A 60,948-nucleotide genomic window follows, 5' to 3' on the forward strand; every position below is an offset into this window, starting at 1 on the left:
GCCTTCATGACCCCATCCCCACCCAGCCTAACAGCATCCCTACAATCCTCCCACCTGTCCCTGCTTCCAGTACCTCTGCATTTTCTTCTTACTCTCCAGTTTTACCAGTATGTTTCAGTTCAGCCATTCTAGTTTCTTGCCTTCCTTTCCTGACTTCCTGCCTATGGGGGTGGAAAGATGATGTGCTGCAAAGAAAGCTTCCCTAAAGATCTGCCAGCTCTAGTCTGCTCCTTTGTCCTTGAGGGCAGTTTCCCAAGGGGTTTTGCTGACTAACTCCCTGAAGAGCTGGAATTTGGCTCTCCTAAAATTTAGCATCCTGATTTTACTCTTTGTCCCATAATCCTCAGGAGTGTGAACTTCATCATTGCACAATGACCATAGCCCAGGCAGCTTCCAATTGGGATGTCAGCAATCAGTTCACTTGCTTTGGTGAGCAACGGTTCTAGTATTGCACTTATTGCACCCATGTTGTTTCAGCAGACAGAGTACCACAGAGGCAGCAGGCACCCACCTGGAAGTAAAGCCGTCACCAAATATCTGTAATGTAGTAAATGGGCTCTGTCGGTCTTACGAAGATGCAAGTTGCATCTTAACCCTGGATTAAGATATGGAGATGGCTAGCTGTATGGGAACTGCTGAGTCATGGCCTGAATGTCTGATTGATCACCTGAGGCGAGCCATGAGTCCGCCACGAGAGCAGAGGTGAAGGCAATTCACCTGTGCTGCCAGAAGGGGTGGAGCCTGGCTCCAGCTCTCCTAGACCCATTTAAGAGCTGGCTACCAGTGGGGAAGGATCTCTTCTAGAGGTTGCCTCTGCTGGAGTTTTGTGAGTGAGCCCAGGATAGGGGTAAGCCTTCTATTTATTCTCTTTTGTTATCATAGTCTGCTTTGCCTAACTCTCTTTTTTATTTTGTGATAATAATATCCTAATATTCTTTGATTACTAGCAAATATAGGAAAGTTTAAGAGTTTTCTTCTTTCCATCATCCTGGCTGGTTAAGGATGCAATTTTCTATGTTACGGTAATACAAAGCCTAGAGTAAAACAACAGTAGTTACAATAGAAAAACTGGCATTGAATATGAACCACAGGACCTGTCTACGGAAAGATTACGTTAAGAATACTCCAACTGCTGCAGCATAAACAAGATCACCTTGCAACTGCAATTACATTGATCTTTGTGAAATTCTTTCTCCCCAGATCTTACTGCTGTAGAAATTAGGACTCAGTGATCGTTAGTTGAAATGGATCCTGTGACATGGCTTTAAAATCTTCAAATCCTAAACTTCAAAATTATTCTTTTATTAGCATACTTAGCTCTTCATGGTCCAAGTTGGCTTCATAATTGAAAATTATAAGTCACCTAATGAGCATTTCTGGAACAGTATTCTCTCTCTCTCAGGAATCCGCAGCACGTAGACATTCATATGAGCGTGCAAACTTTGAAAACTGTGATTTGTACAAAAGTCCTAAATTGAGTGAGAACTTAAGGTAACTCCTGGCATTCTGCAGATAACAAACAACCTCAGCATAAATCCTCTTTTACAAAGATCACAATACTGTTCCAAAAAAAAAAAAAAAAATTCCTACATAAAAAGAAAAAAAATAAAGAAAAAAAAGCCAAGACACAAAAACACAGAACTTTCCCCCCCATCATGCTAAGAAGAATTGTAACCAATGAGAAAAGAGAACATGAAAGCTTTCTGTGGAGGTTTGCTCATTTGTATATATCTGGTAGAAAATGTCCATGTCTCTGCTTCTGCTCCCATGTTTTCTGTTTCCTGAGCAAACATAGACATCATCAGAGAGGAGGGAGAAGGACTCATCAGCACGTGGAGCTGGCTCACATGAGCTGACCTAATGCTATACTCCAAGCCAGGATCACTTCAGATTCCTGCATCCAGTTTCTTCCATCCTGTTTAACTCTATGCTTTGGTTGTAAATTAGAGTAAATATCTCTGTAGCCAATTTTTTTTTTTCTTCTGAGGAAAGTCAGGAAACAAACTTTACCATTCTAAAGCACTATCCTTAGGATTTTAACTTCAGGTAGCGTTGCTCCCTATAAAGCAAAGGAGAAGGGTTGAAATACTTTGGGAATAGAGTCCTGCTCAGAAACCCCTTTTGGACAACAGGGAACAGCTTTGCTAATGCTGCCTCAGATACTCTAACTTTCCTTTTCTCCGAAGGAAAGAGCAAACTGGGCCCAGACTCCCAGGAATTACAACAGCTGAAATTGAGAATTCCAGTTTTACAGACAACAGCATATCACTGAACCCTTTTAGTCCTCATTCTCTAAAGCAACTTCATTCATGATCTTCACTGCTCAATATTTTCCCAATTTGCCCTCACACTGTGTTATAATTTTGCTACATACTGGAGCTAGCTTTCATACTAAACAATTTTAGGAGTCTCAGACCCCAAAATAGTGGCAGGATGACCAGCCCAAAAAGCCAGTGCCCTATGTGCCCTGTTCTAAAGTCCTAATCACAAGCACAATAGAATCCAAAATCCTTATAAAGTCAACTCAGCACAGAAAAAAAGTTATCAAGAATCCAAGACTCATTAGATCTACATGTAAGAATAATTTCATAATCAGAGGAGATCCACCTGAGAATCCTGCCTCTCCCAACAGCTGGGAACAGAAGCACAGGTGCAAGAACAATTGATCTATAGTGGTATTTCCATAAGACTTTATCTCAGCTTCCTAAATTCTGTATATACAGAGGCAAAGTTTGTGTATTCAATCTATTTCCATTAATTTGCCTAAGACTTTCTTGATCCATTTTGGCTTAGCAGCAACTCACTCTGATTCAATGCGCCATCAAGTTTTCTGGTTGCTTCCCTGTTGCTATCCAATCACAGGAGACAAGACAGAGCCAGATTTCCATGGTTTCACCCACACCAAGCACAGAAAAAATATAGGAGACACAGCCAACTTGTATGGCTATGAAACAAACCAATACAGGTATATTGGCTCCCCAGTTTCGTGTTCTTTGAACTTTTAGGATTTACTTTGGCATCTCACTGCTATTCTTTCATGTGGGAAAGCATCCTGGCAGGAGAATAGAGAGACAACCACTCTCACTTTGCTGTGAGACTTGGTTGGGTTCTGTGGCTCCAGGTGAAACCTGAACAGGAGGAATAGCTCCAATTCACACACTCTGTGCACTTCAGACATCATTGCTAACTCTCATCATAACTACCCTCAGAATAAGACTATTCAGATCTGGCAAATGAGGATGAAAACTGCATTTACTTTGCACTGGGAGTAAAGGGTTGGAGAAGGGGAGCAACACCCACTCCCACAGCTATGACCCTGGATTCCTGCATTGCTACAAACTGCTGTTGTCATCTAGTTTAACATCACTGCAGTTCACATGAGCACATGTTGGTAAACAAAGCTGCAATGGAAGAGTAGCATCCTGTTTACATTTCACTGCAGGATGACTCATTTATGGCTCTTCAGCAGGGCAGAGGCTGTAATCACGCAAAAGGTCAGCAGTTTCTTCTAGGGCTTTTGCATTTAGCCAAATAGTGTTTAAGTTAAAAAATCCAATGTTGACATAATCATGCAGAGCGCGGTCTTCATCTTTCCTGGAAATTAAGAGTTTGACGTAGATGGAACTTAAATTTAAGGTATGGAAAACACTCAGCTTTCTTTTGAAACCTGATGATTGTCTTTAATAACAACAGATGTAATCCTTCTGCAAAACTTGTGATGAATGTTGGGACTGCATCATCTCCCACAAGTCTCCAGAAGACACAGCACTGCCAGGCTTGCAAGGTGAAGGAAAAAGAAACAACAATGAACTTTAGTGACATCTGCCAAAAGAGGCTGGGGGAGGCTATGTCGCTGTTTGGGTAAATAACTGCAGATGAGAAAAGTAATCCAAATCATTTTCCCTTCTACCACAAAATAGCAGTCCTGCAGGATCTGGCAGTTAGCTTCAGCATTAAGACAGCAAACACTACATCAAGCGTGGTAGGAACTAATCTCTTTCTGATGAGCTACGAGTTATTCATATTTAATCTTTACTAGAAATCTCATCTCAACACTGAACTTTACCTTTCACATGCACAATTTACAGCCTCTTGTGTTGTGGTTTTGCCATGAGTGAAACCCCAGGTAACAATGCATGAAGCACTTGTCCCCTGTTCCCACTGGAGCACATCACATGAAATTCATGCACGTGCTTCCAGATGAGCTATCAGTTTAGAAGCTGACACCAACTCTTAAATATAGCAAAACTTCCCAAGTAGTATCCTCTTCAAAACCTAAGCATAGCTTGTGTATACTAGAATACACACAAGGAACAACCTTTCCCAGCTGTTGGAACTGCTGATTTTACAGTGCTGCAGTGATTTATGTTGCAATCAAATAAACATGTCCTCTGAAAAGGTTAGAGTTGCTTACTGCTTTCCAAATACTCCCTCATATACATACTTCCAACACAAAGATGTCCTTAAATCAGCAACTACCTCACAAGCCCTTGAGGAACTGGATGTAATTACTACAGCAACAGGCCCTAATTAAGGACTTACTTTTTAAAAAGGCCTAATTAATTTGTGTGCACTTCTGGTTGGCTGCGATGAAAAGAAGCTGTCAGAATTACACAGGGCAGAGTTTCCCCTATGCAGCGCTCATGGCACCAGACACACATCCATAAGAATAATTGCCCATGCAAAGAACTTCAGCCTGTTCATTTTCCATCTTTTCTAGACCATGATGTTAACTGCGAAAAGCTCAGATCTCTCTTTTTCTGAGAGGCCAAATAAGTGCTAACTATTATATGTAATTCTATTCAAGTTTTATAGATATTTCACAGAAGTATATTCATATATATATCATATTTTATAGATATTCACAGAAAGCCAAAGTGATTAGGAAACTCTGATCTGTTTTCAGATAATGCATGAAAGGAGAGAAAGGCCAGCCCGGATAGGAAAATACCTTGCTGTCTGTTCTCCACTCCATTCAACTATGACATGAAACAGAGACATTACATTGCAATATTAAAAGTAGCGTTGCCCAACCACGAATACTACATGCAGGAAAAAATGTGAAAATATTTCACTTTTATGAGTCTACATTTAGTAAGTAGGAAGACTTAATCACAATTGTACTCGTGCACTACTAAAAAGGAAGTTCATAAGCTTTCTGAGCCAGAAACGTACAACTGAATCATCACATAGCAGCTGGCCAGAATGAAGATAAAAATCAGAAGGAAGCCACCTAAAACTATAGTTCTGCTCAAGACATCAGAACAGGGACAACAGGAATAACAAATACATCGCCATTCAGAGGTCAGTTTACCTGGTGACATTCCCCCAGTGTCACAACAAGACACCCACAGATGAGATGGAATTTAGCTGGCAGAAAAACCCATTCACCGGCAGAAGAGCCTTTGCCTCCAGCTCTGCCATCAGCTCCCCCTGTGATCATCTGGGTTGCACTTTCCAATATTTGCCTACAGCGTCTTTGCAAAGCAATAGGGCTGACTTCATTTTGACGGTGCGATCTATGAGAAATGGTGGAAAAAGCATTCAAGAAGGGATGCCAGGAAGGCTTGGTTTCTTCAAGCTCTGGCACAGCAGAAAACAGCATTAATGGGCTTGTCAACTATGTTGTTCTTTTACTCTTCCTTTGGTCTTCTGTAACATCCAATATTTTAGGTCAGGCATTGGTGCTTTCAACAAGTAGCATATCTTGCACACAAAATCCTTTATGTACTTAAATCCCAGGAGAAAAGACCTGAAGAAATGTGTGCAAGCTCTTTGAAGACAACAACTCTACCTAATCCACTGTTTTAAGAGTATTAAATATACTATTACAGATTTTAAGGTGCTGCCACCACTCAAATGCCAAGATTAAACACACAACTCAAATGTTGTACCTGCTGCCAATTACAGTCATCCAAACCTTTTCCCAAACTTTGGTAATTTTATTTGTTTTATTTTGGATTTGAGTTTTTGTTTGTTTGTTTGTTTGTTTGTTGTTTTTGTTTTTGTTTTGGAAATCCTTGTTTGTCTTAGCAAAACCATCTCTGAGTTCACTGTTAAACTCTGAAGAATCTCCAGGAATTTAAATACTCATCTTTCATCCATCATCACAAAGGTACCACCTCCATAGCTGGTACCACCCTTCTGGATAGGGGTATGCAGTTACTTCAGAAAATCATTTCTCCCTCACCCTCCTTTACTAAGCATTGATTCTTCCACTGCCAATAGCAGAATACTGTAGGACATCTAAACACTAGAAAGCAGTTTCTTTTGCAAAATAGCCACCTCTGAGATAGACAAGCATCAGGCATCCAGCCTCTAAAATCTTTTCCTACAAACCTTCCATTCTGACAAAGAAAGACTTGTTCCTCTGCTTTCCTCTCCTTTTCATTTAGTGTGCTTTCTTTTTTCCATAGCCTGGAAGAATACATGGAGAAGGATAGACAGCAGTGAAGACACACAACTTGCTCACAGCTGTCAGTGGTTATTTAGCACCTAGCACGTATCAAAGGCTCCACAGAAGCAATCCAGTATTAAGGCCAAGCCCTTCCGTGGCTTCTGTTCTGGCAGAGAAGGAAATGAAGTGGACAGCCCAGAGCTGTCAGGAGGGCTATTTAGACTTCTGTGTGCAATAATAAATGGGACACTACAACTAATCTGCTGCAGCAAAGTCAACAGAAGTTTAAGACTCCATTCCTCAGATACATGTGCTTTTACACTTCCCTTATTGCAGCAACAAGAGGGAAAATTTTTGATCAGAACAAGTTAGCAGATTTGACCATCACCTACCTCCAGCAGGGATTAGGCTCTGAAAGCAGAGTCCAGCGCAGGATGGAATGCGCTTTGGTGTCATACTCGCCATACAGCAGTGCAACATGATGATGATGTAGAGCTCATAGGGCCATGCACAGCCCCATCACAGCCACACAAACTGGATGCCCTCACACCGTGATGGCACACAGACAGAGTCTGTGTGCTGGGCCTCACCACAGAAATTGTCTCTGGAGCATGGACCTGGATGTGACCTCTGTTCCAGGAACCAGGAGCCCACTGCCTCAGCAGGCAATAGTCATAGCGGCAGGTTTGCACCCACTGCCCATTCCTTTAAGATCTCCCTCTTTAGAGACATTCAAAAGCAGCCTGAACACAGTTGTTGGCAACCTCCTCTGGGTGTCTCTGAGACGAGCTTAAATCAAGTGACAGCCACAGGTCCCTACCAATCTCAGCCGTTATGTGGCTGTGAAATCTTGGCCATTTCCAATCATGTTGATGACAACTGTATAACCTCAGTTCAGTTACACTATAAAACTCAGGAATATTAAAATGTGACTGATTCTACCTAGTGTTCAAGTTGAGGGAAGTAGAATCAGAATACAGCTGAAAACAGAATAAAGAGATTTAAAGCTCATAAAATGCAAATCAGCATGCTTAGATGAATACTGCCAGCTGGTGTCAGGTCCAAGAAAATCTCCACTTTGTATATATATATATGGTTCTGGTAAGAAAATCTCTCTTCCTACTGAGCTCCTTTGGAGTGGGAAAGAAAAATGTTTTAATTAAGCTGTCTCTGCATGGATGAAAATCAAATCTGGTGCACAGGAGCTGTGCAGCTTATATAACCTGAGAGATGCAGGAAGAAAAGTGAAAATTGCTCAAATCAATATGGACACAAATATGCTCAAAGTCAATAAGGGGTGAAGTATCTTATTTTCATAGCTCAATAAAAAGGGAACAAAATGGAGATTTAATATCTGCAGGTAATGAGTTACCGCAACACAGGTTAGGTAATTTGTCTTTCCTTCACTTTTCTTTCTTCTGTGACCAGCAGTAATGCTAAATAATAGGGAAGTGTATTGCATTCCGTTTAGAAAAGATACCACATACAAAAGCTAAGACTTGATTGCTGTTTTTGTTTCACAAAGGTAACCCCATGCCCACTGTAACATCTATAAAATGAACAAATAAACATGATAGGTTCATTGCACTCTGTTTGTTTTAACCCCAGAATATATTAATCTGTATGTACAAATGCTGCAAGAAGAGCCCTCTGTTTCTAAATTACACACTGTGCGTTTCAGACATACAGTAAAGAACCTTTGGAAAGACTGTTTCTGATTTCATAGAATCACAGAATTTCCCTGCTTCGTAAGCCAATTCACTGCTCAAACACAGATGTAAGTTACGTGCTTAAGGAAAAAAACAATATTTTCCTGGGAAAATAAATAAAAGGCAGAACCATTTGTTACACATGCAGTGCATGCACTTGGAAGCAGCAGCTCCCTACAGCAGCCTTCTGCCCTGCCATGCTTCCCTAGCTGGAGGAGTACGCAGCAGAGGAATAGACCATCCTCCTTGCTTTGTGGGGAATTACTTGACATTTTCAGGAGATAATAGGTGACCTGATATCTTGAGAAAGGTGACCATCACTAGATGCATCTACTGAAGAAATATTTGTAGACAGACCTGAAGGTGTCATCTTTGGGCTATTGAACAGGAGGCACAGGGAGGAGGCAGCCCAAGTACCCCTTATCAGCTCTTCCAGGTCCTCACTCATATTTTCAGTCCATGCACAACAGACTCAGAAAACAACCTGTAAGCTCTGAGCCTCCACTAGAGCAATTACATTTTGCTTCAGCAAGAGACAGTTTTAATCAGCAGCAAGCATTTGTGGCTCTGACTCTTCTGAGGCACTCTGTGTCTGGAGGGAGATATCCAGCATACACACAGTAGCACGTACTGCAGGTGGGTGCCTTCCATACAGGCTGAGGCTCCACCAGCTGCAGCAACCTACATAACTTTGGATATCTGGGCCTGAGTTTTATAGCAATGGTTGTAAAAATCTGACAAATGTTCTCTTTATCAATGAAACATCTACAGGACAATGAGATGGTTCAAACAAAGAATTGAAGCAGGACTGGCCTTGTAGTCTTTGTATTGCACAGATATGATTGAATGCACACAGAGATGCACAGAGGTACACACTGGCTCTAAAGAGCTTTCTGTGGGGTTAAAAATCAGCGGCATTATAGTATACTTGGAAGGTTGTTTAAACAGATTTCCATCTCCAACAGAGGATTACAAAAAGTTGAACAAGCAAAAAGCTCAAGTCTTCAGCAGAAGGTACATTTCCTACTTCAAAACTCTCACCTGAGGAACACGCTGCATCCTACACACCCCACAGCTGTAACATGGTTGTTCAATGCTCCAGTGCCTCTCCTTGCTCTGCTGTCCAGTTCCTCCAGAAAGCAGAGAATGGCATGCACATCCCGCAGAAGCACCTTCACACCCAATACTGCCCTGGAAGCCTGACCCTTCTTATTCTGTATTCTGCTTTTACCTGTAATGTGAGAAATACTACAAGATGCTTTTTCCTAGACAAAACAAATAATTAAGGCCTTACTTACGGACTGTGAAATAATATTCAGGGAGTGGTGTTCTTTGACTTCCTCCAAGGCCTACTGCACGATGATTCCGCCTGGTTGCAGCAGCACAACTGATACATCATCCTCCAAGCACAGTTCTCCTCAAGTATCATCACTGTGATCACTAATGTGCAAAAGTTGTTGCAAAAGTTGCAATCCATTCTACTTCTGTCATAATCTGGAGAGATCCTTAGATTTGAAGTACTGCATGATATCGCTGCTGATACGAAGGGATGACAGAAATGCTCAAGCTCTTCTCACAGGCAGAAAGGAGCAATTGAAGAAGCACTTATAGATGAAGGTAGAGCACTTCTTTTAAAATACATTTGCTGGTGAGTTGACTTCTTGTTCGGTAGGTTTTTAGAAGAGTGAAAGTTTATTTTCTAATTCAAGAGATGTATTTTAGATGAGAAAAATGAAGGTTTTGCTTCAGAGGTGTAGCAAATATTCACCTTTAACTCAAATGAGAGGTGGGCAGATGGAGAAATAGCCCTTTCCCTACAGTGGTAACAAGAATTGTGGGAGATAAAGATCTTCTAACAATCCACTGAAAGAGAGAACTCTTAAGTCAGCTGCAAGTTGCAAACATTTACCATCTCAGCTCAGCTCCATGATAATTTCCATCTGCAAATGCAGAGATTAGAGCACATCTCAACTATTTCTTTGCTGTCCTCTAGTATCAGCTTTCCATGCCGAACTGTCAGAATAAACCTTTCGGTTCTGCATTTCATTTTTCTAATGAAGGAGTGACTGTCCTATTGTGAAATGAGACACACAGGCCTCACTGAAAGTAGGAAGTGTTTGGATCAGAAAACATCAGCCTTTCCCAAACTCAAGCGCAAAGTTTGGAAACAACATCATCGCAGCACTTGAGTGCAACCAGCAGTTATTAAACAGATGCACTGAAGAAAAAAAAAATCACATCCGGATGGAGAACACAGCTGATTTTGCCCCCAGCTTGTCTTTAAACAAACGTTCAGGTATGCACAGAGTTTGTGTAGTTAAAACAACAGAAATGTAACGCCCCCTTGATTTACAGCACACCAGTGCACGCAGGCTGCTCTGCTTAACAACTCTAGCCATAATTTTAGCAAAATAGACCACTTCCTTAAACAGTACAATCACCTCCGCACAGTGAGTACAAAAAATAAAAGTAAAATAGAAGAAAAGAAACCACCACAGAATGTCAATTTTCACGGGTTCATAAAAACAACAGCAGGAGGCGAAATGCCGGCAGCGCGATGAGGGCCATCCGCGGGCCTCCAGCACCCTCTGCTGGTTGCCGAGCTCACGGGCACGGCTGCGCCGCCGCGGCAGCCTTGGAGGCTGCGTGCTCCGGGCCAGAAGCTTCACAGACTTCAGCCTCAGGCAAGAACTGCTTTTATAGAGGCAGAGCGCTGGAAGCAGAGGGTGTTAACATGCAGTATGGTCTGAGAGCCAGGCGGAGGACAGAGCAGCTCGACTCCTCAAGGCTTCTTGTTTTGCTTCATTTCATTTTTTTCTGGGATGTTTGCGGAAGGTTGTCAGATAACACCTCGAGGACAGAAGACGGTGATGTAAATTTGCTGACCTCCGGAGATAGTATGGAGGAAAGCATAAGGATGCCCTTTTCAGATTGACTGTGAGAGTGATGCAGACTGGCATGACTGGCCAAAGGCAAGTGCCATCCTCTTGAATCCGAGTGAAAAGTGACACAACGGACGGGAACGTGACATTACAGAGGGCTTTAAAGCTCGTGTGAAATGAGGAAGAAACCAGAGACAGTAAAACACAGGGGAAGAATCTGTGCAGTTTCTGAGATCCAGGAAAAGTTAATAGTTAGGAATAGAGTGTGAGAATTGTGAAAGGACTAGAAGATATTATATAAAAGTAAGAAAATTGGAACCTGAGCATTGATGGGTAAGTGATCTCTTGGCTAAGCAAAACCACTTCTGCACTACTTGAAGCCACGCACTTTTCTTTCCATCACTCTAGTATTTCACACCCTTGGTGCCAACTGTAGTGGGGGTTTGGGTGACAAAGCACTGAGCAGCATCTTTCTCTTGGGGATCAGATATCCCAAAACCAATTAGCAGCATCCTTCCTCTTCTCTCTGACTACATCAGGCTCTTTTCCCTCCAGAACTCCCCCAAAGCAGAATTCCATCCATTTGCAAAGGTAGGGTTGTTTGCCCACAGAAAACTACCATGCAGAGGTACACAGAAAAACACTTGGAAGGGGAAGGTCACCAGCTCAGTACTGGCCTGGCCAAGGTCAGATAATCCTAGGACTCTTCCAAGTAAATTCTCTGCTACAAAATACTCTTTTCAACACAAGATACCACCATTAGCTATGAAGATTTGCCAGCCATGAACCAGAGCCTGCGCACCACGCTCACAAAAATCCACTCCAACAGAAGTGACTCACTGTCACCACTGCTGAAATGCACCACCCACTGCCTCACCATGCTCACATCCACTGCTTGGTCTCCATTAACAGTCAGGAAGTGCCAGTGAATGTCAGAGGGCACCATTTTTTCCACATGGAGAAATTCAGTGACAAAACCATGCTTCCATGTCAGACACCATTCTGTCAGACTGCCCTCTGCTGACGTCTGTCACATAGCAACAACACAGAATATTGGTAGAAGGTTCAACCTTACCTACCATACCTCAAACATCCCCCTCTGACACTGTGGCCCAACATTATAAAATATGAGGTACTATTTTTGGAGCAGCCTCTGCACAGTAGGAAACTGGTTTAACGTGAGGATCAAGGACAAACCCTGTTAAGTAGTAACAGAAAGTTACTCAAGGAAAACTAAGGTCAAGCCCCTGCAGAGTAAGAAATACACAGAAAGCCAGGAAACACAAGCCTGTGCAACTTCCAAGCCCCTGCAGGCATAAGTTAGTGGTTAGACATAATGGCACAAGCACATACCATCCACCTGAAAAGACCTGCCTTACTCACTACTTTTTAACTCAGATGCATCACCCTATCTGAGCACAAAATACAAAACAACTCCCCTCCTTGCAAACATGCTTATGGCACTTATCACCAACCAATCAGTTTACCTCCATACTCTTCAGGGTAGCTCACAGTATTATGCATTGTTCTAACCAAGTCATTAAAGGTAATAATAAAGGATTCAGATCAATGACATTGCCTTCTTTTTTCTTTTTTCTTCTTTCTTTAAATGTAGTTTCTAGAACCACTTGTTCAAGGAAGTTTTCATAGCTCTGGATTACAGCTGTCAACAGAGTCATTCCAGAATTGTCACATAGTCAACTGAGCTGGTCTGAGCAGATTTCTGAGCCAATCTACCTCTTCCAGAGGCAAGGACAGATATGCATCCTAGGGAGAATTTAAGCATACAGTACCTTTAATCCAAGAACTACCATCTTAAGTCTCCTACAGATTCATTTGGAGTAGCTGTTTCAAATGTAAGTAGGTAAATTTAAGAATGGTATATGCTGATCAGAAAACAGGTGTGCTCTTCATATAAAGCACAAAATATACTTATTTAATAAAAGAAAAAATTATAACCCCTCCGAGCCTCTACTTAAACCACCCAAGATTTTGACTTTCTTACAACACAATTGCATAATTTGAGATTAATACGAGGAGAAAAAATTGGCTGTGATTATCTAACACAGGATTAGCAATGCAGGGAAAAACACTTTACTGGCACCAGAAAACAAGACTTTCCTACAGCAACAAAATCAGGATGAAACCTATTTCAGATCTTTTTCTCCCCCAGAAGACTAGCTTGTGCCTGCTCCCATTTATCGTTACCACAGGCATTTATTTTCCCTCCTTTGTTGCAGAACTCCCTCCAGCTGCCTTCAGTCTGCATGCTGGGCTCTGCCACACAACAGCTGTATCCCCAGCAGCCCAGTCAGACAGGAAAACTGGTCCCACAGAACTGAGAATCATGCAGAAAAGTGGATGGAAGCAGATCTATCTTGTACTGTGGAAGCATCAGGTCACCACAACCACCACCAAATACCACCCATTCTGCCTGCAACGCTGGCTGCATTTTCTCAGGAGTTTCACCAAACAAAAAAACGTATCAGGAAATCATACTAATTAACTGGAGCATGTCTATTTCCAAGTCACATTTTCAGAATAATTAATCTATCATCTTCACCTAAGCAAATGTCTCTCTTCTGTACAAATATTATTGTGGACACCCAATTTGGAAGGGAAAAATTAGAGAAAAAAAAAAAAAAAAAAAAGCAGAGAGACTCAGGCAGACTCACTGAAGTATCCGTGTGTTTTACCTTCATTCTCAAGCTTCTTTTTGAAATAGTTTTCCAATGTAGACAGAAGTATTTTCCAACTTTTGGTAACTTTTTTCACTTAAATAGCAGCTAGATTCTGTAAACTGATTACAGTACGAATTAGCTCTTACAGATAGCTCATACCCATTTAAATGGAATCTCTTTTTACCTAAAACAATATAACAGGAAAATAAGCAAATCTGGTGAGTGAGGCAGCGGCCCTTCAGTCTGGACAGTAAAGAACATGATAAACATCACAAGGGACATCAATAACACCAACAGGTAAAAATGGTATAAAATAATCACTAGCCTTCCTACAGCATCCTCCTCTATTACATTCAAATTGTATGTGCATGTGTGCACGTATTGATCCTGTCACTCAAAGCTAGATCATTTTTCATACATAAGGAAATGCTATAATCCACACATCTCCTTTTTTTTTCCCCAAATACAGAATCCTAAATGCACACTCTGAAGAATAAGAGAAATCAGATGGAAGGTGGATATCGCTGCAAACATTTTTCAAGGAAAAAAAAAAAACAAAACAAACAAAAAAAAACACCATCTTGCTGAAGCTGAGTGAATTTATACAGACATCACATTTCCTCTGGGAAATTTCAAGGATCTATACTATACAACTCTACAGTGAGAGAAGCAACACAGATCCCTTCTCACAAAAATGTCTCACAGCTTTTTCTCATATGGGAAATGCTCCAGGCCCCTCACTGCAGCCTTCTAGTCGTTCCCTGTTTCAAACCGAGAAGCCCAGAACTGAACACTAAATGAACTCCAAATGAGGCCTCACTGGAACAGAGTAGAGGAGGAAGATCACTTTCTCTGACCTGCTGGCCACACTCTTTATAATGCACTCCTGGATGCCATTGGCCTTCTTGGCCACAAGAACACACTGCTGGCTCACAGCCAACCTGTGGCCCACCATGACACCCAGGTCCTCTGCAGATATCAGCTTCAGTAGGTCTGCCCCTAACCTGTACTGATGTGTGCAGTTATTCCTCCACAGGTGCAGGACTCTACACGTTGTCCATCTTGAACCTCATGAAGTTACTTTCCACCCAATTCTTCAGCAAGTCTCCAGTCCTTGTGAGGCCCCTCTTGGAGGCATCCAGGCCTGGGGCCCAGAATACAACAAAGATGGGGAGCTGCTAGAGAGAGTCCAGAGGAGGGCCACAAAGATGAGCAAAGAGCTGCAGCACCTTCCCTATGAAGACAGGCTGAGGGAGCTGGGCTTGTTCAACCTGGAGAAGGCTGTGGGGTCTCATTGTCACCTTCCAATTTCTAAAAGAAGTCTACGAACAGGAGGGGAGTCAGCTCTTCAGAGTTGAAGGGTAGATAACAGCAAGGCAAGGGGAAATGGTTTTAAGTTGAAGGAAGGGAGATTTAGGCTGGATATCAGGCGGAAGTTCTCTACTATGAGAGTGGTCAGGCACTGGAACAGGCTGCCCAGAGAGGTTGTGGATGCCTCGTCCCTGAAGGTGTTCAAGGCCAGGTTGGATGGGGCCCTGGGCAGCCTGGTCTACTATTAGATATGGAGATTGGTGGCCTGCAGCAGGGGGGTTGGAGCTTGATGATGCTTCAGGTCCCTTCCAACCCAAGCCATTCTGTGATTCTACATATCTTATGTCTTATGTCTTACATGTCTACACAATTGAGAACAGTGCACAGCCAGTCTGGTAAGAGAGAAAAATGCAATACTTCATGCAATTGGGTCGCTCCAAATTCATCTTTCAAGCATTCGGAAATTTTGCATCAGTTTGTCAGTTTCACCATTTCCTGGCAAAGTGGACAGTTTGTACTTCTTTGCCTCCCAAGCTGAAATCAGAATTGCCTTGCCTAGCACCAGCCAAACTATGTACCTCCTCACAATTCCTAAGGGAAACTCCAACTCTCCTACTGACCCAGGTTCCAACAGTCTAACATGGAAATGCTTCTCTGGACGCTGGTAAACACACTAGCTGCTGAAAAACACTCACATCACCTCAAAGCTGTATCAGAGTCCTCAGTGATCTGTATAGGAAAAAGACAACAAAAGAAAATTTGCCCTTCCTAGTACAGAAGGGAACCTTACCTCTCTGTAAGAATCAGCTATTGCCAGGTGACTAAGTAGTTGTGTACAAAGTGAACGTCCAAAGAACATGCATACAGAAACAAGCCTAAGTAAGCAAGATGGCTCTCAGGTGTCCCTGATTTTAGAAACACGTTATTGCAGACTCAAGGAGATCTCACATCTCCATTATGCAATGGCAACAGACTTTGGTAAGCACTGAATCTGTAATGGAGCAGTACAGTACACTGACAAACTGGCTTAATTTTTTTTTTCCATCCTTGCCTGAAGGTCTTTCCTAGATGGTAACACAAGCTCCAAAAGACAAGCCCCAGAAGTTGCTTTAAAATCTTTAAGTACAAACTTTCCCGGGGTAGAAGAAAGCTGTCAATACCTACCAATGCTTCACATAGTGCCAGACCACCTTACAAATTAGTGCAAGCATCCGTCTAGCAAAAGTTTAGCCAGATAATCTGGGGAAGGCTGAACAGTGAAATCCAGAGAACAAAACAACCTTGCTCAAGCTGCAGTACAGCTCATTTGATTATTGTAATAGCATGAGGAAACCTGACTAACCCTCAGCCTATTTATCACCCTAAAGAGTCAATAATTCTTGATGTTCAACAGCTATAATCCTTAATCAGACCAGAACTTTCATGCAGCTGAGGAAATTGATTCAACCACTGCCTAGCAGCAAGAACAGGGAAAAACAAAGACAGCCTTGACTAACACACTTTTCAGTTTCTAGCAGCCATCAGTTGAAATGTAACCACTAAAGTTAAGGACCTCATCACAAATAAGTGACTTCTTTCTTTTTTCCCCTCCGGAGGTAATTGCACAAAAGCATAACATTTTATTTCCATCATGCTTGATTACATTTTTCAAAGACTAGGAATAAAGAACAGCAAAATTCTACCTTAGATTCCTGATTGGGTCCAATACGTATCAGTGGATTACTTCATTGCAAACAACACTCTCTTCAGATGACAGCTTCTTTCACTAGCTGAGAGAATGCTGTGTACAAGTCAGTAAGGAAGGTCTGCAGGTTCCAGATGATGTAAAGGAGTTTCAGCACCCTGCTATAAAATGTACCCTTTGTAACAGCAGACAGTGCAAGCCTTCATCAACAGATAAGAAAAACAGTGAGTGATTTAACTGTCTTCCTTTTTAAAACAGCGGAGTGTCAAGATAAGGTTTTCTGCCAATAAAGAAAGGACTGGGCAGAGAAATGGCAGGCAATTACAGCAAGCCATTCAGCAGTACTATGCAGCACTGATTTATTTTAGGCCCAGTGCTGACAAACCCTCAAGTGGAAAGTCTTTAATACCCAAATCTTGAGAGAACCTGATGAAGAAATGGACAAACTCAGTCACAACTAAGCTACTAGAGGAGACACTATTGCTGGCATTGAGCTAATTAAGCAAAAGAAACAAGCAGTGGCTGTATCCTGGGAATGGATAGTTCAGCTGCCCTGGAGAGGAACAATGCCATACTAGAGACATACTAGTTATGTACTAGAGAATCCAATATCATTTTGCTTTATATCCTCATACACAAAAGGGAGGCAGGCAGTGCAAACAAACGCTTTCATGCATTTTATGAAAGTAAAATACAAAAAAATCTTGTTTCAAATGACACTTCTCAGAACAATGTAAAATCAATAGAAAATGGAGTTCTTCAGAAGACTACCAAAAGAACTTCTTAAAGGGACAAAAAAAGAAAGCCAATGTGTTACTCACTCACTGCAAGTGAACATAACACAACCCAAATCCTCAGTGAAAACATCAAAGCTTCCCCACTTCCACCTCTTAGTGCAGAGAGGTGTAAACTGAATTAACAGAGCAGGCTGCTAACTATTTACAGTAAGGGCTATGCGGATCTTTGATAACAGCTCCTGCACTAGCATGAAAGGCCAAAATAATTCCTTCCTGAAAGCATTAACTATAGAAGTGATGTTTGTCATTAAACTGTAGAGAAAACATTTAAAATTGGTCTATGTACCAATTTGCATAAAATTAGTAAAAAAAAATAGTAGCGAAGTAAGTATATTCAAATGCAACTTAGTAGCTAAGATAGACAGTAGATCCTGCTGTTCAGATGCAACAACCAAAAAGTGAGTAAGTTTTACAAAGGTATCAAAGTTGGTTTAAAAAAACGCTGGAGAAGGGAAAGAAAAAGAAGATGCTTAAGGCATAAAAGTAGCAAATATATCATTATTGATACAGTAATTTTTTCTTCAAAAAAAAAAAATTATCCTCTTAAATTTAGACATGAAAACAACTTATTTAAAAACACTGAGCCAAAGCTGACTACTCCAACACTTGCATGACTGTTCCAAAAAAAGAAGAAAGTAGAAAACAACTTCCTAAATAAATACCTTATTCTAACTAAATAGGCACATATTAAAAGCACATGACCCAGAATTGTTAGATGTCATCCTATAAAACGTCTTTCCCTAAAAAGGGGTAACCAAGGAAAAAAAAATCCCATTTTCATAAATATATATTTTTTAGAGTTTAAAACTGTGAAGTATTTACATAAAAAGTAGTACAATTCAAAAATATCTTAAGGAAGAAATGTCTATACATAAATTGAGTTATAAATATGCATGACATCACCAAGAGCAGTTGTGCTTGTGGATTAATGCTACAAAGTCTGTACCACCTTGCATAAAAAACTTTTAGGAAATGTAATGAACTACATGAACTAGAAATAACACTAGTTTTAAAATGTGTTAAAGATACACTTCTGTAGCCACAAAAGCAAGATCTAGTGATAAGAATAATTCATCATTCTGAAATGCAGTGATTACTACTAGTGTACATTTAATATAAATGCAAACAAAGTTTACTAGTCTTGAAAACAACACTCTTGATGCTATGCACTGAGACAATACTCTATATATATCAGTTTATTTTGCATGTAGAGAACAAAATCTAGTCAGTGTAATAATTTTTCTGCATTTAAATAGTAAAGTGCTTATTTTCCCACAAGAGTTTGCTCAATGTGAGAATACTGGGTCTTGCAATATCCTATAAAGCTTTCAATTAAAAGGTTACTTATAAAAATAAAATTAAAAAAAATAAGGAAAAGAGTTTTAGTGCCCCTTGCTCATTTTACCAGACATGCAATTTGGCCTTTTCGCATATAAAGTGAATTCAAAAATTTCCACTATAAGAAAAAAATGATTTGGCAAGCCAAACACTGTGTCAAGCTGCCTGTTTTATCTCTGTAGATGTGGATATTTTAAGACAGAAGATTTGCAAGACATTACACAATTATTCTTGCTTTTATTATTAAATGAGAAAGTCTGAATTGTTACATTGTCCCACTGGTAGACAGAAATGCTGCAGCGATGAAGACAGTCAATGCTGGGTCAACCCAAGTCCTCATTCTACAACATCTGTTTACAAAGAGATTATAGTAATGTTCAACACACCCAACACAACATTCCTTGCTTTCTTCAGAGTGCAGTTCCATCATTCTTCCTCTAGCAGGGCATGTTACTACATATATATTTTTTTTGGACAACACATCCCCATATTTTCCTGATATCAAAAAAAGCTTCTAGAGATGTTACAGAAATCTTCATACATCATCATCATCTGATGTATCACTGCTGCTTGTCTCAGAATCTTCATTTTCCAGAGCAGATTTGAAAGTGCTGTTTTTCCAGGGGCTAAATTTAAAATTACAGATGAGGCCATTTTTCAAAATGCCATTTTTCCGTAGTCCATTTTTTCGTAACTAAAATGGGAAAATAAAATGTTTTTAGGGAAAGGAAGAACTAAACACAACAATCCACTGAATTTCAGCATTCTCTGTATCCAATCTATAGGCTACATTGGATCCAGAGCATTATCGGTTATACACGCATATAAAGAAAAATTCACAGAATCACAGAATCGTAGGGGTTGGAAGGGACCTCCAGAGATCATTGAGTCCAACCCCCTGCCAAAGCAGGTTCCCTACAGCAGGTCGCACAGGTCGGCATGCAGGCAGGTCTTGAACATCTCCAGAGAAGGAGACTCCACCACCTCCCTGGGCAGCCTGTTCCAGTGCTCCGTCACCTCACTGTAAAGAAGTTCTTGCGCACATTGGTGCAGAACTTCCTATGCTGCAGTTTCCGGCCGTTTCCCCTTGTCCTGTCTCCACTCACCACTGAAAAGAGTCCGGCCTCGCCATTCTGCCCCCAACACCTTGGATACTTATAGACCTGGATCAGGTCCCCTCTCAGTCTTCTTTTCTCAAGGCTGAACAGACCCAGTTCACTCAGCCTTTCTTCATAGGAGAGATGCTCCAGGCCCCTCACCATCTTCGTGGCCCTCTGCTGGACTCTTCCCAAGAGATCCCTGTCCTTTTTGTACTGGGGAGCCCAGAACTGGACGCAGTACTCCAGATGAGGCCTTACCAGGGCAGAGTAGAGGGGGAGGATCACCTCCCTCCACCTGCTGGCCACGCTCTTTTTAATGCACCCCAGTAAGCCATTGGCCCTCTTGGCCACAAGGGCACACTGCTGGCTCATGGCCAACCTGTCGTCCACCAGGACACCCAGGTCCCTCTCTGCAGAGCTCCCCTCCAGCAGCTCATACCCCAACCTGTACCGGTGCATGCAATTATTCCTCCCCAGATGCAAGATTCTACGCTTGCTTCTGTTAAACCTCATCCGGTTTTGTTCTGCCCAGCTCTCCAGCCTGTCCAGGTCTTGCTGAATGGCAGCACAGCCTTCAGGCATGTCAGCCAATCCTCCCAACTTCGTATCATCAGCAAACTTGCTGAGGGTGGCCATTATCCCCTCATCAAGGTCATTGATGAAGATGTTGAACAAGACCGGACCCAGCACCGACCCCTGAGGAACACCACTGGTTACAGGCCTCCAACCGGACTCTGCACCGCCAACAACGACCCTCTGCGCTCTGCCAGTCAGCCAGTTCTCAACCCACCTCACTGTCCACTCATCTATCCCTCACTTCCTCAGCTTTGTTGTAAGGATGTCGTGGGAGACAGTATCAAATGCCTTTCTAAAATCAAGGTAGACTACATCTACTGCTCTTCCCTCATCCACCCAGCATGTGACAACATCATAGAAGGCCACCAGGTTGGTCGAGCACTACCTCCCCTTGGTGAACCCATGCTGACTACTCCTGATAACCTCCTTTTCTCCCAGTTGTCTGGAGATGGCATCCAGCACCAGCTGTTCCATCATCTTTCCAGGCACAGAGGTGAGGCTGACTGGCCTATAATTACCCAGGTCTTCTTTCTTGCCCTTTTTGAAGACTGGAGTGACGCTGGCTATCCTCCAGTCTTCAGGGACCTCCCCTGTTATCTAAGACTGTCTATTATCTAAAAATGATGGAGAATGGTTCAACAATGACCTCCGCCAGCTCCCTCAGCACATGTGGATGCACCCCATCAGGTCCTATGGACTTGTGGAATCTTAGAACTGCCTACGCACTCATGCACCTCCTCTTTCCTGACTAAAGGGAAGTCCGCCATTCCCCAAACCAGGGTGTGGGAAACCTGAAGGAGAGCCTTTTCACTCAAGACGGAAGTACCAGCTAACCAAGAACTTCTTCAATTGCACTAAGCCAAGCTCCTGCAGTGATCAAGTATACTCTCTTCCCATCCACTTCCTCAGATGTTTTCCCCAGTAGCCCCTCCTGTAGGGACCCTCCTGTGACCACAGTCCTTTTTTCAGAAAAAAAAAGTAGAATGTCTAGATTGAGGAAAATGCAATTCACTGGGCAATTTCCAGTGAAGCAAGACAAGGAAGCTGCACAAAAACCATGACCGAAAATTTCTTTTCCTCAGATTGAGCTGAAGAGGTAGAAGTCCTGTGCAAGCCTGCAACTTGCAATGTTGAAAATAAGTACTGCTTTCCCTATCTTTTTAAATCAACGTCTGAAAGGGCAAAGGAAGCAAGAAAAGAAAGAAAAAGGGTGCTGAAGTGGCATCATCTCTAACCATCAGAACTACTGGAGATTCTCCTCAAGATTAGGTACTTAGAGTGGGCAACTGTAAGTTCATAACGGGACATTAGTGTAGCATTACCTGTTCACTAATGACTTGGAATTCCCTCATCTCGTCTTCTGTTAGTGGAGCATAAATTTCATCATTTTCACTATCTTCCTGCCAGCCCATTTCCTTTAACAACCTTAGAAATAAAATAAGAAACATGAGGAAATTTCTACACACACAAAGACAGTTCAAGCTCTTCCTATACCAGTGTAAAAATGTGTAATGAATGTATTAGTTCACCATTTTTTAAAACAGATTTCTAACCCAATTTTATGTAAAAATTTAAGGTAAGTTCTATAAGCATGAAGTTACCAGATTCTTCACAATTGATTCTGTTATGCCACTGTATGTTCAGGTATAAAAGCTGCAAAAACTAAGCATTAAGAATGTGTTTTATAGATAAAATATTAATTTCAAGTGAATATCTTCTCCATCACTTGCATGTGTCAAGCACTACACTTCCTGCCATTAGGTTTCACATGTCAAATAGATGCAGCTCCCTCAATAAACCTAGTGAACATGCTGGCACAGAAGTCAAATGTCCTCACTCCGGGATCACTTCTAATCAATGACAACGCTCCCAGACATAGCTGCACTTAGCATAAGATGACAAAATTTCCAAGTAAACTCTAATGGAAATCAGGCAGTAAAATATAAACATATATATATACCTATAGATTATATTTATATATATTTATACATATATATATATATATATACACACACACATAAAAACAGATATTTATGTATTTTCCTATTCTGTTTCAATTGGATGGGTGTTCACCAGAACTGCAGCAATAAATACAGCAAAAGAGAAAACAATTTGGAACATGCACAAATTCAGCTGTTGATGCATGGGGTTTCTCTTGAATGCTTATCCATTGTTGGCACACTGTGGACTTCACAGCACATCAAACTACAATCTATGTTCTCAAGATACATTATCCAAGGGAAATGACTTGAGTACAACCAAGTGACCTTGGCTACCACTATCATATTCATCATATTCCTAAGATTCAAGATGGAAGAAAGTGATACCTTCATTTTAAGGCGAGACATCTACCTAAGATAGAAAAGAAAAAATATATTTCTGGTGGAACAGTAGTGTACCTCCTCAAAAATAGTGTTAAGAGAAGAAGATTCACACTGAGGCACAGTCTGCAGACTTCCTTCCTGGATAACAGAACAGCTATGAGAAGTGCTGCTGATGTCCTTCCATGTGACTACAACTACGAGCAAGTTTTGGGATGCGGGGAGGAAAAGAAATAGAGACATACTTCAGAGTGTGCCTTCATTTGAGGCACCCAAGGATGAAATAATCAAACGTTTCAGCCAGTGCCAAAAATGGGACAAGAGTAACCATGCACATAGAAAATGCATTTAGATGTGAATGCATTGTGGAAACAGGGTTGATCACAGGCATGTCCAACCCACAGGCTGTATGTGGCCTGCTCCCTGCCCCAGGCCATCACAGTGGCAGCCCTTCCCTGCTGAGCAGGCCAGCCTAACCCCAGCACACACCCTCTGCCCAGCAACAAGAAAACAACCGTGTGCAGTCAGAGCTGTCTGGGCTGAAACGAGGGCATGGAGGGGTGCAGTGCAATTTACACAAAATAATGCATTTTGATACACTGGCTAAACACAGTGAACAGCAAGAAGTATGCAGATGTTTCTTGATTAGTGAAAGGAATCTGAAAGCAGTTTGAAGATTGCCAAAACAATCATCAATTTATGTTTGTGACCCCATTTTCAGCCAGCAGAAATAGACTACCTTTAATTTTCAAATAAACTACATAGAGTTGCAATCAGATATTCTACTCAAAAATTGGATCATGTCTCATTATTAGGCTTTCCTCTAAGTTCTACCTTAACAAAGAAAAATCTCCCTCACTTCAGAGTCATGCCTTACTCAGTCATTGCTCTTTGGTAGTGCATACATTTATGAACAATTTTTTTTAGGACAAAGCACTGGAAGAGTAAAATTTCATCAAAAATCTCTGACGAAGACCTTGAGAACTGACAAAGAATCGCAACCACTTCCATCAACCAGCCTGATGCATTAGTTTTACATAAACAGGATTCAATATTCCACTTGTTTTAAGGTTTCACTCCTCTTTTTTTCCCATAATGTTTTGATAAAAAAATATTATAAATTAAAATATTTTCTTACTGTTTCTCTCTATATATACATATATATAGTAAGAAAATATTTTTATATATTAAATATACAAATATATATTTTGGCTGCTCCAAAAGTAATGCCTCATATTTTTTTTATACTTGACCATAACACCACAAGCAGATGTGAATGGTATGGCAGTAGAGATTGAACTACCTTCCCACCAATATTCTGTTACATTTTGTTGCCATGTGACAGATGGCAGTAGAGGGACAGTCTGACAAAATGATGTCATGGAAATGCGAATGAAGCTAAGGCGTGTCACTGAATTCCTCCACACAGAAACAACAGCACCCACTGATGGGTTCACCAGGGGGAGGTCATGCCTGAGCAACCTGGTAGCCATCTACAATGTCATTAAGGGCTGGGTAGATAGGGAGGGGGTGCAGTGGATGTAGTCTACCTTGATTTCAGCAAGATATCTGATACTGCCTCCCACAACATCCTTATAATAACGCTGAGGAACTGTGGGATAGATGAGTGGACAGTGAGAGGGGTTGAGAACTGGCTGACTGGCAGAGCACAGAGGGTGGTGATCAGTGGCACGGAGTCCAGTTGGAAGCCTGTATTTAGCAGTGCTCTCCAGGAGTCAACGCTGTGTCCAGTCTTGCTCAACATCTCAATGTCATTAATGAGGGGACAGTGTCCACCCTCAGCAAGCTTGCTGACGATGCAAAACTAGGGGGAATGGCCAATACACCAGAAGGCCATGCTGCCATTCAGCAAGATCTAGACAGGCTGGAGAGCTGGGCGGAAGGGAATCAAATGAGATTTAACAAAAGCAAGTGCAGAGTCTTGCACCCAGGAAGGAATATTCACATGCACCAGTGCAGGTCAGGGGATGACCTGCTGCAGAGGCACTCTTCAAAACAGGACCTGGGTGTCCTGGTAGACAACAGGTTGGCCAAGAGCCAGCAGTGTGTCCCAGTGGTCAAGAAGGCCAATGGCATCCTGGGGTGCATTAAAAAGAGCATGGCTAGTAGGTCAAGGAAGGTGATCTTCCCAATCTATTCTGCCCTGTTGAGGCCTCACCTGGAGTACTGAGTCCTATTCTGGGCTCCTCAGTACAAAAAGGACAGGGATCTCCTGGAAAGAGACCAGCAGAGGTCCAGGAAGATGATAAATGACCTGGAGCATCTCCCTTTCACTGAGGAAAGGCTGAGCAACCCGGATCTGTTCAGCCTTGAGAAAAGAAGACTCAGAGGGGATCTGATCAATGTTTATAAACATCTAAAGCGTGGAAGGCAAAAGGACAAGGCCAGACTTTTTTCAGCAGCAAGTGGAGACAAGACAAGGGAAATGGACACAAACTGAAGCATAGGAAATTCTGCACAAATGTGCGTACAAACTTCATAATAAGGGTGATGGAGAATGGGAAGAGGCTGCCCAGCGGGGTTGTGGAGTCTCCTTCTCTAGAGATATTCAAGATCCGCCTGGACCATCCACACAACCTGGTCTAGGGAGCCTGCTTTGGCAGGGGGGTGGACTTGATGATCTCTAGAGATCCCTTCCAGCCCCTACAGTTCTTTGATTCTGTGATATTTCTGGAGGCCAAACAGTGGATGTGAGCACAATAAGGCAGTAGATGGTGCTTTTCAGCAGTGACAACAACCATCCTCTCTGGTGCAGGTTTTGACAAGCATGCCATACTGGCAAAAACACATAGCTAATCATGGTGACTACATTTAAAAATATGTTTTGTAGCTGAGATCTTTCTCTATCAAACAGAGTTGCTGTGCTCATTGTATCTGTTGCAGTTTCCATGGAAATAGATAGGAGACATTACATTTCGAGCAACCCACGTATATGCAGCCCAAGACAATTCCTCTTCAATATGTGTGGTTCAGGCAAGCTGAAAGGTTGGACACCCATGGTTTATCTTCCAGTGAAGACACTGTGGCATTTAATCATGTTCACATATTTTCTCACTGAAAAGATTCTGCCAAAAGGATAAGCAGCTTCTTCAGGCAAACCAAACACCTGTAAACCTTGTATCTTAAAGGAAATAAACACTGTTTCACAAAAAGTAAAAAGGATTCTAATACCATATGCCAGAACTGGTGCAGGAAACTGACACTCTTAGTTGGATAACAGTGAATATATTAAAACAGAGGTTGTAAGATGATTCAAGTTGATGCCTGATGTAAAACCCTGCCTAGAAAAAGTTCCAGGTCCAAATACAACACAAGTGCAGTGAATAAATGTGCAAGTGACTAACATGTTATCACTAACCATTATTAAAACCACATTAAAAGTCCAGAACTGTAGAAGAGGGAGAGAACAGCACTACTGAATCTGCTTAAAGAAGTTAACAAGACAATAATGGAAGTCGCATCCTCTGTATTGTTTAGAGGCAATTAGACAACATGACTGCTAGGAAAAGTGATACCATCAGAAAGCAGAACAAATAATACATATGTCATCTGAAACTTTTATGACAGAATATATCCACTCGTACACACATACAAAAAAATACTTTCAGTGATATCGTTTTAGCAACGATAATTTGTTATAAAATCTTACTGCAAGCATGCTAGAATGTTAGCAGTATTATGCATAATTAAGTGGATAGCTACACTGCTTCTGTTAATATAAGTAAAGTTCAGGACAGTAGTTAATTAACTTAAGCAACATCATCTAAAGCTGACAGGACCACCGCATCTTTAAAGCAACATTAGGAACTACACTTCAAAAACTACACTTCAGTTTAGAAAACTTCGCACCAGCAGGATAAGCAGGATAATCAGAGCACTATGAAGCCTTCTGTAGCAGAAGGAAAACCCAAAACACATTTTGCACATGTGCCAATTAATTATTAGACATGCATAAGCTTCCAGTGAGTTGGTCACTTCAAATTCAGATTTCCTCTAAAAAAGCTTACTGTAATACCTGTTTACATGCCACAGGTCACAGTCAAGAGCCTAGTACAGAGTGCAGATGCACAATATCTCTGGAATATCACAGAGAGGCTTGCCTAGAAAACTTATGAAGGCAATTCAAAGTAATTTAAATTAACCAGTTTAATTGAAGTTACAACGTCAATCTTCTAGTCAAAAATTACTGCCAGCAGCCATTAGCAGCCCAAGTTTTCTGTCTCCATAGCCAGTGGGTGGGAGAGAAATAACATACAATCACTGTAGAAAGATTGTGTATTTCTTTAGTTACCAGAAGCAGTTTAAAAGAGCTCACAACAAGCTCATCTCCAGACTTGTGCTATGACTTTCCAGCAGGGCTATTCTCATCTCTCTCACGTTACTATTAACTTCAATCCTCTGAATTTTTTTCCCTTCCCACTGCACTGTCTTACAATCCCACTAACCGCATCATAACAGCTATAAAAATAATCTTTTATTTAGTGACAAGGAGTTTTATATAATATGCAGCATTTAAAGCATCATTAGAAGAGACAGGAATGATATGCACTGTTCCTCCGAGATAAGCAGATCCATTTGCTTTATTTTTTTTTTTACAAGGAAATAAATTCTTAGTAAAGCAGGTTAAAGATGACAGTATATATAAGGTCTAGTAGAAATAAAGTAATTCCTTGTTAAATTAGTATTACTAAAATTACATCTTTCACAGTATGCTTAAAACACATTTTGTATTCTTAATTATCAGATTCTGAATTCTAAGCTAGTAAGAATTCAAGGCATGATTACTTACGACGAAAAAACATTTTATGTAAGAAGCACATACCTATGCTCTGCCTCAAGCGAGCTTGAAAGAATATTTGCCTGAGGAAAAGCTGAAGATCGAATGACCTGTTGAGATGTAATTGAAGCATTGCCATTCTGTTGTGAAATTTCATTTTCAAAGTTTTGGTTTATATCTCTCTTGTGATGAGTACTGTTGCTTTTATGCAAGTTAAGGGAGCCACCATCCTGTTAAAATATAATATATATATGTGTATTGCATAGTTCAAAAGTAAATTGCATTCTGAAAGTGCTGCAGTTGAGTGATTCTGCTGAATTTAAATGGAGAATTACATTTCAATAGCATTACAATACACGGACACTACACAACTCTTAGGTTATACCACTGAACTAGTAAAGTAGAAAGCAAGCAAAAACAGAAAGCTCTGCCTCAAGCTTTTCTACAAAGTTTTAAACGTGTCTTAAAAACTCAAGCTTATTTGTAAATGTATGAAAGTTATCTGTTGAACTTAAAAATAGGGTTCCTAACTTAATAAATATTGTGCGATTCGGCAGAGTTTGAAAGCACAAAGGACTTGGTTTAAAGGGCAGGTCACAGTCACCATGTATGAACCAGAAAACTCACCTTCTGCATGTTCAGACTACACCCACAGTACTTCTCACTCTGTTACTACAGTGGTAACTTACTAGCCAGGATATACGAACTTGGAACAGAGTTTGTTAAGAAAACGAATTATTAGGGTTCACATGGCTTTTTGAAGTTCTTCAATCCTACAAACCTAAAATGCTTCTTCGGATTCTACTCTTCCAGCAATTTCTAACTCTTACTCAGTAATTAGTCAAACAGCCTCAGAAGTCTTAGCAACTATAAGAACAGAGCATGATCATTATCTAAGCTAGCCCCTTTTTGACAACAAAAGCCTCAGAGCTGGCATAAAACACCACTATCCATAGCAGGAGGTAATCACTCAATCAGCAAGCTTTGCATTGTAAGTAATCCTATTTCTGAATATAGGATTGAGAACATAAGCAGCATTTCCCTTTCACTCAGTGATAGCTGCTTCCAGAAACTTCAGAATGCACACCCAAGATTTCTTAAAATTTCCCAGTAAATATATCCCAATAAATATATAATCAGCTGTTGAATCATAAACATGGAGAATTTAACTCAGATTATCAGAGAACATTAAAGAACTCTAATGTATTAAATGCACTGGGGCAACAGAGCTTCCTCCAAACATGACTCAGCTGCCAATCACCATCTGCCACGTTATTTCAGTCCCCATCACTGTGGAAAGTAGGACAAGTATTACTGGCACATGATTGTTTGTTTTGGATTTTTAAACTTCAACTTCTTTCCATTAGTTAAACATCAATGGCAACAAGATACCTGTAATTACTAAATACTCCAACCTGTGTGTAACATACAAATGTCCAAGGATATTATGACTTCTACTGCTAAAAACATTTTTTTTTCCACTCAAATAAACTGTCTCTGAATAACAGCTGCGTACAGTGGGACAATCAAACACATTTGAACTTCAAGTAGCACGAAAATATTAAGAACTCAAAGCAATCCTAGGAACTCAAACTTCTATCATGTTCACACAGTAATTTCCACTGTTTCACACTGTTTCCCGAGATCTTTCTAAGCTTCAATCAAAAACTCTTTGCATTTCTTAAACACCACTGCATCAGATGTCCTAGAGTGCACAGAAACAGAATGTCTAATGAAAAGATACAGCTGACACATACAGCCAAGTTTTATTTTGCCCAAAATCAAAACAAGGTCAGAAAAGTCAGTTTCACTTTCAGGAGGAACGCACAGTTGCACATTTTCTTTTTCTTTCATATCTCTGAATCAAAATAATTCTTTTTCAAAACCAGTTTTTGTTTTATTGCTCACATAATCACTTCACCCTAAATAACGTATTACTTACTAATACCCATACTACATAAGCTAACCCTGCTTACAGCTTGTTACTTCCTGGTAGCTGAGACATGAATATTCTCAATGCCAGCCAGGCACTACATGGAGTGATCCTACATGAAAGAAACCTGACAAATTAACATATACAGCATAGGTTTCCTAGGTATCAATCGGGAAGCAGAAACAGGTCCCTTATAATGCACATAAATAAAAATACTGCTCCTATGTCTACATTAGGAACAGAGAGAGCTTCTGGGTATGCGAGAATTCTTGTTAACAAGGAAATAATCTGAAAAGCAAAACCAAGTTTTCCCATTAATTATTTTTCTAGGATTATTAACAGCCAAGATGCAAGATACTGCCCTCCTGAAAGATTAGGTTAGTGTATTAAGTTTCTTTATTCTTTTTATTGAAACAGGTTGCCCAGGGAGATGGCAGTTATCACCTCAGAAAGTTTACAAGAAAAGGCTAGATGTCACAATAAGTGACAATGTTTAGAGGACACATGGATTGATGTTTGGCCTAGGGAGGTAGTATTAGTGGTCTCTTCCAACATTAATGATCCTATTGTTGCTAAAGGCTAAAATGTCTTTGGAATATTTACATCTATCAACAAATCTGGCAGTAGAAAAAACAAATCACTAAGACTCAGTGGAGAAAGTAGAATTCAGAGCAAATCCATCTAAAGCTAAGTCCCTTCCTGCATCCAGAGATCCAGGATCACAACTGAACAACTGCTCAGAGGAAAAAAATACAGGTTACTTTCAGTCTGAACCCATTACTGCTGGGTATACAAGGTATGAAGAAAATTACCTTCTCTTGCCCAGCATTCTCATCCTCATGTTCTTCTTCCACTCTATCTCGTTTCAGTGCTTTCAAAAATTCACTCTTCTTATCAGTCCGCATTCTTGTCAATTTTGTTAAACGAGGCTGACCAACTTTGTCAACAGGGGATGAAGAATTTGACCAATTACACTAATGTAGGGAGTGAAATAATAACAGTACTATTAGAAGTACAATCATTTATAAAAGACTAAACAAAAGACACAAAGCTTCTCAGGAACTAGTACTGCATGTATAGCCAGAGTCCAAAGCAGAGGGAAAATATTTGTATTTTAGTGTTTATGCTCATCACACACAGACAAAGGGACTCAAGTTTACAGAGCACTGCTAATAGTTGAGTTACTTCACTAAGTTCTCTCCAAACCAAACCTATAAACAAACCATGCAGTATCTGAAGACCACCAAGATATCTTCCACAATACCCACTCTCACATTTACTCCAAAAAATATACTTATTTAATACAATTCAATATAAAATCTATTTATCCATTTATTTAACCAAACAAGTTAAAAATTATATACACGCGATTAAAATTACAGCCATTGCTTTACCTCTCTCACTGCGTTCTGGGATACAGGAAATGCTTTGGCAGCTGATTTGAAAGGACAGAAATTGCCACTACCACACGAAGATTCATGAGGAAATGGATTCACAAGTTTATTTTCTTTTGCTTGGCTTTTCCACTGTGTATGCTTAAAAATATATAAGGAATCATTAAACACAAGAGGATTATTTTTAAAAATCTCAAAAAAATGACTAAGCAAAAGCAAAACTATTACAACTGTTTACAACCGTAACTTCGCATAAACGTGTGTTCTTGTAGAACAGAGACTGTTTATGAGCAATTCATCTTCTCACAAATGCTGTTTATGTTGTTCATATAAAGAGTTAGATTTAAAAATAATTAAAACCCTCATATCTGATGTATTAAGATAAGAAATATGAGAGTCTTCAACAGCTGCAATCAATGTTTTTAATGCATTAAGCTGCACAGTTAAGAACATTTCCATCAGACGCTCTCAGGAATACAGAAATTCCCAGACAAAAGCCAAAAGATGAACCTGGAAAAATGCTTTTGGAATGACACCAGATACCCACATCAAGAATTGGGTTAAATTCTGAGGGTATTTTTAAGCCAGTTATTGCTCTCCTTTTCTGTTAAAATTATACATGCAAAAAGCAATGCTATTTCATAAATTAAAAATATAATTCTCGTGTGGACAAATCTCAGGCTTCTCAAAAAATGTGAATGTGAAATAAACGGAAATTCAACTACAGTAGAATTTAAAAAAAAAAAAAAAAGCATTTCGAGTTACTTCTAGGCTACATGGCTCTTCAAGTATTCAATACTTTCAATACTTGAGAGTATGCTTTAGCCACAAAATTCTCAGGGGTGAAACAGCTCTAATTCTGAATGTGCTCTTTTTTTCACCTCCCAGCATGTAATTCATGCCAACACATCAAAGACTCACCTTTGCAGATGGAGTGGCAGGTTTAGGGACCAATCCTTTATAAACATTTGTGCCAGTACCATTTTTTACTGGCTGTGAATGAAGATTTCCTACTACAGGGAATCCAGATATCTGCAGATCTTTTGTACTGCTCTTTTTAATGACAAGCATCCTTGAAGATCTGGATTTAGGGTTCAAAGGATACTCTAAAAAAACAAAAAACAAAAATAAACAAACAAACAAACAAAAATTCTTGTGCATGTATACACCGTGTTAAATTTCTAGTTCACAGGTTACTGGATAGCCATATGGTCCATAGGCATACAAGCAGGAACTTTTTCAGCACTAGTTCCAAAATAACCTACTGAACAAATCCAGATAAACTGAAGATCTGTTCAATTTTCTACTGTTTAACCATCATCAGTAAAAAAAATTTCTCAACACAAGAATTTTACTTTCAAAAAGTAAAGATACTCCTCAGTCAAAGAAATTAGCTACACAGCTCTTGTTGACAAATCTAATATCAAAACACTGTTAATTGCTAATAGAATAAAATAGTTCAGTCGGAAGGGGCCTTCAAACATCATCTAGTAGAACTACCTGACTACCACAAAACACAATTACAGAGGGCATTCCTCAAATGCCTCTTCACCACTGACAAACACATGGCATCATCAACCTAACCAGGAAGCCTCCTGTACTGTTAGACCACCTTAACTATAAAAAAGTGTTTCCCGTTGTCCAGACTGACCCTTCCCTGGCAGCTTTGTGCCATTTCTGTCCTGCCATCAGTTCCTAAGAGCAGAGTGCGGCACATCCCTCAGCCCAGTGTCCTGAGGGAGCTGCAGGGAACAGCCTCCTCTTTTTTAGACCAACCCAAATGCCCTCAGCCTTTCATGGCAAGACATGCTGTCCAGTCCTGTTATCAGCTTTGATGCCTCCTACGGATGCTTTCAACGATCTCAACATCAGTCTTCAAGGTTAGGGTGCACCAACACTGAATACAGAAGGACAATCACCTCTTAATAACTGATTATGTTGTGTTTGATGTACCTCAAAATACAGTTTGCCCTCTTCGTCACATCTTCAAAAGAAAGTATGGCTTTTATATTTTCCTCTAAGATTACCAAAGAATTAGTATTTGCATATTAACAGCTCAGTTTAGTGCCAAACATACCAAACTGAGGCCTCTATAAACACGACAGGAGTACATGCAAACTGCTCCAGACACAGCACCAGCCAGTTTATGACCTCCATGTCATGGTTTCTCGTCAATCTTTTCAACAGTTCTAATCAGTAAGAAGCATTCCTTCACAAAGCTGGAAATCACACCACTACCAGTGACCTACTTTTAGCACATTTCCTCTTGGGAGACAAATTCTTGACATCCTTACAAAAAGATGCACACTCATTCTGGGCTAAGAATATCAGCTGTGGCTGCATCTAGAGACCAGCAGATTTATATCCAACAGAAGTGTTACCTCTCCTACAGGAAGATTCTCACACTGCACTAATACTGAAACTTCCTCAATTTCAATCCACATTTTTGTAATATCCTAAAAGAAATTCCTGTATTTTGAATAAAGCATTTTTTTTACATTTTTGTATTCAACATGAAAAATACTCACCCCACACACCTGCTGCTAAAGATTTATTCTGGCTTGGCTCCCTCTCATATTCAGGATTCAAAGATGGCTGAAAGGAAAAGATATCATTATTTAAAATGAAATTTTAAAAGCCTTGAATCTTAGGACCAATTAAATAATCATGACAGTATCCACTGCCCAAGATTTTTAAATGGAGACAGAACATTTCCTCTGAGCACCAAATTTATCAATGCTCACTTGTTTCTATTCTCCAACATTCAAGCAACAGTCAATACCATTATACTAACTACCCACGGAAAACAAAATAAAACAATGAAAAATCCACAACAAAAAAAAAAAAAAAGGTGTATTGCTCTTCAAAGAGAAAGTTCTGCTTTCCTCTTACACCTTAGAATTTTTTGCTTGAAACACATAATTCCAAATGGTCAGAAAGACCATATTGTTAGTACTTGACATTATCAAGTAAGGTAATTTCATAGACCTTAATACATACATATGCCACAGTAAACCATGGCAAAAGACTATAAATTCAGAAACTACCCAGCTGTAGTTTCACTCTATAATAAAAAAATGCAATGATAAAAATGAGAGAGTAAGAAGAGAAACAAGTAAGTGGACAAATGACTCATATCCCCTTACCTATGGGAAGGGTGATCCCTTATATGATGATCTGTAACTGGTGAAATCTCATGAAGTAGCTTGTAATGGACAAAATGGCACTTGCAGAAACAACGAAACCTTGTGTATTATAATTAGAATTAACTTACAAAATCCTCAGCCTCAAATTGTTTGGGTACTTCCTTGTCTTCTTTTTTCCCAGGGTCATTATCAGGTACATTGTTTTCATGCAGTCCCTGGCTTTTTGCACAGTGGAAAGTGCTGGTACGAGAGCGGGAACCTCCGCCATGGTATACCCCACGATGGTTTATATTTTCTGCACCATTTCTGCCTTGTGAACGCCAACCATTCTTCTCTTTTCTCCCAAAATGCCCTTAGATTTTTGAATTTAAAAGAAACATAAGTAGTTTTGGAAAAACAAATCCTCTTCTGCAAAACTGTTAGAGAATTTAAGCAAGCAACTCTATCTATACTATGGGACATAATTGCGTAGTGAACTTAAGCTTTCATTCACCATAACCAGCAGGAAAGACTCATATAACAGTGATGGAAAAAGATGACAGAAGTCCAATGTAATGATTACTCAGCCTCCTTTCTTGGCTTTTCATTTACATGTTGTTGGCCAAAGAATTAACTCCACAGCCTTCTTAAAAGAAATGGACTACTCCAACCAGCAACTCCAACTTTCTGTTGCCTCTGTTTTACTACAGAACACAGCGCTTAACACAGAGCTACGATGTTTTTTTCTAGTCAGAATGCTAGAAAACAATGATGTAAATGCATTTAAAACATTTCATGAAATCTGAATTATACCTCCATTAGCTCGTCCAGTGTTAGCATCAAACCCATCAGAAGAGTTGTGCCTTCTGCGATTTGCTTCACAACGATTCTCTGTCCATGAACAATGTTCAGAATGCTTCTCAAAGTTCAAAGATGACTGTAAAGAAAATATATCATTAATAACAAGAGATGAATTATCAGAACTCTAACACACGTATTATACAGTACATACAATTTTAAAAAAGATTTTGGGAGATGATACAAAAATTCTCAAGTATAAGCATGTTCAAAATTATGCCATCACCCTTTAAACCAGTAGAATCAGAAGATATATTTTCCACTCCAGGATACCAAAAAACGCTAAGGACCACGATTGTGACACAAAGCAAAAATGCAAGCGTATATTTAAGTTTGGCAGCAGAATGGAGACAAGTGATGCGTTACAGTAGAGGAAAAATTTTTAAAAAGTAAGGAAGGATGCAAGATCATAGTTGGGAATGGAAGGCAAACATTAAAATTTATAACCGGAAAGAACTGAAGCAAAATTGAGCACTGCCTTAGACAAGAGTGGGAGTGACACCTTTGAGGAGATGATGAAAGCACGTGAAGAAAAAGAAAAAAGCATAATCTGCAAGGCTTTATAAATACAAGAAGTTCTCGTCATGGTAACCACTTGCCATATGCCACTAGATCTACAAGAGATACGAAGACCAAAAGAACACTATTAGATAGAGAAAACTCTCTGCTACAAAACAATCTCTTTCAACAGTCACCACCATTAGCTATGCAGTTTCACCAGCCATTAATGAGAGCCACACTGACAAAAATCTGCTCCAACAGAAATGACCCACTGCCACCATCACCACTGCTAAAACACACCACCTACTGCCACGCTGTGCTCATGTCCACTGCTTGGTCTCCGTCAACTTCAGCAAGTATCAATGAATGTCAGTGGTACCACTTTTTTCCACATGGGGAAATTCAATGACACACCTTTGCTTCATCCACACTTCCACATCAGACACCACTGTATCAGATTGCCCCTCTGCTGCCACCTGTCACACAGCATAAATGTAACTGGATACTGGAGGAAGGTTCAACCTCTACTGCCATGCCACCAACATCCACCTCTGACATCATGAACCAACATAATAAAATAGGAGTCATTACTTCAAAAGGAGCCTTACAACATTAACACTGACACTACAGAATTCAGACTAATAGCAAACGCAGCTCTGCTTTTTACCATTAAACCACATGATGCATCACTTACAAATGGTGCGCAACTTTTGTAACTACAAAGATAAACACTGAAAATATCATCGTAATACAGCCATGAATGAACATGAGTGAAAATGTAAGCCCAAAGTTAAATTCAGTTGTTATCCATTAACATTAAACATGTTCTAGTAATATTTTAATTATTCCACTGATCAAAATAAGTCGGGGGAAAAAAAAAAAAAAAAAAAAAAAAAAAAAAAAAAAAAAAAAAAAAAGGAAGCCACAGTAAGAGATTTTGCTACTCTGGAAAGTATCCTGAAGAACTTTTTCCCCACCACTAACTCTATCAAGGGACCAGCACACAAAAATTCACTAGTTCTTCCATTAATACCAATTGCAGTACTCAGGTGCTGTTCAAAATCCACTATTTGAAATTAAATCTCAAATAAACAATAAATATATTTAAATATGAAGCATGCATTATCAAATTTTATTGAAGTCCATCTCTATTTGAGACCAGGAAACTTCGCAAACTTGGAGGTGGGAGAGAAAAGAAGGGAAAAAACAACCATCCAGTCAAAAAGCCACAAAAAATTGTCAAGTGATTTATGTGGTTAGTAAATAACAAGGAATCTCATTATCAGTTATAAGCAAGCTTTGAATTAGCCACTACAAATCTAAAAGCTCCACACTTGCTGACGGTAGGTAACATTTTAGACTATAGCTTTGCATGTCAATTTACATAACATAACCTACTAATATCGCCTTCGGAGTTTCATTTCTTTTAATAACCTTGAAGAACAATCACACTCAAAGTATAAGTGATAACACTTCACACATACTGTTCAAGTCATACTTGATACAATCCATCTGGAGCTGCTACACTATGTGCGAAGATCATGCAGTTTGCATTTTCCCCACAAGATGGAGATATCAATCTATCAAAACTCCTGTTGCAAAGAACACAGTAAACTTTGTAATCAAAAGGAAATTTATCAGCAATTTCTGTAAACTGAGAAATTATCTGACTCAATTCAGCCGGGCAAGAAAGAAAGCAAAAGAAATTTCTGAAGCGTAAGTCTTACTGCTTTAACACAAAGTTAACAGTTAACCTTGGGAAAAAAAAATAAAAAATGTCACCCTTCTGTCTGCAATCGCCTCAGATGCATTTTACAGAAATCCTTCCAGAAAAACTGTTTGTATTCCAAGATGGCTTCACTATTCACGTCAGCCCAATTACAGTACTGCACTGATGCAAACATATTATTTCCAGGCCTGAACTAAGGCTTTTCAGTAGTTGACTACTTAGCTAAGTATACTTCGCTATGTAAGTAACAGGAAAATGATGTAAAAATTATCCTTCAGAAGAAATCAGTATCAACAGATGAAGTGGATTTCAGTCAAAATGTGAGCTGTATCAGTCATATTAAGAAAGTTGTTTTGGTTTTACGATTTTTGGTTATAGGTATTCCACATCATAACACCATGTAGTGCTCTGGGAGTCAAACTGTTAATGCTCCAGTTCCGGGCACCAGTCTGGAAGAGAAGAACCACTACATTCCCCAGGGGGCTGTGCAGTCAGAGAGCAGATATAACCCCTGGCAAGGTCACCTGATGCCACCTTCTTCATCTGCTCTCCTCCCTGCTGCTCAATCAGACTGCACATCTCACCTTAGTGCTATGGTGAGGCCTATCCACCTTTCGGACACTCTTATCATATTTATTAGCTTTGATTCTAATTATATTGTATAATAGTGTGTTATCTTGCATTCCAGTACCATATTTAGTAAATTAGTTTGTTTCTCCTCAGATCATTCCTGCTGTTTTTAATTATTTTGGGGTCCCCAGTTTCCCTTTCCTGGAGGCGCAGATTCACGAAATCCCAGTCATGGAACTGGGCCAAACCAGCCCATAAACCGTTGACAGAAAGCACACTCATATTCCCAATTTCATTCCATTGATTTTTCTAACTCTAGCGTTTACCGGCATGAGGAAACAGCCCTAGCAATCCAGGCTGCAGCAGGACCCAAACCTCTCCAAAAAACAGTTTCTCACAATGCCTCTTCTGGGAAATATAAGCCGAAAGGGCAGAGTTCAGTTCCTTCTTTTCAAGTCTACTGATACTGTTGCCTCATCCTAGCTCCACTTTGCATGCGACACTTCCTATTTCATCCCATCCTTCATCTCTGCATGAGACACTTCCTATTTCATCCCATCTTTCATCTCTCTTATCTGTTCTTCTCTGCAGCTGCCTTGTTCAGATACAGGAAGCATCAAACACCTATTCAAGGAATTACTGGGGGTGGAAAATCCGTACAGGTCACATCTGCAATCCCTCTTATATAGGAGTGACAGAATAAAACAGATTATATAAATTATGAAACACTACACATGGGTAGAACAAATAAGACCGTTCAAGTGTTTGGTAACCAAAGGGATCACATATCACAAAATGCTCTTCACTGAAGGAAGGGCTAACACAGCAGATATCGGAGCAAAAGTACCATAATAGAAAAAGCATACAGCTACCAAGTTTTTAGAAACAGAACCACAGAATGGCCCGGGTTGGTAGGGACCTCAAGCATCAAACTCCAGCCCCCCCGCAACAGGCAGGGCCACCAACCTCCCCATTTAATATTAGACCAGGCTGCTCAGGGCTCCATCCGACCTGGCCATGAACATCTCCAGGAATGGGACATCCACAGCCTCTCTGGGCAGCCTGTTCCAGCACCTCACCACTCTCATAGTATAGAACTATATGGAACACACAGCTGAGGAAGGAGTTGACAAAAGACAACCCATTCCATAAATACATATATTTCGTAGTACTGGGGTGCTGCTGGAACCCCAGTCGATAATGTCGATACAGCGGTATAAATGTAAGCATGCAAGTACATCTCTTCCAGTACATTCTTGGAATAAGTGGAGATTAAGTGCTTTATTGTGGTGACATTAAACTAAGCTCTGTTAATTACTTCTGTGGAAATTACAGACACTGGAAAGAATAAATTACAGAGTTAACTTCAGTAATCAAGCTGAATAAAAACAAACATTACAGGAACATCTGAAAACTGATAAGCCTGATGTTCCTTTAACAGCAACTGAAAGCTGCTGCTAGACTACTCAAAGAAGTTAGCTAGTTCTGTGTAGAAAAAAAATAATACAAAGAGGCATAAGTTAAGGACACAGAATTTTAAAAAAAGGAAAAGAAAAGAAAATGCATGTGTGCACATGTGTGTAGGTACTTAAGTAACACAATGGAGACACAACCAGTGCTGAGTGCTGACTGTGCAAAGGCCTATTTCCATATTTGAAAAAGGCTAAAATTTTCATGAAAATGAAATACTAAAAAAAATTTACACATTAAAACAAGGCACTATCATTCTCATGCAGACACAGACATTACTTTCAAAAGATTAAAAGAAAGGCAGGTCTACAGATAGAAATACAAAATAAATGACAGGAGGTTAAAATGCTCAGTGCTGCATTTACTTCTGCATAAACACTAGTTTGAAAGGATAGAAAGATAGGCCAGAAAAAAAGAAACATTTATGAGTGCCATATATTCAAGAATAGCTAAAAACCATAATGATTCAGGGATTGCTATTTCTTATTCTCAAGCTAACTTCTGCATTTTTTTAACTGAGTAGTCATAGCCTAGGTGGAACAGGCATAGCGAGGATGCACAATTACCATCAACAACTGAAGAGGGATTACAGAAAATCTATTTCAAAATCATTTTTTTTAATCTCTTGACTGATCAAATAAGAAAAAACATTCTCTAAAATGTATATGACACAAAGCAAAACCAACAGCAAGATCATCAAGGACATGCCTTGATCTCATTTCCTCTAGCAATACATTCATTTCAAACTATCAATAAAAAAAATTTTAACCCAAGAACAGCATCTGTGCACATGCTTCATTCCTTGAACTCAGCTGTTCAAACAGAAACTCCAGAGGTATAAACTTGATAACCAAGGTTCAACTATTTAAATTACAACAGTAAGACTTTCCAGGAATTACCCTGTTATCACTCTTCCCATATTCATGAACAGACACATTTTTGTAATGACCAATCTATGCTATGACATTTGCTGACATTATGCTATGATATTTGCTATGACATTTAGACCTGTTTATTAATGAAACTGTTGGATTAGAACTACAGAAAGACATACCTTTGTTGACGATGGTGGAGTAGGAAAATTAAGCCAGGCTGGAGCAAAGTCATGCTGCGCCATTTAGGTCCAGTCTCTCCAAATCAATGAAACAAGGCTTTAGCACCTCATGGCAAGTCCCTGTAATTGGGAAAAAAAGGAAACAGGAAATGAGTGCTTTTCAGATGTTTATCTTACATGAATATCACACCTGTGGCGTTTTGATCATTAATTTTCCTATGTTTTCTTGTATTATTTTCTCAGACAGATATGGTTTGAAGTCTTACTTAGCTTTACTTCATTACATCATATATATCCTGTTATTACTGAAGAGTCACACTAAGGAAATTTTTCATAAAGGTCATAAAAATAAAACTAACATTCCTTCATTTTCCCCTAAAAACAGGATAAAGGATTTTGTGTAAGATCTGATTAGAGAGATATGAAAAACTATCACATTAGAATACTTTCTAGTACTGCCCAGAACAGACAGCAGGAACTTCTTTATTAGCTTCCTAGAAGAAGCTGATTTTTCAAATTAGTCCCCCAAAATTAATATCAGCCATCATGTCAAAATTCCTCAAGAAAAGACTAAAACGCCTATGGTCACCAAGAACTCTGTATTTTCTCAAGACTGAATGGAAACACAGCCAAAGTATCTAGAGATTCTGTCAAAATCCAGTAGGGTTGTCTAGTTTGAAAATGGACAAGATAACGACTTAAGTCAAAACCCAAGAGTACTTTTTCTACCTAAAAGCAAAAAAAAATAATCTCTCGGTAAACAGAAGAATGCAAGTTAATACAAATTACAGTACTTAAAGCTGAACTATAGCACTGAAAGAAATGGATGAAATGCTGACAGGATTACAGGGTTAACTGAATCAGGCTCTTCAGCTAGATACTGTAAAACTGTCAATGATTAAAATGTGTTTCAAGTATGAGATAAGCAGTACTAGAAATTCAGCTAGTAAAAAGAATTAACATCCAAATGCAACTGTAACAACAGGGAGAGACAAGGTATTGCACAGAGATTTGCATTTCATGTCTACGCAAAAGAAAGTGCGGATCAGCATGCACAGATGTGTGTTACTTAACACTGCTGTAATTTGAGTAAACTTTAGTAAAAGCTGTGGAGCTGTGGAATTTGAACTTCGTAACCAACAATAACCAATAATTATTGTTGCATTCTGGCCTGAACTGGGCTATTTCAGACTTTCAGTGAAAAAGGAGAGCATTCCAATATCTAAAAGAAGCTTAGCAGCCTTTAAGTGTTTAACTGCACCAAGTTGAGTTGCTGATTCTATTTTATGTCATGACCTTATACTAACCTTATTTAGGTATCTATGCTCAAGAAATATTTAGATGCTGTACTGAGGGATATGGCTTAGTGAGAACTGAGAACTTTTCCAACCTTGGTGTCTCTATGATATCATAGTTAAATTATAAAGCAGGATGCTCAAAATCAATTAGGCTACAATAAAAACAAGTATGAAAGTATGTGTCACTCACTTAACTTGTCTTGGATTAATGTACTGAAGTCATCCAATGTGTTCTCCCAAATTAACCTCAACAGAAATTTCATTAAAAAATTATAAAAAATCCAATTACGTATGACTACAAAACAATGAAGTTCTAGAGTCACAGAACCATTACAAAAAATGGCTTATCTTTTTAACTTATACTAATTAATCATGATCAGTAACCACACAGAAAACAAAAAATAGTGTACATTATAAAAGACAAAACAAGCTAAATTAATAGCAAACTAATATGAACGGGCTAAGAAAAAAAAAATCTCCCCCTTCTTTCCTGAGATATAGCTTCCTACTCCAACATGCAGAATTGTGAAATCTTTCGAAAGGATCAGAAGAGGTATCAGTCCTGGAAGATCAGGACAACAAAAACAACAAAATAATTTTCAGACAAGAAAATTACTGTCTTAAAAAACAAGAAGAGATTCAGTACAAACCAGTTAGTACATATAAAAGGATCCAGAAAGTGTTACCAATTTTTTGGTGAGTTGGACATTAGGTGTGGGACAAAGGCACTAACACTGTTATTTCTTAATAAATAATTGCAACTGTTTTTAGAAAAGTAGTCAAGCATGAGTCAAACATTACTATTTAATCAACTGCCATGATAAGAATTTGTGCTTAATTCAGTAACATTCCTAGCTGCCCAGCTTTGACAACCCAGTTTTCATTAGAAGCAGGAACTCTGTTTAGATGATCAAGCAAATATTCAATAGCTTTAGGATTCTCTTCAGGAAGATACTCCTGCTAAGCTGAAAACAGATCTCAAAGCGTGAATGGAAAGCCAGAAAGACTACTCTGATGATTCAGGCAGAACTTGCAATGCTTAAACCACTTATGGCAGCCCTGTAGAGAATGACCTGGGGACACTGGTGAATGAAAAGCTTGACATGAGACAATAGCGTGCATATGCAGCCCAGGCCAGTATCCTAGTATCCTAGGCTGCATCAAAAGAATGGTGGCCAGTAGCAAGGAAGGTGACTGACCCTCCCTGCTCTGCCCTTGTGTTCCAGATGTGGCCTTACCACATTCAGGCCTGGGGCCTCCAGCACAAGAAAGAAGTAGAGCTGTTGGGGTAGGAGGGACACAGAGTTGACAGAGGGCTGCCAGCACCTCTCCTATGAAGAAATGTTGAAGGAGCTGGGCTGGAGAAAAGAAGGCTCCAGGGAAATCTGTTTGTCGCATTCCAGTATTTGGAGGGGTATTATAATCAGGAGGAGGACCAACTTTGCATGTGGTCTGATAGTGACAAGACAAAGTGGAGTGGTTTTAAACTAAAAGAAAGGAAGTTCAGGATAGTAGTTAGGAAGAAATTCGTTACTCAGAGTGGTGAGGTGCTGACAGAGCTGCTGGTAGAAGTTGGTGATGCCCCATCCCTGGAGGTGTTCAAGGCCAGGCTGATGGTCCCCTGAGCAGTCTGACTTAGCAGCTGGCAATCTTGCCATGGCAGGGAGATTGGAACTGGCTGGTCCATCAGATCCTCCCAACCTAAGATATTCTGCGATTCCATGATTTATAATCACTTCAGTTGCCGAACAATTTGATTTCAGGTTGCTTTCACATTCAATTGCAGGTTGCTTTTTCACAAGTTGAACCAACAACTGAGAAAGATTAACACTTTCTTCTGTAACATGCCCCAGCTCTGAGATGCTCTTCCATCATTTAAAATGGCTCTTTTACAAGATCAGACAAGATATTATTTTTTTTCCTCTTGCTATTCAAATCCATTACAATTTAATCTGTTCCCAGTGGTCAGAGATATTTCTGCAATCCATATCCTCCATGGTAGTTACAACCTCTATTTAGAGTTGTGCTACTTATAAATTTAATAAGCATATAATATTTCATTATTGCAGTTATCAATAAAAATACTAAAGAGACATATTTGGCCTATGAGATTTATACTTTAACTTGATTTATACTTTCAGCTTAACATTGTTCAAGAGCTTATTTACGAAGCCTCAGGAGCCTCTAAGGCAAATAGCACTGATACTCCATTCACTTTTCAGTAACATTTCAGAAATACAGGATTTGTTCTACCTTCAACTAAAAATACTCATTACTTAAACAGAATTAAAATAAATGGTACACACCCACAAAAGCATTAGCAAGGACCTGCTTTACTTACCCTGACAGACAATGAATAACTCTAACTAGCACACCACATGTACACACCACACAGCAGATCAACCACAGTTCACCTGCACAGACAAAACAGCTGTTGTACTCCCAACTTTAACTAGACAGCAGATGTATGTGGTAAGCTCCACAAATGTGAACATAGTGATTCCACAGCTTTCAGAACTTCCTCAGCTAACAAAAAAATTAGGCCCAAAATTGATCACAGTGATGAATTCATCATTTCCTGGTAGCACAAACACAACACAACATTGCTTTTAACAGCAGTACTATGAAGGCTAACTTGGCTTTGGTTGACCACCACAAATGCAATGCTGAACAATTTTAAAAAGAAAGAAATATTGAAATACTGTTATCATCATACTTTTAACTTTCAAACACATTCAAGTTTCTTTAATCAGACTGCTCAAAATATCTAGTCACATCAGCAACAATTTCTGATATCACATCCAAACACCACACAGTGAATTCAGGGGAAAAAAAAAAAGGAAACCTTCCACAGGCAGCTCATAAATTCAGAATTCCAGACCTTGTAAAACTTACATTTTGCCACACATATGAGGTCTGATTGTCAATAACAATCACAGAATTGTAGGGGCTGGAAGGGATCTCTGGAGACCACCTAATCCAATGCCCTGCTAAAGCAAGCTCCCTACAGGAGCCAATCTGAGCAGTGTGAGCAGCCGAAATGAGTAAACTGTATCCAGTGTAAACTACAAATAGCCAAAAAAGATGGAATGGATGTGCTCTGATGTTTTGTTTTTTTGTTGCTAATGTTTCTGTTTGGTTGGTTGGTATTACAGTTGACAAACAGTCGTCCTTTGTTGACAAAGTATTTTTCTCCAGTTTTAAAGTAACTGGAAACACACACTTTTTAGGAAAACTAATTTCTCTTATACCAATGTTCAGGAAAGCTTGAAGAGGCAACGCACATTGAGAAAAGGGAAGCAAAAAGCAACTGCGCAAATCCCAAGTCAAGACTTCCCTGAGAAGGCTAAAAAAACCCCCAAAACATCTAGAGCAGTTACCACTACTCTGCATGAGAGAAGGGGAAGAAGTAAATAAATAACAGAGCTAAAAAACTATCATTAGCCTGTGCTTACCAAATTAAATAAAGAAATCAAATCTTAAAACAGTACACTCAGTCTTATCTAAACTACTAGTTTTTTTTTCTTCTTTCTTTTAAAGTCATCACAGAACAAGATACAGTCATAACAGACAAGTCTTTTCAAAAACTTCCTGGCTTTCTCTGCCTCATAAAACAAAGACCTAAGATGCACTTGGTCATACATATCTAACAAGTAAATTCCACTGAGAGAAAAGGTGTTTTATTCCAAAACATAATAAGAGTACAAGGGAGAACAGTCATGATAAATTTAGTCTGTAAACAAAGTTCTGAAGACCAGAAAAACAGGAGAATTCGGATAAACATTTAAATCTGCCCATTCTTATTATGTTTAGAAGTCAGACACTGTTATACGTTATATACGTATATACGTATATATACATATATATACGTCACAACTGTTATACGTTAACTGCATAATTACACAATGCATGTACACAGACATAACCTTGTAATGACTAAGCCAATTTTTCCCTTCTTGGGCAGTAATCACAATAAAGCTCCTGTAGGAAGCTTTTACCTTCTCCTGTCTGAAAATGCTATTTCAAATCAATAGCATTTCAAAAATACTTTTTCTAAATGTGAAGACAAGAGAGTGCAACCAGCATACAAAACAAATTCATATTTCTTCTTCTGCAATAGCAGAGTTCATCATAGCACAAAAACAAGACAGCCTGTACTTAAAAACTTTCAGATCAACATATATACTTTGAGCTTCATCTTACTTACAATTTTCACACTATGTGGAACTTCTAACTTCGTATTACTGAGAAAAAATTATCCAACAGTCAAAATTACTAACATTTTAATTTTGCTCCCAGAGCTTGCTTATTATCTAAAAGCTTCCAAGCAGTCAACACATAGAACAAGAACACAGAACATACAGACTGTGGAAATCCAATTGAACAAACTATCCAAAATAGGCACCACACGTTTAACAAAGGTTCTCATATTTTAACAAAATTTGTTTCATTTCTTGCAGTTTAAAAAAATACTTATATTTCCGCCTTACACTGGTGGGAAAAAAAAAAACGTGGAATGCTTACTCATTCTCATACCATTCGTCCTAATTAGAGACTCCTTCCACCAGAACTGTGCTGGTTAGAGACTTCACTCTCCTTCTTTTCTGAATGATGTCACTAAATAGGCAGGCAGTCGGCAATACATGGCAGAAAGTTCTAAGTACAAAGCATTAGAGCATTAAAGACTACCCACAGTGCAGAACCGCAGTAAGCACATGCTAGACCAGCTCATACCCCTACACAATACATCAAAAATGGGAATATAGTGCAGACAAATAGCACAGAGCAACCATACACAGGCAACCAGTCACTACAGGCAGAATTGGGTGGATTTACAAACTCACTTAGCTGAAGTGCCAAACCAGAAAACAAACGTACCAGCAAAAGCCACAGAGCACAAGGGTAAGTCATGCAGTCACGCCTAATAAGGTCTGACATGCCAGGCATCTATAAAAGTCTGCAAGCAACTTAAACAAAGCTTTAAAGTGAAAATGTAAATCTCAAAATGCTGGAACCTTTATGATATAGCCTGAGTTTCTCCATGTGTTAGAAATTCATACTGTCTAACACTGCACCTGATAACACCGTAGAAAAATAATTTCCTTTACCATAGCTGCTAACTTGGCCTTAAAAATGTCAAGGTAGCAAAGGATAGTGAGGACTGAAATAATTCTGGCTCTACCATAAAGATAATCCTTTATTCAGCATTTCTGGTACTACAAGTATCTGCTGAATGGAAACGAAGCTGGAAGAAATCCTCTTTCCTTCATTTGCCTAATTACACAACATCAGAAGCAGCTAAATGGCATCTCTGGAAGTGCATAATGCACTTCAGGAGTTGGAAGAGTGACTCCCATGAAAATTCCTCTCAAGCACTGGCTGCATAAGTGGATGGGCAATGAGCAGAGGAAGCAGTTGTAACTGAAGCACCATTTGATTGCTTTGAAGCACAGATATCCTGCTTATCTTTTGTTTCCAATAAACAGGCTAAATAAGAAAAAAAAATAAGCATGATTATTAAGATACAGAATCCTGAAAAGACTGTGGAAAATAACACAATATTTTAACTGCTTGGAGTTTTTGAAACTATTTTGATACTATTTCGGAATGGTCTAAGTAGCTCTAACAAGCAAAATGCATAGTACCACATTTTTAATACAATTAACTAAGAACACTATAACAACTCTGTGACTCACTGGAACCAAGCTTTTAAAACATATAATGCTACCTTTTGTTTCCCCAGGTCCGCACCCATTACAGACCAGAGAAGTGTCCCAATGAAAAGCACAACTCTTCAGTCTATCTGAACATTTATGAACTTCAACTTGAAACAACACAGGCCATGCTGCCTTAATCCTTGTTTCACAAGGCTGTGGTCCTTTCGATACCATTAACCAAGGTAGGTCTCTCTCAATACTTTCATCTTCACACAATTTTGAATGGAAAAGAATGAGTTTAATGGCTTAGTAGTTCTGAATCTAGAAAGTATTTTCTGAAAAATCCTACCACACAGCGTTCTAAAGAGTAATCGAGTTGCACTTCCTTTGAACATCAAAATGCTTTACCCTGAAACATAAATTTTCACAAGTCATCCAAAACAGGACTACGTCCAGTTGCATTCAGAACATGCCCACCCACTGAGTCTGCAACAACCTTTCTGAACACTCCATTCCAGTGTTTGACCACCTTCACAGTTCAAGCTTTTTCTTGTGGTCAGACTGAATTTTCAATGTTTACTTATCCTCGTTGCCTCTTGTTCTGTCAGGTCCCTGCTGGGATCTAGTTCCCCTTTCTTCATCCTCTCCCACTGAGTACTAGACATATGGGAGAGATGACTATCAGCCTCACTTCTCCAGGCTGAATAGTTACAGCACTCTCAGCCTCTCCTCTTATGAAAGACACTCCAATCCCTTCATCATCATTGCAACTCTTTTCTAGAGCATTTTCCCTTCATGATCCTCCTGAGGTTCTTCTCTCCAGTTCTCCTGCCTGCCCAAACACTGACTTTAACAGCTACTCTTCCCAGTTTTCTACTGTCTGCAAATTTGCTGAGGTAAATTCTGCCTTGTCATCCAGGTCATTAATGGATGTGTTAGGGATTATTGGCTCCATTACTGAACTCTAAGGTATAACACTAATAAATTCTTTCAAATGGATTTCATGCCACTGATCACAGCCCTGATGGGATGGGCTTACACATTCAGCCCATTTTTGGATACGCCTAATTATTCACTTACCTAACATACTTTTTCAACCTCTCTTTGAGGATGTAATGGAAGAACCATCTCAAAAGACACAAACAAAATCTACTGCTCCTCCTTTCACCCACCAAGCTGGTCACCCCACCAAAACTATTAGCTTGAGTAAGCATGACTTTCCCTACACAAATTCATGCTCGTTTCTCCCAGTTATCTCTTGGTCATTTGTATGTTTGGAAATATGAGTTGATCCACCATCATCCTCTGGGCTGAAGAGAGGCTGACCAGTGTGTAGCTCCCCGGATCCTCTTTCTGACAAGAGGATTAACACTGCTCTCTGTGAGAATCTCTCCCATCACCATAACTTTTCAAATATAATTATTAAAGAGCCTTGCAACAACATCTGCCAGCTCCCTCAGTATTTGCAGGTACATCCAGTCAGTCCCACAGTAAGCTCACTTTAAGTTTTCTCCTACCTTCTCTAATAAAGGCAGAGAAAAAAACTTCAGCAGAACTGTAATGAATAGGGCATGAGATCAGAGACCTTCCCCACCCAATTTTAAGAGCGCACTGTTTAACTTGTCTAACCAGTATTTAGCAAGCAGAGAAAACAGTCCATCCCACTGGTACTGAAGAGATCCAGCTTGCAGGAGGTCTGCTTGGTACACAAAGCAAAAATATTTCCCTTCCCTTCAACACTGAAAAAGGTTTCACCATTGCTGGTGAGAAACATTTGAGTCTAGAACAACTTCACCATAAATAAAAACAGTTTTGCCTTTTTGTAATGTCCTAGCAGAATGAAACAGATAAAAGCAGCGAAACCGCTATCGTATAGAAAAAGCTGGTCAAAATTATAGCAAAAACAGTCAAACATCTGGAATTTAAGAATATAATTTACTAAAAGACTATGCTTTTTAACTGTCACTATGTTAAACACAGCCCACTTAAGCAGAGCCAACTACAACCATCCACCTACCACAATACACATCCTGTAGCTAACATATGTAGCTATATATGTATACACAGATTAACTTCGTTATTTGGAGGTAAACTGCAATCAGGTTCCTTTTGCTTTAAATCCTACACTTGCAGTACCATTCAGTGGAAATTCAGGTAAACACTGATCTCTTGCCCTCTGCAAGGTTCAAAATCCAAAAGCAGAAATGTTAACAGCAGTAACACCACCTTTCAGTACAGCATATATAATATAATAAAATCACTGGAATGGTTTTGCATTTTGGAGTCTGAAGAAAAAGAAGTTGTAAAAGACAGCATTTTTAAAATACCTGAGCAAAATAAATCCAGAAACCAATCCTTCAGCTGCTTTGCTTACCCTCTACCAAAAAATAAAGGCAATGATTGTGGAAAAGCTGTTAGCACCATATATAGCATTATTACCAGTCACTGTGTAACATTACTGCTCATCAACCTTGCACTGTGCTAAAAAAGCACATTATCTGCACGGTTCTCCTATGACATTTTACACATTTAACTCCACTTAAGTGCTGCTGCACATTTCAACTCTGCTTACACTTAAAAGCTCCCATAAGAAGCATTTTTTTTCCCCACATAGCAGAGCAGCCTCCACTGTTGACAGAAATTCTCAACAGAAACCAAATAATTTCAGGATTGTACCAGAATAAAAAAAGCCAAACTGCTTAGAATTATTCAAGTACAAAAATTACATTTACGCCAAGGCTCAAAGTATAATCTCCCTGAGGCAAAGACCTTAACTTCATATTCACCTGCAAACCACTTAATAGACTGTCAGCACTACACAAATAATAACCTAAAGAAGGTATTAGAGTGGACCAGCATGCTAAGTATGGTCTCTTCAATGGGCCTCACCCGACTACGCAGGGCATTCTGAAACTAATGTCTTCTAAACTACAATAGACACAAAAAGCATAGTAACACTACTTGATAGAACAAGTTCTTTACCACAAAACAGTCACCACCATTAGCTATGCCTTTCACCAGCCACGAACAAAGAGCCTGCACACTACCCTCACAAAACCCTGCACCACTGGACATGACCACCACTGTTAAAACACATCACCCTCACCGTGCTCACATCCATTATCTGGGCTCCATCAACATTCAGTAAGTGTAGATGAATGCCGATGGGACAAACGCCATTTTTCCACACACAGGATTTCACCAGAACACTTTGCTTCACACCCGTTCCCATGTCAGATGCCATTCTGTCAGACTGCCTCTCTGCTGCCATGTGTCACATAGCAACAACATGGAATGGATTTTCAGACTGAAGGTTCAACTTCTCCTGCCATAACACCAACATCCACCTCTGACATCATGAGTCAACACAATAAAATGGGAGGAACCACCTTCTGAGCAGCCCTCGTACAAATTTAGTTCAGACTACGAGGGCATAGTTATAAAGCACACATGAATTTACGTCAAATATACACGCAAGCAAATTAGACCAACTGCACTTTTCAAGCATTAATACTGTGAAAAACAGCCCTACCAACACCCAGAAAGATGTGGAGGTATTATTTAATAAAGCTAAAAAGCTAAATCTTCTAAATATCCAGAATATAAAGATGCAAATACTAAGAGGTAAGATACAGCTCCTTAATTTCAGTGGAGGGAGACCCCTCCATTAAGAGGTAAAAGTTTATCATACAACTGAAAATTAATAGCCTGAAAAATAAAACAGAAATCACTTCTTGTATTACTTAAGAATAACCACTTGTACTGCTATGCTTGTGGGCATATATTAGACAAAATATAATGAAACAGCCACTTAAGCCTGAACCCTTTCCATTCACCAAATCATTTCAAGCAAAACACAGATTACTTCAACTAAAAGAATGAACAAAATTCTTCTCTGTTGGTTTGGTTCCTTCACACGTGGCTCAATTCCTCCTCTCAATCGGTAGACACACTAAAGACTCAATGCAGAAAAGCCCCAGTCACAAGAGATTACTGAAACAGAATCCTATTCATCTCCAAAGTTTATGTATTTTCAAACAGCAAAACTGAAATAAAAGTTAAAATATTAGAACAGCAACACCATTCAAAAAAGAATACAAAATGCTGAAGCTCAATCAACTTTTGATATCCTGAAGACATCACACAGAAACAGAACTACTAAAGTGATACTGAGAACACTGTCTGATGCAAGCCTTTCATTCGTGGTCAAAATAAAAAGCTACAGGAAAAAAAATAATCTGGCAATTCTGAGGCACAATTTCCCAAGCTTAAAATTACTTCTCTACCACCTATAAGATGTCATCTTTCAAACACCTTTGCAATGCCCTTACTGAGGGCATCTTATGAGCTCAATATTAGTAACACTTCAGCACTGCAGAAGCTCTGACAAACTTTTGAAAAGGTAATGACTACAATAAATCTGTCACTTGTACCAGACACTGAGTTTATAGCCTACCTAAATTATTTCAAGCTTTAAAATTAACCAGGGAAGGAAAGAGGAGTTTTATTTAGTAAAATTATCACTAACTTTTGAATTAAGTTGTTCTGTCCATCTTAATTTTCTTTTAAGTAGTATCAATTCAGTCGAACGCAAACCTGCAAAGAAAATACAATGAACATATATTAATTTCCACACTTAAACTGCACCTACAATACGAAACACTTAATTACTAGAGGGGAAGATGGCAGCAGGACATCTAACAGGAACATGTAAAATTTGTTAGCTAGCCAATATATCTCAGTTTTGAACCCTTCCAAAGTGGGTTTACTTTTTTTGTTATGTTACAGTTTCAAATCAGATTCATTCCCATTTCAAAGCAGGCAACTACTCTGAACACAACCTTAACATAACAATACATTAAAATACCAGACTGCACAGGTAGTAAAGAATTGGCTTCCGTAGTTAAAAAATAGTGGAAAACTATCAAAAAAGCAAAACTACATCATTACCTTCATACTGTAAACGTCTAAAGAAAACTGTAAGACAAGCAACCCAGCAGATTTGTTCAAGAAGTGTAATAGCTCATTTTCAAGTTTAGGAGGTGTTAACTTACTAGATTCTATCTAGAAGTATATATATTTTAATCTCACAGAAAGAAGAAAAAAAAAAAAATCACACTCCTACTTACAAATTGTTCTTGTGGTAGTAGGGCAGGTATTCTTCAATCTTTAAAGACATTAAAATAATTATAAAAAATGGCAAATAAAAACTAGATTCTGCTAGCTTATTTCAACATTGAAAAAACAATATAACTACATCTTCCAGACAGTTAATGCCACTGATTTAAACATTCTACTGGTAAGGTGTACAATTGATGTACAAACAATACTTGCCTAATCCAAGAGGACTGCACAAGGTGTTAGCTCCACGTGATTTATGTTTTTCCAGTTTGTTTTCCTTGAGATAATATCCCACGTTCTTGTTGATACTACATTTGTAACTGTTTGACCTAGATTTGACCTCACAGGAATCAGCTACCCATCCTTCTTGCTTACAGATTTCAAAATCCACCAAGTCTCTCACTCAAAAAGTTTGTTTTTTCTTCGAAAGCTTCTTCTGCTGTCTACTCCAAGAACGTATCACTATGAGAACCATCAGCTCCAAGTGAAATAAATACTTTTTATGTCACAAATTGAACACTAACAATCCAAATTTCACATCTGAACTGAGGAACACATCTTCATTCCAGGTAACAGAAGCATCTGTAAACAACAGCTATCTAGATACCGCCATATTGCTTATTGGCAACAACATTTTCCCAAAATACTACATAAAATAAAAAAGAAAAAAGGATAAACAGATTTCTGTTAGACTCTTCATTTAGAAAATCGGTCGCACCACAAAACAACAAAAGGCTACGTCATAAAATCTAAAAAAATAACGTAAGGGTAATAATATCTGCCATGAAGCTTTTCAATAGCGTTCATACAGTGATTCAGGCTGCATCCAACCAAGAGTCAGTCCACAACTCGAGTTGTAGACAGAGCAGTGCTCAGAAGAAAAAAATGCCTAAAAACCTAAAAGCACTTTGTTTGGATAGCGCAGGCATTCCAAAAGTGATAAAGTCAGCCGTGTATCCATGCCATGCGCACAAAAGTATCCGAAGGTGAGATCCTCTGTACTGCCAAGAAAAGAACGCTCAGACTTGGAACTCCCAAACGGCTTCCGCGCCGTCCGCCGGCTGCTTCTGAAGGCTATTCAGGAGGAAACAGTCAGACAAACGATCCCCATCACCGCCCGGTGTTTCTCCGCTTTGACGGGAAGCGGCTGCGGCAGACGGGCTCCCAGCGCTCTTCCTTCCCAGCGCAAAAGGCTCCGACACCCGAGGCTTTCCGTAACGCTGACCGCCTACGGGAACAAGAACCAGAGTCACCGCTGATCCGTGCTGGATTCAGAATGGGCGCTGCACGGACGGGCACATCCGAACGTCCATGCGGCCAGCAGCGAAGCCCCGCCTGGGAGGGCTGAGCGCGGATCTCACAGCCCGCACAGGCTGCGGGCATTCATTCAACGGAGCACACAGCAGCTCTAACGCTCCGCTGCCCTTCTGCGAGGCGCGGGCATCTCCTCCGCTCCGAGAAACAGACGCCAACCCAGAAGGAAGAGGCATTCCTCATTTTATTGGGGACGAACCGAACTGCGGGAGACGCCCGAGAGGAGGCACTGCCCAGAGCGGGGCACTCCGCGGTCCCGAGGGAGCGGCGGGGGATTCCCGGCCACGGCTCAGCCCGGATCGGGACACTCTAGCTCCGCCAAGCCCTTTGTGGCGGGCAGGAGACGGGACGGGCTCTGCGGTTCCCGCGTTCCCTGCAACCGGCCCCCCCTCCTTCCCCGGGGCCCCGCGGCGGGGGAGGGAGCAGGGCGGCTCCGAGCCCCTCGCAGCAGTACCGCCCCAGCCCCTCCGCGCCGCCTCCTCAGCCTCCTCCTCCTCTTTCTCCTTCCCTCCCCGGAGGCCTGCTGCCCGCCCCCGCCGCTGGGCCGCCCCGGGCCCGACGTCCCGCGCCCTCCGCCCCGAGAGCCGCGGGTCCCCGGACTCGAGCGCGCGGCGCCCGCACACTCGCAGCCACACACACCGCTCGCTTCGCTCCCAAAATGGCGCCGCTCCGAGCCGTAACGCTCCGCGCGACCAAACCTCGCGAGAGCCGTCGGGCGACCCCGGGGGAGCCCGGGGCGGGGCTCAGCGACTGCCGCCGAGGGGTGCGACCCCACTCCGCTCCGCCGGCGGGAGCTCCCGTGCGGTGACGTCGCGGGAAGAATCCCGAACGTTCCGCGAGGGGTGGCGGGGGAATCCCCTGCGCCGTGCCCCGCCCCTTCCCCCCCGCCCGCGGGAGTTCCCGACCCCGCCGTCACGGCACCGCGCCGAGAGCGGCAGCCGCGACCGGGGCCGTCGCTGAGCGGAGAACGGTACCCGGAGCGCTGGAGGGAGGGAGCGCGCGTCCTGTGGATCGCAGCCGCTCGGCGCCTGCCTTCCCCGGCGGGGCTGCACTCAGCGCCTCAGATCGCGCCCAGCGGCTTGGAAATCTCATTGCCATTGCGATGAGATTCAAATCATTTTTCAATTAATTAAATGAAAAATTGAAAAACTAAACACTGAAAATTGTCATTAGGAAGGATGTTGGCGAGCAATTTCAGAGCCTGCGCTCGATTCTGTAATTATTTTTATTAGCAGCTTCCTCTACTCGATTCAAATTACTGTAGGAATGGAACTGATGGCCTGCTGAAGGCACGGGGCAGACCGCGGGGTTCTGGATGGCACCGCAGACATGCGCACGCTCCCAAAAATAAAATCATTAAAAAGCAAAAATAACTGAGAAAATAGGAAAGTAGAGAGATGCATGAAAATTCTACCCTTAAAAAAACAAAACTTCAGAAAGCGTTACAGTCTCATTTACCCAACAGTCAGTTCTCATCAGTCTGCCCCAGCTCCAGTTTCCAAGAGCAGAGGTGGAGCTTTTCAGTGCCCATCACAATTCCATCTGTGTTGCAGTCTTCTTCCTCATCCTTTAAATTGTTCAGACATTTGACTAGAGCTGCAGGCAGGGCGTGGGAGCATAACCTGTGCACCTTAGGGCTTGTGGTGTGAGTGCTTCAAAAATAATAGTACCAGAAGAGTTCTAATCAAAGGTTTATATTTGAGACCCAAAGGGGCATGCAATCCTATGGGTAGATGGGTAGTGGTGATTAGGAAATTGAGCTGAGAGGTAACCCTGAAGCACTCAGAGTCAATAAAGCACTGTCAGTGCACCCTGGCAACATGCACCAGAGGCACTACTAATGATCTGAAATGATCTTTCAATTCATTCAGGTGAGTTATGGCTGATGTCTTCACTCTGCACAGCATCCTCTGGCTTCACAGCCTGTTACACACTGCAGGTGCCAGGAGAGCGCTGTGACAATCAGCAGGAGACTACAGATCCACCTGTATCGACTGTCACTAATAGGTTTCAGTTTGAGATGCTCATTTGTGAGCCTCCTATTTCCTTCTTGGGACTATATCCACATCAATATCAGTATCCACAGCAAACTCTTGATAGTCATTGGGAGAACAGCCTTAAAGCAGTAGTGGAAAAGGGGTTTGATTCTTGTCTCTTTTCGTTCCATAGCAGAACACATATGCCAGTGCGACTTCACATGCAAGCAGATGTCCTGATACATCAATGGGAAAACTCAAGCCAGGTTTCTCCTCTCTCAACACATCAGTTTGTGTGTTGTTTCAGTGAAGTCTGCAAGACCATTCCTCAAAGCTGAAGATGAGTTTAACAGAATTATTTGTAAGTCTGTGGATACAGCAGTGTGAACGTTGGTATTTCTGCCATACTCAGTGTAGCTGTACCAGCTGGCTCTCCTGCTATGGGCAGACGTTACACCGCAAGATGCATGATTCTACTAATACAGCCAGTCATGGTTCTATGAGGAATAATCAAGCTGTGCTGAGAGAACCCATATGTATTTGTTCACCAATGAAGAAATCCTGGTGTAAGCGTAGTCACAATTGGTCATGAAGAGCAAGAGGAGAGACAGACCGTCAACATTTTATGGGCTGGTTCGGCCCAGTTCCATGATCAGCGGGGCAGAGGGATTTTGCAAAATCTGTGCCTCTGGAAAAAGGAAACAGGGTCCCCAAAATAATTAAAAACAGTGGCAACAATCTGAGGAGAAACAAATTAATTTACTAAATATAGTATCAGAATGCAAGATAACACACCATAATACAATATAATTAGAATTGAAGCTAATAAATCAAATATAATGAGAGAATGTCTGAAAGGTAAAAAGGCCTCACCATAACAATGAGGTGAGATGCGCAGTCCAGTTGAGCAGCAGGGAGACAAAAGAAGAGCAGGCGAAGAAGAGCCCATCAGGTGACCTTGCCAGGAGTTGTATCTCCTCTCTGTGACCACAAAGTCCCCTGGGGAATGTAGTTCTTCTTCTCTTCTGGGCAGGTACCCAGGACTTGAGCATTAACAGTTAAACTCCTAGTGCCCCACGTGATTTTGTGATGTGGAATATCAAGAACCAAAAATCACAAAACCATGACACAGATGATCACCAGATATGTAAATTTATCAAGCAACGTTTTTAGCAATTTCTGTAATAAAATATGTTTTTTAAACTTCTGAAGCCAAGTTGTACCTGGAAGTATATATAGCACAGAAGAGGGTAATAGCCTCAGAATAGTCATCAGGCCAATATGGTTTTGCACCTGAGAACAATTTAAAGCATCAAAGATAATTTGAATGCAGCATGTGCTTTTATTCTGCTTACCCCAGCCGAGGGAGGGCTAGGGAACAGAAATCATGAAGGAGTGTGTGATAACTCACACCACAGATTTAGAAAGAAATCCATTTTACAGACTTTACCTCACAGATGACACAGAATTGCAGGCTTGAGGCTCTCCAGTACCCGCTTAATTTTCCAGATCCCTGAAACCAGTTGTACCAGGAGACTCATAATGCACGGACTGCTCCCTCCAGTGTTTGCCTCTTGCCAACTGCTCTCCACTCCATCCCATTGCTTGCTATTAACATTTCAGATACTGCATCAACCCATGACAAATACTAAAAAGCCACTGCCTAAACTGGTGATCACTTACAGAAAACACATTGTGTGAATTCAAATAATGCTAATAAAAGGAATTTGTAGCTTGGGTTTTTATACAACTTTTCTATTTCTTTCATGTAAAAGTATAAATCAGCATTCCAGATCTATCATCACAGCACTGTTGCTTCTGACTATGATGCCTCCATGGTTGCTCAGAACATAGAAATCAAAACTGCTCTGTGTTACTTGCAATTAGTAAGATAAAACAGATAAAGGCCTTGGTGTCATCCAGGCCAAGGGAATCTGCAAAGACTTGGACAGAGTGGGAGGCAAATCTGGTGCTGTTTGCACACTAACATAATGCACCATACTAACAAATATCTTGCTTCAAACAATAGACATTTAATATCAGACACTAAAAGTTAAAGAATTAAAGACTCAGCTTTAATGAAAACAGTTTCTGAAACTAGGCAAGCTGAACAGAACCCTTCTGTTGTGGAAACCACTGTAGGTAGTTAGGATGACATTTAAGATGTAAATGAAGAGAGAGAGTGATGGAGAGAGAAAAAAAGAAAGAGCAGTATCTCTGTATGGACAGTTCTCTTTTGTTGAGCAAACTGACAGAATCATAAAATCACTAAGGTTGGAGAAGACCCCTAACATCATCAATTCCAGTCATCAAGCCATCCCCATCATGCCCACGGACCATGTCTCCCAGTGCCACATCTATGTGATTCTTGAACATCTCCTGGGACGGTGCCTCCACCACCTGCCTGGGCAGCCTGTGTTACTGCCTCACCACTCTTTCTGAGAAAAAATTTCTTCTAATATCCAACCTCAAACTTGCAATAGTAGGCCCAGATTTTTAACACAGATACACATGTTTGTAAATCTAAATCCTAATGCAAGCAAAGGGTATCTTAACTAATGTGGTATTTAGACAGTGGCTGAGTGGGAGAACAAAGCTAAGAATCACTGGTTTGGAATGCATGAGATACCTCTGGTAATATAATGAGTGAAAGAATGCATTTTACACTTCCATTCAAAATTAATATTCTCAATACTAAATGTAATTTAAGGTTCAGGTTGGTGTAGATCAAATGACATACTCAGAGATAAGTGAAGAGATAGATAGTGTAGGTTAATGCCACGATTAGGTATTGTCTTTATTGGTGTATAAAAGTATTCAGTAAAACCAATGAAACAGAAATCTACTAGAAATGCTCAGAAATGAAAACAGAAAAAATTGAATTCCCACCAAGTAACAGCCACTCATACCTAAATACAGGTGTACAGGTTTTTTTAATTCTCATTTAAGCTCATTTTAATATGAAAAAAAATTGTCACAGGTTTAAAATTAAATCACTTGCTCAGAAATTTTATTGTTGGGATGAAGTATTGGACCGAAAGTTTAAAAGCATATTTTGTCAAGCACTAGAAATATCTTTGCTTTTAGTTTGTTCTGATTGTAGAACACAAGATACATATGAAAACATGCATTCAAAAACTTAATATGGCAAATAATAAGAACAAAGCATGAAAATATATTTTGTTATTTACTGTTACACATTTTATTGTGTATAAACAGAATAACTAAGTTTGTACTAAAAACTCAGTGTGCCAAGTACACAGTCAGTTTCAACCAAAGAATTAGGCAGACAGATAAAATAAAATATTCATGTAACAGGTTTAAAACCTTAGAAATACAGATTCAATCCAGGAAGTTTCAGATGTAGTGAGCCCAAGATTTAAAAACTAGACGGAAAATTTCTGCCTGATATCAATAGCAAAACCTAATGTGTATTTTTCTCAACAGGAGAGTAAATGAGATTCCAAGCTCAGCAAGAATTTGTCATGACAAACACAGGTCAATGAACAGTGTTTGTCTCCAATATTCAAATATCTTTCAGGTACATGTTCACAATAGTAAACATTTTAAGGAACAAAATCGAGGAATGTAAGCATTGTACAAACATATATAGCAATATCCAGTCATTATTGTTTGCATTGATAGGATGAATGGAAGATTTGTGTTTGAATGAAAGAATTTGTGTTATCTATTTATATCTCTTATCCCTTGAAGGAAAGGAAGATAAGATGATTTTCCAGTTCAGGATTTCAGTGAGTCTGTTTACACGTAAGATATTGGGATTTAAACGTATTTAATAAACATTATTATTTGCATCAGAGTATTCATAGCCTCTAATTGTTAAATTTTTCAAGAGTTTCAAGCATCTCAGTGCGCTTCGGTACAGCCAGCAAGTGCTAAACATGTCCAAAAATTAGAATATAAGAGTTTGCTGATTTGTTCTTTTATCAAGAACTTTAATATAAAAACTAGCACTGACTTTGATGGGATCAGCATTCAGTCTGTGCAGAGACTTCAGCAAAGCTATAGATAACTGAATACATAATTTGAAGCAATAGTGAGGTACATATTTTGAATGATACATTTATCATTTTATCTTTCTACAGACGATTGTTTCTACTTGGAATAATCAAAGTGTTTTAAAAGCCAGAACCCAGAGAACATCCTTTAGCTATATTAATTGCAAGGTAAAAATGCTACTAAGATTCAAGACTTTAAATGAATTATGTATTATTATTATTTTTTTTTTTCACCTATGGTGCAATCAAAAATAGCCTCACCAGTAACCTTCTCTTTGTGTCAGTAAAAACATCCATCTCTAGTACTGTTTCAAATAACACTGGGTAGTATTAAACCAAGGGCTTAATAAAACTATTTGTAATGGTTTTCTACATTAAGCAGCACTATCTTCTTAGCAAATGACTGGGCTATTAGACAGAGGTCAAAAGAGTTCTTCAAATATGCCCTGACTGAATGCTGTCTACATGATACTTATTCTGTTTAAGGATAAAGTCATACTCAAGCCTTTGCTAAAAATAACAAGCAAGTAAATCACAAATATGTTCAGCTTTTGCCCTGGTTCTTCCAGGAAAGCAAAAAACGAATACCACTGTTCTGAATTTCACAAATAACTCAAATTAGGAACTATTAATACCAAAATACAGTTTAGATGAAAAGGAACAAGTTGAAACAATTATAAATAGGACATAAGATACTAAATTACTATTTTTCATGCGATACTTATCTTTGCCTTCTGTTTTTTTCTTTTACAAAATGAAAATCCTGTTTTCCCTAAAATGCAGCTAGTTCATTTGTGAACTTAGAACACATTAATTTTAGCATAAAGAGACCAAATGACCAGCATGATCTTGCATGTAATTAAACTTGAACAAATCTCATGTTTTGATGTAGGTTCATTTCACTGAAATAAATGCTTTATTTATTTATTTATTTTTCTTTTAAAATCAGTGTGGAAGCCAACTTAACATTTTATTTCCCTCAATTTTTAATGACTAACTTCATTTTAGAAATTTTCAAATACTATAAAGTGAATATAACAACTTTCTGCAAGTTTTACCCAAATTCAACACACAAATTATTGTGTTTTTTAACAAAAGTGTAGTTTCCACAGATGCTACTTTTAGGAAACTTTCCCAATGTAGGTATAATTTCTTTCCATAGACAAACCTGATAAGGAAATTGTATGTGCAAACATCTGTCAGTATCTTCTCATTTATCTTAGCTGCTTTAATCAATAGAATAATTTTTTCCTACCCATAAATACATACCTACATACAACACAGACATAGACTACTGTTAGATTTGTTTGGTAGAAGTCTGGATACTGTCATATA

At 39.8% G+C, this 60,948-nt stretch overlaps 1 protein-coding gene and 1 long non-coding RNA gene across 2 annotated transcripts; one reads left to right on the top strand and one right to left on the bottom strand.

The window, feature by feature from the left end:
- Positions 1-19,016: 19,016 nt before the first annotated feature.
- GPBP1 (GC-rich promoter binding protein 1) lies at positions 19,017-51,781 on the bottom strand. The gene is made up of 11 exons (XM_052670452.1): positions 51,712-51,781; positions 40,229-40,348; positions 34,860-34,983; positions 34,196-34,419; positions 33,450-33,516; positions 31,843-32,027; positions 30,922-31,062; positions 30,340-30,501; positions 27,640-27,824; positions 21,798-21,900; positions 19,017-19,493 (listed from the first exon to the last, which is right to left on the bottom strand). Exons 2-11 carry the CDS (start codon positions 40,289-40,291, stop codon positions 19,335-19,337), a joined length of 1,413 nt encoding a protein of 470 aa, XP_052526412.1. The 5' UTR covers positions 40,292-40,348; positions 51,712-51,781; the 3' UTR covers positions 19,017-19,334.
- Positions 51,782-54,678: 2,897 nt separating this feature from the next.
- Positions 54,679-60,666, top strand: LOC128074549 (uncharacterized). The gene is made up of 3 exons (XR_008203233.1): positions 54,679-55,955; positions 59,042-59,135; positions 59,701-60,666. It is a non-coding gene; the product is annotated as an uncharacterized LOC128074549 (long non-coding RNA).
- Positions 60,667-60,948: the final 282 nt, after the last annotated feature.

This window comes from Tympanuchus pallidicinctus, unplaced genomic scaffold (assembly GCF_026119805.1).
Source record: "Tympanuchus pallidicinctus isolate F22 unplaced genomic scaffold, pur_lepc_1.0 scaffold9, whole genome shotgun sequence".
Classification (NCBI taxonomy): Eukaryota; Metazoa; Chordata; class Aves; order Galliformes; family Phasianidae; genus Tympanuchus; species Tympanuchus pallidicinctus.

Excerpts from the sequence above, each read along its gene's own strand:
- GPBP1 (XM_052670452.1), bottom strand. The coding sequence starts at position 40,291 with ATGGCGCAGCATGACTTTGCTCCAGCCTGGCTTAATTTTCCTACTCCA. Across the intron at positions 34,420-34,859 it reads CACTGGACGAGCTAATGGAG|GGCATTTTGGGAGAAAAGAG; the intron begins GTATAATTCAGA and ends CAAAAATCTAAG. Across the intron at positions 30,502-30,921 it reads CCCAGAACGCAGTGAGAGAG|TGTAATTGGTCAAATTCTTC; the intron begins GTAAAGCAATGG and ends TCCCTACATTAG.